This window comes from Mchenga conophoros, linkage group LG13 (assembly GCF_057382185.1).
Source record: "Mchenga conophoros isolate Kocher_MC1m ecotype Shallow Benthic linkage group LG13, M_conophoros_male_GT1.1, whole genome shotgun sequence".
In the NCBI taxonomy this organism is placed as follows: Eukaryota; Metazoa; Chordata; class Actinopteri; order Cichliformes; family Cichlidae; genus Mchenga; species Mchenga conophoros.
In genome coordinates, this window is record NC_140538.1 from 33089479 (window position 1) to 33160979 (window position 71501).

The window sequence follows — 71501 nt, forward strand, 5'->3', positions numbered from 1 at the left end:
GTGAATGTACACTGAGCACAAAATTTGGACATGGTGAGTTGAAAATACTTTAAAATATATAAAGACCAATTGCTTCAGGGACATTTGAACTGAAGTGTATCCTTCTGTCTTAGGAGAGTTCACTGGCTACTTGCTTGGTGATAGGGGGTATCCATGTTTACCCTATTTGCTTACCCCTTACCCTGACCCTGAACCGGGCCCACAGCAGCGATATAATCTGGCTAATTGCAGGACAAGAGCCAGAATTGAAATGACTATCGGAATGCTTAAGGCCCGGTTCCAGTGCCTGCAAAGACTCAGGGTCACCCCAGAAAGGGCATGTGACATTATTGTGGCATGTGTGATTCTTCACAACATTGCCACAATTAGAGGAGAACACTGTCCTTCTGAACCAAACATCAGCAGTGATCCAAACCATGAACATCCTGACCCTCCCACGGACATACAAGATGGAAGCGCAGTCAGAGACACCATATGTCACAATCATTTCCTTTGACCCATCACCTCAACATGTTGAAAGAAGAATAAACAGATTTTTTGTTCAACTGGCTTTATTGGTCGCCTGTGTTTCCTGTACACAAAGTATTAAAAGATGTAAACCTCATAAAGTGTCTCTGTTGCTTCCTCCTCTGTAACAGCTGTCAATGTTTCTTCATTATTTTCCTGTAGTAAAGAAATAAACAACATTGCTGTTCTACTGTAAACTCATATAATCTGTGGAGTATTACTCACAACTGCATGTTGGTCTGGCTCAACAGGAGGCTGCACCAGATGCAGTACACCATCACCATCAACTGATAGAATATGAGGTTTATACAGGTCACTTATAACTTACAAGGGACCAAATGGCAATTAACAAACATACCAAGCACCTTACACTTCATTGTCATTATGCTCTCAAAGACAACCAAGACTGAGGGAAGGCAAAATCAGTAGGAAAATAACTTCACTACAAAATAATTCATTATGGTAAAGAGTTTATTAAATGAATGTGTCGCACTGCAAAGGTGACTGTGAAGAAAGGATGTATGCACATCATGTATTATTTTGAATTTACCCCTTATGTAGGCACTTGTGTCTTGCGGGGTTATTGCCTCAGAGGATGTTCCCGCAGAGATGCCTTCGGCCACAGGGCGCCCACTGTTTTGGCTGAGGGCCAACTGCTCAGCCTCTGTGAGTGGTGGTGGTGGAGGACCCCCACCTGTTTTTCGGGCCTCCGCTTTTTTTCTGTTGGCTATAACGGGCCACATTTGAGCATACAGAGTAAGCAAATATGTACTTGTAATGTGCTCAGATAATTTCAATAAGTGCTTACAGAGGGGAAATTAATGTAGCCTCTAACTGCAATTGATTTACATGGGACAAACAGACCAAGCACTATGGCTCATAATACAATTACACCTTACCTGTTTGGACTATATTTTTATATTTCATTTTTACTTGCTGCCAGGCACGTTTGGGGCCTGTTGGGTTGCACCTGCGCTCACATCACATCACAAAATAAAATGTATAAAATAACAAATAAAATAACATATGATAAAATAACGTGTTAAATGGGTGGAAATCCCTCGATCAATGTTTAAATTAACACTCACGCATTGACTCTGTCGGCTATGTTTTGCCATGCATGCTTTTGCAGCTGTGGCTGTGTTACTTTTTTCCGCGGAATTTGCATGTTATCGGCATATGCTGCCATCAGAATTTCGGCCTCAAGCGCTGTGAAATACATTGACCACGCCTTCTTTCCCTCCGTCTCCATGGTGACTCGCTTAATCTGTGCTCCGCTTATCAGGGCTTTATGTATCCTCGTCCGCGCGCTTCATTTGGGGTTAAAGCAACTCCGCGTTGACTGAACTAATTGTTATCAGCCTTTCTGAAACGGAATATTCCGAGTTGGACAGTTCGGGGTTACTCAACCCTGAGTATCGTTTTTCACTCTGAGTTTTCCAAACCGGCTTCCTGAAACAGGGCCCAGGTGTGAATGTTCGAATGAATGTGAGTGTGAATGGTTGTCTGTCCCTGTGTGTTGGCCCTGCGACAGACTGGCGACCTGTCCAGGGTGTACCCCGCCTCTCGCCCTATGACAGCTGGGATAGGCTCCAGCACCCCCCGCGACCCTGAAAAGGGTAAGCGGAAGCGAATGGATGGATGGATGGAATAATAAACATCACAACAAGAGAATGAGAAACAATCCAAAACACCAAGATAACTGAAACACAAAGTACCAGAGAAACAAAGAATAATCCATGATGCAAAAGTGAACCAAAACATAATAAACTCAAAATACTGGGTCCAACGGACCCAGAACCGTGACAGTATAAAATATAAAATAAAATAAAATATAATAAAATAACGTGTTAAATGGGTGGAAATCCCTAGATCAATGTTTAAATTAACACTCACGCATTGACTCTGTCGGCTATGTTTTGCCATGCATGCTCCCTTTCTTTTGCAGCTGAGGCTGTGTTACCTTTTTTCCGCGGAATTTGCATGTTATCGGCATATGCTGCCATCAGAATTTCGGCCTCAAGCGCTGTAAAATACATTGACCGCGCCTTCTTTCCCTCTGTCTCCATGGTGACTCGCTTAATCTGTGCTCCACTAATCAGGGCTTTATGTATCCTCGTGCGTGCCCTTAATTTGGGGTTAAAGCAACTCCGCGTTGATTGAACTAATTGTTATCAGCCTTTCTGAAACGGAATATTCCGAGTTGGACAGTTCGGGGTTACTCAACCCCGTGTATCATTTTTAACTCTGAGTTTTCTAAACCGGCTTCCTGAAATAGGGCCCAGAACACGTACAAAATCCAAAACACATGCAAACTCCAAAACACAAAGGAACTGCTCCAGGATGCTAGGGGCAGTGTTGAGCTCGATTTGCAAAATAAATGGCAAGTTTATTGCAAACACATGGGCTGTATCCCAATTCAGGGTCTGCAGCCTTAAAGTACGCAGCCTTAACGGTCCACAAGGGCCGCGTACTCAAAGACCGCTAAGGCTGGAACTGCAAGGCTTGTAGGCTTGTGAAATTGGACGATCTAGTCTCCGTCGCGCTGCCCAGGTTGCCTAGCAACCATGATACTAACCGCTGGAAACGTGTCATACAGCTTTGTTTGACAGAAATGAAGAGAACATATTTTGTTCGTTTGTTTGTTTGTTTCTACATGAGCTTTGTGTGATTTGATAGGTATCTGAGGCTGAGACCACAGGACTGTAAAACATGATTGTTGGGCTTCATTTCTGTACTGAACAGTCATTTTAAGATTAGCTAAATCATACAATTGATTGTCCCAAAAATTAGAACAGAATTGGGGAAAAGGGCTTTTAAATATGCTGCCCCTGCTTCCTGGAATAATCTGCAGAAGGAACTGAAATTATCAGAATTGGTTACCTTGGGAGAGTTTAAGTCTGTTTTAAAGGAACGAGAGAACAGCTCTTTTACTCAGTGTGATTGCTTTTAAATGTACTCTTAATTTGATCTGTTATTGTATATTTTACACATGTTTGTATGGGATATTGTATTTGTTTTAAATGTTATATACCTATGTGATATGTGACTTTTGTTGCTATGATGCCAGGTCTCTCTTGGAAATGAGATTTTTAATCTCAATGAGATTTTTTACCTGGATAAATAAAGGATTAATAATAATAAAAGCTAGTAAATAACAATTAGCTAATGCAGGGCTCTAGACTAACTTTTTGCCATGGGCGGACGGCACAAAAGTTAGGCGCACACAAATTTTCTAATAATTTATATAATATAATGTGTTTTTCTGGATACACTGTGCTTTTTCAGCATTCAAAGATTGATGACACCGTGTCAGAGCACTGGCTATTAATTTCAGAAGCATCAGGCCTTAACAGAAAAGTTAGCAATAGTTATTTTCCTATTACAGCTACATCCACTTCTGTCGTGCCTAGGCTGCTCATAGGGCTGGGTATCATCACTGATTTCTACAATCCATTCGATTCCGGTTTTCAAAGTCCCGATTCGATTCAACTTAGCCTCAGACAGTCAGAAATATTATAATTCTGATCATTTATCAGTACTGACTTCATCAGAATTGTGAACATCACAGCAGATGCCTTTGTGTGAAAGTAACTGAGAATAAAACACAGAAAAACATGAAGGAGATTTTCCTGGTCTGGCTTTTTATAGCAGATAACCTTAAAAATATTCTACAATGTTCTGCATATGAAGTTTAAATTTCTTCAGTATTGAACAACAGAAAAAAAAAGGCTTTCTTGTCCGAGGTCATTTAAGTGAAAAAAAGAAAAGAAAAAGACAGCAGCCACAGCGCTGTGAACAACAGTAGACTGGTGGGTAATAAGCGAATGAATAATACAGAAAACAGAGATTGGAGACGGGAAACTGTTCTTGAAGTGGGGGTGCAGGACCACCACCTGTCTTTTTTTGCTCTGCCCTTTTCCTGGGTGCTGTTATGAACAAACAAACAGATTATTTCAGGGTCTCTTTCCAAGAGACTAAAAGCAATATAAGTGATAAATATTACCATTCCGTAGAATATTCTTATATTTCACTTTTACTTGTTCCCATGTTCTAGTGGGTCCTGTTGTGGCTCTAATGTGAAAGAGGATATAATGTAATATAATATAATAGATTTACCCTACCGCCTACTGGTGTGGGCCAGAGGGGCCTGCGTCTGCCCTGGGGCTGTCAGTCTGCCCCAGGGCAGCTGTGGCTACAACTGTAGCTGCCTCCACCAGTGTGTGAATGTGGGAGTGAATGAATAGTGGCATTGTAAAGCGCTTTGGGTGCCTTGAAAAGCGCTATATAAATCCAATCCATTATTATTATTATTATTAATAAAGTACTTACGAGTTTAATTTGTCAGCAACTTTCTGCCAGCCCTCTCTCCTTGCTTTTGCAGCCTTTGCAGTGTTCCCTTGCGTTTTAATTAAACTCTGAAACTCCTGAAATCCCTCAATCAAGAGTTCTTGCTCTGCTGCCGAAAAATACTGAGCGCGCTCCTTTGACATTTTCGCCGACCAATCAAAGGGTTGCCGATCAATGTTTCTACTATCGATGCGTAGCCCCTGTTAAGCCACCCAGTGATCTCACATTACTTCATCCAGCTATACTAATCGTCAACAACAGGTGTGTTCGGAGAACCGGAATAGCGAGCTCAAAGTTGGTGCGATGATTTGATCTTGGATGTAGTAAGCGAGGTACGAAGAACGGACCCCTGCTCTCATTTGCTGTTTGGTTGTTGTTGAAATGGTCTTGTGAGCTTTAAAACACTTAGAGTCCCAGAGAGCAGCCATTCGGCTTTTCTACCTTTAAAACCCGCCTTCCAACCAAATGGCTGGTAGGTGTTTAGCTAGGCTTTAGCTTCAGCCAAGTGGAAGCTAAATTGTCTAGTCATTCATATGTAAATTAGGTTGTTATCTGGGAATTCTGGAGGGGAGTGGGGGTGTGTGAATGAGGGGGGGGGGGGGGAGGGGGGCTGCTAAAAGCTGTGAACTTCCTTTTGTGTTCGTCTTGATGCATTCTCAATCATCCAGGAAAATAAATCTCCAAAAGTCACCAACTTGGAGTGGTTAGTTTCCTGAGCCACAAGGAAACTTGTGTTTCAGTTTGCCATCTTAGGGAGAAATCAACACACATGGGTGTATGTCCTTTGTTGCTGAGATTTATTGATAAAAACAGTACAAAAAACCAACCATTTGTACACATATTTACAAATAATAATAAAAAGTGAGTGAGTACATTTCAACATTTTCAGCAATCACTCACAATCCTGGCACTGCCATGGTATCTGTAGTCTGCATTTACCACATGTGTATCTGTTGCAGTGAACACATCGCACAGTGGCATGATTGTTCTTGCATTTGTGTTTGACCTGACACATGGCTCTTTTTCCAGGGCTATGTGTGGAGGGTTGTGTCCAAAACAACTGTTCTTTTCTTGCCTTCTTCGCAGCTACATGAGAGTGAGCCAACTCTCTTGCAAGCTCCACCAGGAAGTCCACCCGTCTTTCCTTCGTCCCGGTGCATACTTGATACAGCACATGTGCATTCAGTGCTGCCATGTCAATCATGTTATAAAACACGGCAACTGGCCAGCACCGTGTTCCTCTGCGGACAGTGTACTCCCGAACCATCTGGTCCATCACATCCACGCCACACTTTGTTTTGTTGTAAAGGGTGACAGAAAATGTTGAAATGTACTCACTTTTTATTATTATTTGTAAATATGTGTACAAATGGTTGATTTTTTGTACTGTTTTTATCAATAAATCTCAGCAACAAAGGACATACACCCATGTGTGTTGATTTCTCCCTAAGATGGCAAACTGAAACACAAGTTTCCTTGTGGCTCAGGAAACTAACCACTCCAAGTTGGTGACTTTTGGAGATTTATTTCCCTGGATGATTGAGAATGCATCAAGACGAACACAAAAGGAAGTTCACAGCTTTTAGCAACTCCCCCACCCCCTCATTCACACACCCCCACTCCCCTCCAGAATTCCCAGATAACAACCTAATTTACATATGAATGACTAGACAATTTAGCTTCCACTTGGCTGAAGCTAAAGCCTAGCTAAAAGCCTACCAGCCATTTGGCTGGAAGGTGGGTTTTAAAGGTAGAAAGGTAGAAGGCTGGGCAGTGCTGGTGTTAATCTGAGAATCTGGCGTTTCTGGCAAAACACAGTTATATTTAAAAGTCGATTCAGGATTTAATGAATTGATATCGCTTTATTCAAGCTACTCACCTCCCACTTCCACCTGCACTTTCAACTGGACCACGGCCAATCAGAGAGGTCCCGCCCCTTACTATCTCTGATTGGTTTAGTCCACGATAGGGGCATAATGTGTGTCTGTTGTTGACCACAGGGAAGGTTGCAGATTTTTTGTTTTTTTGCTACCCGAACATTTGGTCGCAAAGGTGCAACCAAATTTTTCTTTTTAGTCGCACCACTGAAAAATTTGGTCACATTTGCGACCAAATTGGTCGCACTCTAGAGCCCTGTAATGTTGTTCGTGAGACTAAAGTCATATCACTTTGGTAATGTAAATATAATATGGCCAATATTATAGTTATTATATTAATCATTATTAGTTATTACAGAAGTGAACATGAACTCTGTGTCAAATACTGAGCTTCAGTAAAGATTCAAGTTGCAGTTATTTATATTTCTTATCACCTTAAATCTTCACTCAAAGACGAGTATCTGTGACAGTGTATATATAGATGTATTATATATAAGAGACAAATGTTGTTCTTTTAATATGTTGGCATTACTAAATTTGGCTCAATGCTTACATACATGTGTAAAAAGAAAATGTACAAGCTGTGATAACTGTTTCTGATAGAATGAAGAGTAGACTGATATATGAAATATTCCTTAATTTGGTGAGAAAATCAGACCATGTCATAACTGCTTTAAGTCATACAGAATAGATATCAGAGCCTTAAACAGGCTGACTTCTGCTAAATGGGTCAAACTGGGCAGAAAGTCTACAAACACATAACATCCTTATACACAGCAAAATCTCCAGTGTTAAATTAACACTAGAGAGTGTCTATATGGGTCCACTCCTCTGAGTGTTAAATACAACACTGTTGAGTGTTAAATTAACACTTTTGACAGTGTTTAAATGTTTAAAAGTAAGCTAGTCAGTTTTGAAGATTAACAAAGACTAACACTGAGCAGTGCTGATTTTCTAACACTGGAATATTTCTAACATTTTGAGTTATTTTCCAGTGTTAGAAAATCAGCACTGCTCAGTGTTAGTCTTTGTTAATCTTCAAAACTGACTAGCTTACTTTTAAACATATACAGTGGACACATGTTTGACTCCTGTGATTAAAGCATCTTTCTTTCAGCTTAACGAGTGAACCGTCAGCTCGTTCAAACACACGTTAAAGTCCGTTTGGCTCGACACCACCGAACAGAGGCAGCAATATAACATAGCTAACATTAACAGTGCAGTGAATCCTGCTTGTGCCGTGATATTCAGGACTGCAAACCGAGCAGCATCACTGACTTTCAGCTTGTTGTGTTTGTGGATATATGACTGACTTTAATTATCCATAAAATCATCAGATTCTCTGTAAGATTAAGGTCGACTATTGAACGGCGCATATTTTAAAGTAAAGGCTTTAAAACCAAGTTAGTACAAACATCGCTAATGTCACATAACTTTGCCAACATGTGGCCAACAGTATGTTTTAATGTTCTTCATTATTAAACATTTGCGCATAAATAAGTGACATAATATTCAGTACTTACTTTTGAAATTTTACTCTTCGGCCACCCCGCTTCAACTGTTTTCTTTGGCAAAATTATCCACACCCACCACCGCACTATGAAGTCTGGGATATGTTGGGCCATGAAGGCTACACCGACCCATCCTTAGAATTCAGGGAAATAAAGGATGCGTTTGAGGGCCGCATTTCAAGCAGCCTTTGGTACCTAGTAACTACACAAGCCAGGAAGTACCTGGCTTGTGTAGTTACGTCCTGGAGCACTTCCGTTGTGTTTTGGAGTTTGTACGTGCTTTGTCTCTAGGGGCCACCGTAGCACCTGATGATGAAACGTTTCTCATCTGAAAACGTCCAGATGAACAGAATCAACTTTCTTTACCTGGACGATTCAGCATACACGTGAAGATATTTTAACTCAGAAATGTTTACTCAAATTAACAAAGGAGACAGTAAAACCTGAAAGTCCAAGGGTGAAAATAAACATTTTTCCCACTGTTGGATCCACATGTTTATTCAAACAGTCAGTCAGTCAGACTAAAAACTTCATTTGACTTTTATTGTGAAAGGGCTTCAACAAAAAGGAAGAACATGTTAAAGCCATCAGTCTTTTCTGTGACCGCAAGCAGTGATGTGACCCGTTTAACTGAACCAGTGGTTTCCCATACACTCTCTGTTCCAGGGGACTCCACAGAGCCAGCACCACTCGGCCTTGCACAGCGGGCAGTGCATGTGCATGCAGCCGCCTGCAGGGGGAGACAGCGTGTCAGCCATTGTCACACGATCCTCGACATGTATGACACCACAGCCGTCCCTTACCATTTCTCTCCACGGGAACCGAACACGTTGGGCAGGGCCGGGTCGACTCGGCGATGACGAGCAGAGACGCTGACTCCCATCTCCCCATGAGCGACGCCTCCTCCCCGACCACGAAGCCCTGAGGAAGAAGAGGAGTCAGCTGATTGTTTTATTTTCATCATCGTCCTACAACCTCTGTAACTGGCCAGCTCACCTGTGCTGCTTCCCCTGTGGGCGGGGCTGTCACTGCCTGACACGCCCCCTCATGGTACTCCCCCCTGCAGAGTCTGCAGAAGACAAAGCCGCAGCCAAGCCGGCGGTCACACTCCAACTTCCTTCTGCCATCAGGTGGGAGAAGCCCCGCCCCACAGCCAGGTGATGGACACATCATTCCTCCAGTGGTGAGCAGACACTCCTCAGCGCCATACTGCAGGTAGCGCCCATACTGAGAGGACACAGCAAAGGTGACTGAGGGTGCAGGTGGTTCAGCTGACTCACCTGGAGCATGCTCACTGGATGAATTTTGGTTTTCTTGCGTTATCGTTGCCATGGTAACCCCTTTCTGCTCACAGTAATTGGCTAGGATTGAGGCAGAGGCCTCTCATTGGCTCTTACTGGTTCCCATTTGCTTACAAAAATCTTCTTCAGGGATTTCATATTTGAGAGTCTGTCTGACATCTGTCTGCCACGTTCACTCTTTTATTTATTTATTTGTTTTTATTTTTTGATCATTTTTTGTTGGCCGAGTGTTGACAGACTTCACAATGTTTCACTCACAGTAAGTGTGAGAGTATTTGTATAATTATCTTTGTGATGCAGTACTGCGTGTACCTGCTCATCTCCCAGGATCCTGAAATGATGAACTTCTTTAATCAGAGAGTCGTCGCAGCCGACTGAAACATTAACACATGAAACATGTTTACACGCGTGTGCACACTCACACATGTCTGATAATGTCGCATGCTCCTGTCTGCAGTTAATGAACAATGATCATTGAAAATGAATTCAGATTCTTGGGCAGTCTTGTTCTGACATATTTCTACAGAGAGTGAAGGTTGCATTGACCACACCCCTTGTCCCCACCTGCACACGGCAGCGAGTAGCCAATCACAGGATGGTACACAAACTGCCGGTCATTCAGGCGCGTCTGGCAATAACGCTGGAAACAGTCGAGACAGATCACATGACGCTCCGAGCACTGGAAGACCAGGACCACGCCCCTGAGAGGCAGAAGGGGTGGGATTACACCTGGCTGATGGGTGATGGGTGGTGTGTGTGTGTGTGTGTGTCCGTGTGTGTGTGTGTGCGCTGTACATGACATCGGTGCAGGCGATACAGGGCACGCCTCTGGTGTTGGTCATGATGAGGTCGAGGGCCACGGAAAGGTCATCATCTGACGTCGGGTGAGACGCACACTTCATGTAAAACTCCTGAAGACAGACACACACACTCCACCTGGCTTAATCAATGACATTATCTGTGATGGCTCATGTGACAATCAAAAGTTCCCGGAAAAACTGAAGTGAGGCGGGGCGCTGTTAGACACCATGGTGTGAAGCAGATGGCCCCGCCCCTCCTTGAGCCTGGTTCTGCCGGAGGTTTCCTCCTGTTAAAAAGGAGTTTGTCCTTCCCACTGTCGTCAAAGTGCTTGCTCATAGGGGGTCATATGATTGTTGGGTTTTTCTCTGTATCTATGAAGCGCCTTGAGGCGACTTTTGTTGTGATTTGGCGCTATATAAATAAATTGAATTGAATTTAATTGAATCTAACCCTAGTGAGTTTATTTCCCATCTCCTGCAAGATCTTCTGAAACGGAATGAAGCACCTCTGTTGGATCGGGTTCACAGATCCCTTGGACCAAAGCCCAGAGATGGAGCACCTCCTTGCCCACTGCTCATTAGAGTCCACTACTTCCATGTCAAGGAACAGCTGCTACGTCTTGCAGGAGCAAACTCTCCTCTACTTTACCAGGGCAGAAGGATCTCCATTTTTCCAGACTTCACACCTGCAGTGGCTAAAAAACGTTCGCAGTTTACTAGTTTGAAGCACCTTCTGCACTCTAGTCCTGGGATCAAGTTCGGCCTGTTCTATTCAGCGGAACTGAGGATATCACTTCCAGATGGAGTTGTACGTAAGTTTACTGATCCTTCGTCTGCCACGGACTTTGCCAATAAGATCCTGGGGGGCCCTGCCTCTCAGGACACATAAGTGTCTTAGCCCGTTAGGCTGATATGTTCATCTTGGTTAACTTCTGTGAAATTTTTTATTTTTTTTATTTTTTTAGTAACATTTATTTGAGGTGAACTTGATTTATAGGATGTGTCTTGTTCTAATATATTTTTATACAATCCTTGATTTGTCTCTGCCTTGTATTGTAAGGAGCTTGAACTCAACTGAGACTTTGGATGGTTGGGAAGAAGTGCTCAGGGGTGTATTTGGTGGGGGGTGCGCGCATCTTGTTTGGGAAGATGCTTCAGCATTTAGGGGGAAGTTTGGGCGTTCTCTTTGTTTTTATGTTGTACTGTTCTGTACACTGACTTTGTTCTTTCTGTGCTTCTCACCGGTCAGCTTTTGTTTTTTTGTCTTTGTTCTAACATGGTATCGCAACTAAATATTAATAACCAACAAGCAGGTCACTCGTTTACGTTCTGTAGCTGGAATTGTAAAGGTCTGAATCAGCCTATTAAAAGGAGCAAGGTCCTCCATCATTTGCAATTTTTGGTGCCCAGATTGTGTTTTTACAAGAAACACACCTAAAAATTTCAGATCATTTTAGACTTCGTAAGTGCTCCAAAAACGTTAGAGCACTTGTGCAAATATGTGATGTCTTGATGAATCGAGCAGATATTAGAAGTTTACACAGCACCATTCTGGCATGAAAATATCTTTAAAGTTTATTTTGTGACCCAGAAACAGTAATATTTCAAACTCTGCCACTCTGTGTTCCTCTGCCACTGCCTCGTTTGAGGCAAAATAAATTTCTAGCAAACACCGTCGTAGTTACATGCGGCTGTCTTCTTGTTTGATAGCAGATGCTCCCTTCACCCTGGCCAAAAAGGCTAAAATGACCAAACAAAAAGTGGAAAACAGCTGAACATGAGAGGTTTTTGGACAAAGTTTGTTTTTTCCATTGTTTAAGCACTGCTTCCAGCCAAGAGTGATACCATATATGCCCCATAGATGCAGAAAAGGCTAACATTGTTATCTTTTTACAAAAAAACAGCTGAACATGAGAGGTTTTTGGACAAAGTTTGTGTTCTCCATTCTTTAAGCACCGGTTCGAGCACCGTTTAAGCACCGGCACCGTTTCAAAAGTACCGGTTTGGTACTGGTATTGGATAAAACCTAAACGATACCCATTCCTATAACGACAGGCTGTCCTTGCAGACTGAGTTTAATCACCTGTCCTCTGCTCGGGCTGAAGAGATGCTGTTGAAGTGTCAGCACTCCCAGTATGAGTATGGGGATACGGTCAGTAAACTGCTTTCCCATCAGCTTCGTAGTGCAGCAGCTGCACATTCCATTCCTCGGATTCAGACATCAAGCAGTGTTTCTATGGATCCTAAAATAATTAATAACCAATTTCGAGACTTTTATTCTCTTTATGCGTCTGAATCTGTATTTAGCACTGAATCTTTGGACTCCTTTTTCAATCATCTTAAACTCCCATCAATTGATCAAACACACAGTCTTCGGCTGGAGGGACCAATAACTGTAGAAGAGATCCTGAAAGCTATCAGCAAATTGCAGTGTTCTAAGTGTCCTGGACAGGACGGGTCTCCCGTTGAGTTCTATCGTAAATTTATGCCTAGACTGGCCCCACTCATGGTAAATATGTATAAGCATTCACTTGAAGTTGGATCCCTCCCACCTTCTCTACTACAGGCATCTATACCCTTGATCTTAAAAAAGGATAATGATCCATTACAATGTGGCTCATACCGTCCCATTTCTTTGTTAAATGTGGACTATAAAATCCTTGCTAAACTTTTAGCGATGCGTGTGGATAATCATCTCCTGGTTGGAACTTCTTTATACTTCCCTGTTTGCCGCTGTCAAAACAAATGGCACATATTCTGACTTTTTTCCTCTGTTCAGAGGGACTAGGCAGGGCTGTCCCATGTCGCCATTGCTCTTTGCAATTGCAATGGAGCCCTTGGCCATATCGCTGAGATCTAACCCAGGTATCACCGGGGTTACTAGAAATGGTATGGAACAAAAGGTCTCCTTATATACAAATGATTTGCTTCTTTATGTCTCAAAACCAGCATCCTCATTTCCTTTGGTGCTCTCAATACTTGAACAGTTTAGCCTTATTTCTGGCTATAAGCTGAATCTCGGCAAGAGTGAACTGTTCCCTCTGAATGCTGCTGCACAGAAATATCAGTGTACAGCACTGCCTTTTCGACTTGTATTGGACAACTGTACATATTTAGGGGTTAAAATTACAAGTCAATTTCATAATCTTTTCAAGCTTAATTTCAACCCACTTGTGGAGAAAGTTAGGCAGGATTTGGACAGATGGTCTCTTCTCCATCTGTCTGTGGCAGGGCGTATAAATGCGATTAAAATGAACATCCTTCCAAAATGTTCTTTTCTTTTTCAGTGTGTCCCTGTATTTATCCCAATTTCTTTTTTTGTTAAATTAGACAAGATTCTCTCGGTTCATTTGGAACAAAAACAAAACAAAACCCTAGAATACGCAAGACATATCTTCAAAGACCGAAAAAGATGGGGGGGTTGGCTTTACCAAACTTTATGTTCTATTATTGGGCATGTAATATTCGTATTCTCAGGTACTGGCTACAGGGGGAAGGTATGAATAATGCCCCGGCGTGGCTGAGCTTGGAGATTTCTTCCTGTGCCTCATCCTCTTTACCAGCCCTGATTTATGCCCAAAAGCAGCCTCCGAGTACAGGTTTTTATAATAACACTATTGTCAAAGTTACCTTGAAAATATGGCATCAATTTCGTCGTTATTTTAAGCTGAACTTTTTTCCCTTCAGTCACCCATTTTGAAAAATCCCTCTTTTCAGCCTTCGTTAGTTGATGGTGCTTTTTGTTTGTGGGCCTCCTTGGTTATCAGGTCTTTTTCTGATCTGTATATTCAGAATACATTTGCCTCTTTTAAACAGCTCTCATTTAAATTTGGCCTTCCAAAAAGTCACTTTTTTCGCTACTTACAAATCCGGAGTTTTGTTAAGGAGAAATCCTCTCAGTTCCCATCTAGACCTCCTTGTCATGACTTTGATAACCTTCTATTGCCTCCCCCTTCATCACAGGGCCTGATCTCTTGTCTGTATGGGAGAATATGTTCATTTGGCAACTCCTCAACCTCGGCTATTAAAATGGCATGGGAGCAGGATTTGGGATGTGTGATTCAGGATGTCTTTTGAGATAAAATTCTTTACCGGGTCCATGGCTCCTCATTATGTGCCAAACACAGGTTAATTCAATGTAAGATTTTACACCGCGTACACTGGACTAAAGCCAGACTAGCTCCAATATACCCCAACCTTAGCCCTGATTGCGACTGCTGTCATCAAACACCTGCCTCTTTAATGCATATGTTTTGGTCATGTCCATCCATCAAACAATACTGGATTAATATTTTTCTGACTCTATCAAAGATCATCCAGCTAACCCTCCAACCTGTGCCCTCAACCCCTTTGTTTGGGGTTCTTCCTGATACAGTTGTCTTGCCGACGCCCCAGGCGGATTTGGTAGCATTTCTCACCTTATTGGCAAGACGCAGAATATTGTTATGTTGGAAGTCCCCTTCTCCCCCATCCTGGGAAATCTGGATCAGAGATGCTTTGCATTTTAGCAAACTCGAAAAGATTAAATTCACCCTGCGTGGGTCTATGGTCAAATTTTTTAAGATCTGGCAACCCTTTTTTGATCATGTGCAGACTTTCCAGTCCCGTAACACTCCCAGTTAGCCAGCTCAGACTTTATTCTATTTTATCTAATGCTTAACTATACAGACTCTATTGTGCCTGCACTTTATGATGGCATTTATTTATCTACTTTATACATATTTCTTTTTTCTTACGGATTTGACTTATTTCGACGACTAAGCTGACCACTCATTTTGTTTGTTCCGTTTTGTTTTTTGTTTGTGTAGGGGTGTGGGTTCTGAAACTCTGCATATCTCTCTTGTCCACTCAGGAACTGCTATCTTGTACTCCAGGGTTTACTATTTGTATTATTAGCTTGGATCCTTTTTTTTTTCCTTTTTGTACACCTACTGGTACTCTTGTAATTATGAGGTGGAATGTATGTTTCATATTGTTTTACGTTCTTCAAAAAGAAAACGGCATATTGTTCAAGTTGTCTTTTGTAAAATGGATGCAGAAAATTCAATAAAAATATCTGGGGAAAAAAACTGAAGTCATGCTCCACCCCTCTGACAGCTGATCAATAGTTTGCAGATAAGTCTCTGAGCCGCTGCTTATTTTCTGATTCATCACTGATTCAGCTTTTTGGTGAAGCCTCGCCCCTTACCGCTTCGTTGCCTTGACAACCCTCTGACTGACAGATGCCATGGATGCGACCGGAAAGGAGCACGTCGTCCCAGCAGGACGGACCCTGCAACACACACAGTCAGTGCAGTACTGCAGTATAAGTACTGTAATACAAGTACTGTAGTACAAGCACTGCAGTATAAGTACTGTAATACAAGTACTGTAGTACAAGCACTGCAGTATAAGCACTGTAATACAAGTACTGCAGTATAAGTACTGTAGTACAAGCACTGCAGTATAACTACTGTAATACAAGTACTGTAGTACAAACACTGTACAGGGTGGTCCATTTATATGGATACACCGTAATAAAATGGGAATGGTTGGTGATATTAAAGTCCTGTTTGTGGCACATTAGTATATGTGAGGGGGCAAACTCCTCAAGATGGGTGGTGACCATGGTGGCCATTTAGAAGTCGGCCATCTTGGATACAACTTTTGTTTTTTCAATAGGAAGAGGACCATGTGACACATCAAACTTATTGGTAATGTCACAAGAAAAACAACGGTGTGCTTGGTTTCAACGTAACTTTATTCTTTCATGAGTTATTTACAAGTTTCTCTTTGTTCACAGCCATTGACATGTCGAAGAGGTTAACACGTGAAGAGCGAAATCATGTTGATATCTGGTGAACGCAGTAACCGGGTCATTGCAGCAGATTTCAATGCAAGACACCCTACGAGACCACCCATCTCCCATGCTACAGTTAGCAAACTGCTTGCTAAGTTTCGTGAAACTGGTTCAGTGTTGGATTTGCCAAAATGTGGACGTAAGAAAACCGTCACTAATGAAGAAACATCAGTGGCTGTCCTAGCTTCATTCAGCAAGAGCCCACAGTGTAGCACTCGCCGCATGTCACTGGAGAGCGGCATTAGTCGAACATCCCTTTGGCGGATATTAGCTACTCACAAATGGCACCCTTACAAACTCCAGCTACTGCAGCATCTCAGCGAGGATGACCCAGATCGGCGCACAGAATTTGCAGAATGGGCAAAACAAAAACTGGAACAGGACCCTCAGTTCACGCAGAAGATTTTGTTCAGTGATGAGGCAAACTTTTATGTGAATGGTGAAGTAAACAAACAAAACCACCGCTATTGGTCTGACACTGACCCACATTGGATGGATCCCTCCAAGACTGTTGGAACAACAAAAGTGATGGTTTGGTGTGGTATATGGGGTACAACAACAGTGGGTCAATTCTTCATCAATGGAAACCCTCAAGGCCACTGGATGTTTGAAATTGCTACATGATGATGTGTTTCCCTCTTTATGCACTGAAGCTGGCATGTTCCCTGAGTTTTTCCAGCAAGATGGTGCACCACCACATTATGGGTGCCAGGTCCAAGCATTCCTAGATGAACAGTTTCCTGGAAAGTGGATTGGTCGTCATGGGCCAGTTGAATGGCCCCCAAGGTCTCCCGATCTGACCCCCTTAGACTTTTATCTTTGGGGTCATCTGAAGGCAATTGTCTATGGTGTGAAGATACGAGATGTGCAGCACCTGAAACTACAGATACTGGATGCCTGTGCTGGCATTTCTCCTGCGGTGTTGCTATCAGTGTGTAAAGAGTGGGAGAAGAGGGTTGCATTGACAATCCAACACAATGGGCAGCACATTGAACACATTTTATAAGTGGTCAGAAACTTGTAAATAACTCATGAAAGAATAAAGTTACGTTGAAACCAAGCACACCATTGTTTTTCTTGTGACATTACCAATAAGTTTGATATGTCACATGGCCCTCTTCCTATTGAAAAAACAAAAGTTGTATCCAAGATGGCCGACTTCTAAATGGCCACCATGGTCACCACCCATCTTGAGGAGTTTGCCCCCTCACATATACTAATGTGCCACAAACAGGACTTTAGTATCACCAACCATTCCCATTTTATTACGATGTATCCATATAAATGGACCACCCTGTAGTACAAGCACTGTAGTACAAGTACTGCAGTATAAGCACTGTAGTACAAGCACTGCAGTACAAGTACTGCAGTATAAGCACTGTAGTACAAGTACTGCAGTATAAGCACTGTAATAAAAGTACTGTACACAGCAAAATCTCCAGTGTTAAATTAACACTAGAGAGTGTCTATATGGGTCCACACCTCTGAGTGTTAAATACAACACTGTTGAGTGTTAAATTAACACTTTTGACAGTGTTTAAATGTTTAAAAGTAACCTAGTCAGTTTTGAAGATTAACAAAGACTAACACTGAGCTGTGCTGATTTTCTAACACTGGAATATTTCTAATATTTTGAGTTATTTTCCAGTGTTAGAAAATCAGCACTGCTCAGTGTTAGCCATTGTTAATCTTCAAAACTGACTAGCTTACTTTTAAACATATAACACTGTCAAAAGTGTTAATTTAACACTCAACAGTGTTGTATTTAACACTCAGAGGTGTGGACCCATATAGACACTCTCTAGTGTTAATTTAACACTGGAGATTTTGCTGTGTAGTTTAAGCAGAAACGTCTCTCACCCTGCTGAGCGTCAGCGCCGTCTGTTTGCAGCGTCGGCAGCGCGCTCGCAGTTTTCCTGGCTCGATGGAGCGGCAGCTCTTACAGAACACGAAGAAGGTACTGCAGGTACGCACACCTTTACACACAGTACACAGTCAGAGTAGTAAGGTGCTGCCAAGCATGATTAGGGTTATAAATACAATTTCAGGGTATTTGGTGGTACTCGTCTTTTCCAGGCAGCAGAAAGAATGTAATGTGCTACTGCAACCAGAAGGTGGCGCTCAAGTGCTCAGGGACATTTCTATACAAACGTTTTACTTTATCATCGTACATAAGAAACAAGAAGCACTGGAACTCACAGCTCCAGCGAGGTACTGAGTAATACTACTCTGAAGGGAGTATTACAGCACTTCATGTGTTTCATGTATAAAAACGTGTTTCAGCTCATTTTTAATTCTTTCATCAGAAATATATCAGACTCCTCCCTCACACCTCCATCTCAGGTGTGTGATGGATCACTGATCAGAGACAGGTGATGCATTCAGGTGCCCTCGTAAACTCGGGACTCAAACAGGATGTACTGTCAGCTGAGGCAACAGTTAAAATAAAATTTAAATTGAATAAAAATCGGTTATAAAATAAATAAATAAGTCTTTCTGAGAGTCCAGTGTGCTATTTGTTTCATTAGAAAAAACATTACATTTCAGGAATTTCAGCAGCAGCAAGGGACGGGGCATCGAGGCACCTGTAACCATGACATACTCACTGCTGTGAGCTCCAGCCTGCACCTCCTTCAGACTCTCCCCCTCTGCTCTGCCCTCTCCTCCCTCACTGTTGGCAGGGAGTCGAGAAGAGCTGAGGTCCAGCCTGGTCAAAGAGCCCTGCTCCTGCTCCTCCTCTCCGTCCTCAGCTCGGTGCTCCTGCATGAGCCGCTGAAAGGAGGCGCCTGAAGGAGGGAGGACGACGTGGACGGTGCTCTGCTCTGGGAGGTCGCAGCCCTGAGTGACAGGAGGAGGAAGAGGAGGTTTTTTTTTTAAATTAATAATTAAAACAATGCAAATACAAACTGTCGTAGAGGATAAAACTGTAGAACAATATTCAAAGACAACAAAAACAACAAAAGACTGGAGGCAAAAATCAAAACAGTAACAGATGAGAAACGTCATCATAGATTTTAACAGATCTGCTGGATTTCAGTTTCTTCAGTTGTACGGAAGGCCCAACAGCGCCTCTACTACCTGAGGAGACTGCGGAGCGCACACATTCCCAGATCTCTGATGTTGAACTTCTACAACTGTGCCATCAGCAGCGTTCTGACGTATGGATTTCTAGTGTGGTTCCCCAGCTGCACCAAGGCCGATCAGCAAGCACTCCAGCGGGTGGTGAAAGAAGCTGGCAGAATTATTGGAACAAGTCTGCCAGAGATCAGTAATATCTTCCCCACTCGCTGTCTGAGGAGGGTGCACAGTATCCTGCGGGACCAACATCACCCTGCGCGCCACCTTTTCCATCTGCTGCCCTCAGGGAGAAGGTACAGGTCTATACAGGCCAGAACATCCAGACTGGCCAACAGCCTGTATCCACAGGCTGTGAGGCTCCTGAACTCTCTGCCCCCCTCTCACGGACAATAACCATATCCAACTTCTTAATAGCAATGAACTGGTCTGCATTGGTGCATCATATCTTTATTCTAATAATAATAATAATAATACATTTTATTTATAGGCGCCTTTCAGACGCTCAAGGTCACCTTACAAAAACACGTGAGCAATAGCAGCAAAAAATATATTAAACATGGTAAAATCTAATTTAGTCAGTCATTCAGTCATAAAAGTATAAAAGCAAATATAAAAACTGAGCAAGGTAAAAATGGACTAAGACAGATCAGCTGTATGCAATGCTGAATAGATGAGTTTTGAGACATGATTTAAAAGTGGTGAGAGCGTTTGGCTCATTAGTGACAGGCTCTGAGTCCAATGGTAGTCAGGCGAGCAGGTGGAACAGACAGAAGGGAAGAAGAGCGGAGTGTACGATGGAGTGAGTACGTATGAAGATCAGATAAATATGGAGGAGCGAGGTTATGAAGCGCTTTGAAAGTGAGAAGAAGGATCTTGAAATTGACATGGTGGTGAACTGGAAGCCAATGGAGCTGTTTAAGAACAGCTGTTATATGTTCAGTGGATCTAATTCTGGAAATAATACGAGCAGCTGTATTTTGAACTAACTGCAATTTATGGAGAGATTTATGAGGTAGACCACAAAGAAAGGGATTCACAGTAAGCTAAACGAGATGTGACAAGAGCATCGACAAGTATGGCGGTACTGTTTGAAGTGAGTGAAGGACGAAGGCGGTTAATATTACAGAGATGAAAATATAATTTATATGTGCTGCGAAGGACAGAGCGCTGTCGATGATGACACCAAGACTCTTAACCTGAGGGGAGGGTGTGACAACAGTCATCGATGGATAACGAAAGACTGGTTGGGACTTTGGTCAGTTTTGATTTGGTGCCTATTAAAATGAATTCTGTTTTATTAAATTTAAGAAAGTTGTGAGTAAACCAGACCTTGATTTCACTTAAACAGTCAGAAATGGATGTGGGTGGGAGAGTAGCTGTGGGTTTGGAGCTGGGTGTCATCTGCGCAGCAGTGAAACTGGAAGTTAGGCTTCCTGATAATATTACCTAGGGGTAGGAGATAGATGATAAAAAGTAAAGGACCCAGGACAGAGCCTTGGGGTACACCAGAATTAACTGGAGTAGATACTGATCTGTGAGAGAGTAATTGAACAAACTGTGAGCAGCCAGAGTAAACCAGGCGAGTGCTGTACCACTGATGCCAATAGATGCTAATCTGTGAAGAAGGATGTGGTGGGAGATTGTGGCAAAAGCTGCTGTAAGCTCAAGAAGAATGAGGATGGAGATGAGTCCAGAGTCAGCTGCAAGCAGAAGATCATTGGTGATTTTTACTAGACATGTTTCTGTACTGTGACATGAACGGAAGCCGGACTGAAACTGTTCGTACAGGTTATTTCCAGTGAGATGACGATGAACCTGTGCAGCCACTATCTTTTCCAGAACGTTGGCTAAGACAGGCAGATTTGAAATTGGCCTGAAATTATTTAGATTGGAGGGATCGTAACCATTCTTTTCAGTACTGGAGTTATTATTGCATAGAAGGTAATCTATATTCTGCTCTTGCTCTTGACGAAGGCGGTCGCACTTTTCTCCTCTCCTCCTCCTCTCCCTTAGCTTCCCTGCTTAGCCTCTTGTGTCCTTGTCTAGTCTCGTGTTTTTTGTATTACTTTCCCTGAAACATTCTCTCACAGTCTGTTCTCTAAAACCTAAAAGAGGAATAAAGGCCACCTGGGTTGGCAGGAAGACTGTTTACTTAGCCTGGCAGGGCGAAGGACACTGTCCCAGCTGAACTCTGGACACACACATACATATACACTGATATGCACACACTCATCTCCCTTCCCTTTCCAAACGCCTTCGACACTTATTCCCCCCCGTTGCTTGTCATGTGTTTCTTTGGTGTATTAAGTGTTTTTTCATGTGCAGAGGTGTTTTTTTCTGTTCTCAAACTGATCTCCCTGTTGGAGCTCAGTCTGGGAGGAGTTATTTTCACTGATTTGAGTGACAACCAGCTGATACAGGACATGAGAAAAACAGATGGTGTAATGTTTCACAGGCTGAATCACTAAAAGAACACGGGTCCAAATGTAAACCTCCTTTTTAGAAATTCAGATACGGGGTATTTATTATTAATGACCTTAAAATGGGTTTCTTTAACTTTTGGAGGAACAGGCTACACAGCAAATTCAAAAGTGTTAAATGTTTTGGTGTTAATAGTCTCCTTGCAAAAGTAGAGTTAATTTTACTCTAAGCAGAGTCACATTCTTTTAATGTAACTCTGAGGTGTAAAATGATAGTAGTTAAAATCGAGTGTTAAAAATGAGTGTTTCTCTGTCAAATCTGGAGGTGTTACAATGGAAACATTAACTCTTGACCTCTTAACTCTGAACTCCTACAGGGGCTATGACACCACTAGAGTAAATTCACAGACTCCGCCCCCAGCACGGCTCCAATCGAAGCTGAAGTGAAGCCGTTTCAGAACATTTTGCTCTACATATTTGAGTTGTTTGCCAGGCTTGGTAAGTCATTTTTTCAAAGATTGTTTCAATTATTATTCTGAGCTTTTACTTCTGTGGCTCTTTGGAGTTGAGACAAAGCTGTGTGAAAGGCATTATCCATGTTGCTCGCTGATAGCACAATATTCTGTTTTAGCTAGCTGAAAGGTATTGTTTGCGGGCAAATACCACAGCCTTGAAAAAAGCTTGCATGTGAATTTTCAGTCAAACTTTTGGTCAAATACACCTAAAACAATGTCTAGAATGTGAAATGTTGGTATAATGGTGCTGCTTGAAGCCTGAAAACGATCGCCCATAAAAAAAAAATAAAAAAACGAGCAAACAGCAGTAGCAGACGTCCTGACTGGATTCTACGGTAGCATTTAGATCCCTCCAGAGTTTTGTGCACACGGTTTAGGTAAAAATGAAAAAAGTTGAGGTTTTACATTTAGTTCAGTATTACCTGTTGCCTGTGTCTTTGTCTTTTGGGAAAATACTTTACACAAGTAATGGCTCAAAGAGGATTCCTTTTTTTTTTACTGTGCTGCAATTGTTTACTGGATTATTTGTGCCATTAATTAGTGTCAACTAATTTTTATTCAATCTCCACACAGGATATGCTTGTGAAGATGGAATATGGGGGAGAGCAGAAGTGCGTTGAAGTTCCACAAAGGGATGAATGAAGGACATGCATATTGTATTGAAGAAATAAGTGATGAGATGCTGTTATTTGCATTTACCATGTCAGACCTTTTGATAAACAAAATTCTAATGAAAGTGAGAACATGTACACTGTTACATCTTTCAGAAAATGTTTTGAAATTGTGGTGCACAGTTCAGAATAAATGTTTTTCAAAAACCATTGCATCTTTTTAGTAAATGTTTATTTCCAAAAGAAATTTCTAGAAGGTCAGAACAGTAAAATTCCCGCTTTTTAGAATGAATTAGAAGATAACTCTTACGTAGTTAAACTAAAATACTCTTTGAGAGTTAATATATAAACTCTTAACACCAAGTGTTAAATTATCAACTCCAGACAGATTTGGTGTTTAACACTAAATCAGAGTTAACGTACCAACTCTCCAAAAAGAGTTAAATTAACACTCTCTGGTGTGGACCCATATAGACACTTTAATAGTGTTGAAATCAAATCCGACAGTGTTAATTTGGACATGCTGGATTTGCTGTGTACTTAACAAATTCAGAAAACACCTTTTCCACTAGTGACTGATCCGCGTGAAAGGCCTGCACACGTCTACCCGAGTCAAACTCATGGAAAAGAATCGATTTGAAGTTCACTCTAATAAACTTATTGTACTATCATTTAAATTAAAGTTTCCAATTTTGAAGCTTGGCAGCGCTGGTTTGATGTTAGAATGTAACAATGTGTTGCATAATAGCTGAGCTAATGGGATAGCATGACAAACCTTTCTGGTATCTTTTAGTGGGCAGTCTAAATTGTGTCTCTTCAGAAAAGATACATAATCCAGTAAAGCACCATTAGAGTCTAACAAGTCAGTTACAAACAAGATGCCGCTCTCAAACCAGTTTCTGGTAAATAATGGCTTTCTAGCGGTTATCAGTCTATTGTTCCAAAGTGTCCACATGTGAGACGAGGAGAAGGAGAGGACCTGTTTGAGAAAACTAGATAGTTTAACCGGAATTTTACTGAAAGTCGAGGAAGAGGAGGAGATCACTGGCATGTAGACCCCTCTGAGTGATCACTTCCTCCTGCAGATGCCTCGACCCCGCAGTGACCCCTGACCTCTAGCGTACCTGCAGTGTGGCGGTGCTCTGCAGCTCCCGGCCTGCAAACAGCACCTTGAGGCGCTCCGGCCGCACCCCCTGCTGACTCCCCACCACCTCCTTCAGCTGAGCCACGCTCGCCTCCTCCTGCAACTCCACCGGGACGCCAGGGCCCAGGTTAAAGCGCACAAACACTGAGGACAGACACACACACACACACTTCAGCTTCACGTAGGTTATTTGCCACGTGTTCTTTTGAAAGTAAAATGACGTCACTGCGTGTAGCACCTGAACTCTAATCAGGTCATTGGCTGTGTCCCAATTCAGGGTCTGCACGCTTGAGGCACGCGCACTACACGCACTACGCGTACTACGTACGGTGCGTACTATAAGTACGAGAAGTGCGGAAGTGAGAGGCTTGTGAAATGGGACGGGACGGTCTAACCTGCGTCGCGCTGTTCAGGTTGCCTAGCAACCATGATACTAACCACGAGAAACGTTACATACAGCTTTGTTTGAAATTAATGAAGGAGAAAAAATGTTTTGTTGGTCATTCATTTTTGTCATGACATCACTTTGATTAGTTGAGTATCTGAGGCTGAGACCACGGGACTGTAAATATATGTGTGTGTGTGTGTGTGTGTGTGTGTGTGTGTGTGTGTGTGTGTGTGTGTGTGTGTGTGTGTGTTATAGCAGTGAGCTTGAACTCTGGGTCAAAGATTCAAGTTGCAGTTATTTATATTTCTTATCACCTTAAATCTTCACTCAAAGACGAGTATCTGTGACAGTGTATATATAGATGTATTATATATAAGAGACAAATATTGTTCTTTTAATATGTTGACATTACTAAATTTGGCTCAATGCTTACATACATGTGTAAAAAGGAAAATGTACGAGTTGTGATAACTGTGTCTGATAGAATGAAGAGTAGACTGATATATGAAATATTCCTTTATTGGGTGAGAAAATCAGACCATGTCATAACTGCTGTAAGTCACACAGAATAGATATCAGAGCCTTAACCCATTTTTTAACTAATGCTGTGTTCTGGTAATTTGACAGCATACATGCCACTGCAAACAGTTGGTTGATATTATAAACATGTGACATGGTAATGATGCTATCAAAAAGTTTGTTCTGTTTGATCCTCCTAATGACTCGCTCCACATGTACCCTGAGTCTGGCTATGGCCTGCGTCTCCTTAACCTGGTATGCTGGCATCTGCTTCTGCTTAGATAGAAAAGGTGGGCAGTACACTTTGCATTTACAACAATCAGTGATTAGGAAGCCCTTATCTACCATCACTGCCATGTCTTCAGTCAACTTCTCAGCAATGCCTGATTGTTTGAATAGTTCCTTGTCACTAACCGAACCAGCATACAGATTAGAGATGAATGTCACTGGACCATGTGGAGCTATGCCAACCAGGGCTTTCATCGTACAGTGGGATTTGTACGAAGAGTACATTTCACTTTGGAGAAGTGGTGAGGATGGTGTCTGACACCTCAGCTCTGTACAGTCAAGGATCATCTGGGTGTCTGAGAAATCTTTGAATTCCTCAGGGAGGTAAGCTTGCACTTCTTCACGTGTAAGCCAGATGCATTGAGACCCCAGTGCAGTGGCAAGAAAATTTGTCCATGTTGCAATAATGCGGCTCACTGTGGACTGGTGTATGTTAAATCGGTGTGCCAGGTCCCTCTCCTTCAAACCAACTGACAGGAAAACCAGGAAAAGAAAAAACTCGTCAATTGGCTGTAGCAGCTGCCTCTGGAAGGTGAAAACAAAAGGGAAAATGTTACTCCTTAAGCTATGAACTAGTAAAATTATGCTTTTCTTGGCTAAATGTTTTGTAATGGTTATGCATACCATACTGTACCATGGGGTAAACAATGAGGTGCTGTAGTGCACAGGTGTATGTATGTAAAGGATACTGAGTCTAGCATACATACACCTGTGTATGTATGCTACTGTACATAATGTAATGTTATTGTACATAAATACAATAACATTACACCTCTAGTTCTAACTACCAACAAACCCATAACCTACTGTTGATGTGCGTGCAGGTGTCAACACTTCTTCGTTCCGATTGGCAGCTGACTTGGCTCTTGAAACCCGGATCATTTTATAGATGCAAGGCTCAATCAAAACCCAGAATGCCATCAAATGATCATAGCTTGGAAATCTATTCACGAGAGAGCCATACATCGTGTCAATCATTAATTAACATTACACACTGACATAAAAATAATGTGAACTGTGACAAATATGCTAATGGAATGCTGTATAAAATAGTCTGATTAAGAGTATTTGGTGTTGTATTTTACCTGTAGCATTAGGATATCGTTTAAATACTAAAGCATCTACATAAAACATACAATCAGCAGAGAAAAAGTAAATTTCTATTTTGTTTTCATTAAGACTGGAAAAACTTTCTAAATTTAACTGATGGTGACCTTGGTATATTTTAAACAGTTAGCTTGAATAGAACTTAGATGTACCTGGTATAGAATCGGATGTCAGTGTCGGAGCCAGCAAAACGCTGTAACCCAAATTCTCGCTGGACACGTAACTCCTGTATTTCCTTCCTCAGAGTCTCCACGTCTTTGAACAGGTCTTCTGCAGCTGATGCAGATATGTCCAATGCAGACGGCTCGGGGACTGAGCAGTAGTCATGATCTCTTGTAAGACTTTGCTCTTCTTGATCGTCAGGAGGAACTAGTTCAAGGCGTCGCTCCGTTCTCTCCCAAACACTACGCCGCGGTGGTTCAACTTTATAGCCATTCTACTCAAAAAGTGTTGGTACAGCACCTTTAATAAGCCTCCTTCGACCATCGAGGGTTGTTGGCTCTATGAGTTGATCACTGGCAAAGTGTCTGCAGCAGACCCTGGTGTGAGAGGTAATCGTGAAATGATCCCGGCGTATGCTTACCAGCCATTGTCTTCTCAAGTCGGAATGGGTCGGAAAGGCATGAAAACTTAGTATGCCGTTAAATTTGGCTGAAGCTGAACAAAGTGGGACACAGCGATGCTCGGAGTATTTCTTCTCCTGCTGTTGAAAATGGTCTGTTTTAAACACTTTCCTTTTTATACTCATTCTGAAGCGACATTAGCATAGCTACCGATAGATAAGCAAACGTACCGGAAACGCACAAGCGGTACTATTTGGAAACGGAAATACGTCACATGCCCTAGTGCAAGTAGTCTATTCAGGGTCTGCAGCCTTAAAGTACGCATTTCAAGGCCGATTACGTCACAGCGGCGCGCCGAAGGCTGTCCCAATTCAAAGGCTGCTCAAAATGCGGCCCTCAAATGCGTCCTTCATTTCCCTGAATTTTAAGGATGTGGCGGTGTAGACTTCGTGGCCCAACATATCCCAGAATGCATAGCGCAGCAGTGGGTGTGGATAAATTTGCAGAAAAAAACGGCGGATGAGGGGCGCCCGAAGAGTACACTTTAAGTACTGAATATTATGTCACTTATTTATGTGCAAATGTTTAATAACGAAGACCATTAAACATTCCTGTTGGCCACATGTCGGCAAAGTCATGTGACATTAGTGACGTTTGTACTAACTTGGTTTTAAAGTCTTTACTTTAAAATATACGCCGTTCATTAGCTGAGCTTCATCTCACAGAGAATGATCAAAGCTCATGTAGAAACAAACAAATGAACAAAAGATTTTCTCCTTCATTTCTGTCAAACAAAGCTATGACACGTTTCCAGCTGTTATTATCATGGTTGCTAGGCAACCTGGGCAGCGCAACGGAGGCTTTTTTTTTTTTAACTTTATTGACAAACAACAGTATCAGCGCAACGGAGGCTAGACCGTCCCATTTCACAAGCCTCGCACTTCCGGCCTTAGCGGTCTTTGAGTACGCGGCCCTTGAGGATCGTTGAGGCTGCGTACTTTAAGGCTGCAGACCCTGAATTGGGAGACAGCCACTGTGTGATATATGGGACCACGAAGCGTGCACCGGACCACGCTTGATATTTGGGGAAATCGACGGCGCATTTGAAGTACACTTCGAATTGGGACAGCCGTCGTCGCGTGGCGGTGACGTAATCGCCCTTAAAATGCGTATTTCAAGCGTGCAGACCCTGAATTGGGACACAGCCACCGATCCGCACACAGGACAGCCCACACAGAACCCTCACTGACCCGCATCAACCAAAAAAAGCAGATCAGCTGACTGACCGGATCAATCAGCTGATCGGTCCGGTAGACTCACCGATCATGCTTCTCTCTGCTCTCTCCGTCCTTCATGTGTGTTTACAGTCTGCGGGCCGCAGTGCCCCCTGGGGGCTGTAGTTCTTTTTTCTTCGTCTTCAGTTGACTCCAACAATCAGGCGCATTACCCCCACCTACTGGTTGGAGGTGTAGCTTTAGGGCTGTGTGTCAGGTGTGTGTGTGTGTACCTGTGTATGGGTATTAATGTCTTCGTGGGGACCAAAATCCCGGTCCCCATTAGTTTGAAGACACTTTTGAGACTCAAAATATGGTTTTAATGTCAGGGTTACATTTAGGTGAGGTTAAGGGGCTAGGGCAGGGGTCAGCAACCTTTAACCCCCAAGGAGCCACTTGGACCCGGTTTCCACGCAAACAAAAACACTGGGAGCCACAAATACTTTCTGACATCTAAAATGAAGATAACACTGTATACATTGTTTTTTTACCTTTATGCTTTGTGTGAGCAACTAAGGTGTGTTGCTTATGAAATCCATGAAGTGCTACAGAGAAAACTACATTTTATTTATGTAATTAACACATTTTGAACTCTTAAAGAAATATAACAAAAAGGAAAGACACTCAGTTGAAGGTCTCTTTCATGAATTTAAAAGCTGAACTAAAATGATCCATGTAGCAAAGAAAAACTGTTGAGAGCCGCCACCCTTGTATCGCCTTTGGGTTTTTGGAGCTTTGACCTGAATGTTAAAAAATAATTGGAAAAAAACACTATGCTGCTAAAAAAAATATTGCAAAATTCTGCATAAATATGTATTTTACCATGTTAATGTGTGTGGCGGGGCGTGGTCTGCAGCGCCGCTGCAGGGAGTCGGATGCACCTGAGCGGCACCCAAAATCACAAGTCTGTGCTCTCTATGCTGTTGTGTTGGTGTGTGTCGGGCTGTGAGCTGCAAAGCTACAGCCTGCTGTGTGCGTACAGCAACCGTGTGCTGAAAAACGTGTTCATGCAAACATCGTCGGGCCTGCCGTGACTTCTGCTCCTGAACCTCTGCGCACAGCGTCTGCAGATCAAGGCTGTACGAAGTCACTTTCATCTTTACAGGACTGTAAGCTGTCGTCTGTGAGGCGTGAGCGTGTTTGTTTTTAACACAGTTCACGGTGGAGAACAGCTGGTGACATAATGTGGATCCGAAGATCCATAACTGGCCTACCTGGGGTCGAAAGTCTCGATAAATGCACAGCGTTTCGGCGGCTACACCGGCTTCCGCCAGTGTGACGCTTATTTTGAGCAACGAAAAATAATGAAATATAATTTTATTTTTATATTTCAATATCACAATAATCTTCCAATGTAGAACTACAAGTTAAAAAAGAACTAAACACAAATAAAATACACTTCAGCTAAACACTTCTCATTTATTTTACCCAAACCACGCAGGGCCGCAGTATAAGGACCAAAGAGTTGCATGCGGCTCCCGAGCTGCAGGTTACCGACCCCTGGGCTAGGGAAGGGTTAAGTCAATGAGATGTCCCCATGAGGATATGAATACACACACGTGTGTGTGTGTCTGTGTGTGCGTGTATCTGTGTTTGTGTGTGTGTATCTGTGTCTATGTGTTTGTCCGGGTTCCTCACAGTTGCCGGTTGAATTCTTGTTCTGACATCCCGACCTCTGTCTGATGCCCAGTTATTGATTATGATTTTCAAGGAAATGACGTCTGCAGCAGGAAGTGGCTCAGTTTCCCTTTCTGACAGTTCACCTGCTCCCCTGCAGAGGGCCTGGCTGATTTATTTGAACTCTGGGTTTAAAGGCCTCGAGAGCTTGAGAGAGGAGGTGAGGAGAAGTGCAGAGCGGTGCGCTGAGAAGTGGAACGACCTCACACTCGTCTCTGCTTAACAATGGGATGCTGCGTGTCCACCGTGCTGAAACTACAATATCCAGAAGATGGACTACAAAACGCAAATCTTCTGGAGGTCATATAAATGAGAGCAGCCTGTGAATGTATCGTGCACTACAGAGGCTGGAAGGAAGAGGAGCATTTGGGGTCAGAGTCACTGATGTCTGCAGAGAACAAACACAGGGTTCCTGCAGAGGCTCAGAGTCTGTTTGTCCCGACAGCTGTGAACAGCAACATTTTGGGCCTTATGCACATGTGTTTGTTTCACTCCCAGGAGGAGAGTATTTAAACGAGTTATGTAAATGTGACACAATTTACTGCATGAAGTCTAACGTGGACGTTAGAAGGGGTCAGCACAGAGACTACAAGCCCATTATCATCAATGGAGCTCCAGTGGAGAGGGTGCAGTCCTTCAAGTATCTTGGTGTCCACATCTCCTCAGACCTGACATGGGCTGCCCACATTCAGGTCCAGACCAAAAAGGCTAGGCAGCGCCTGTATCACCTACGACAACTGAGGAAGTTCAGGGTCTCTCCAAAGATCCTCAGGATTTTCTATACAGGCGCTGTGGAGAGCATCCTCACACAGAACATGACATCGTGGTTTGGGAACAGCTGTGTGAAGGACCAAAAAGCTCTCCAGAGAGTGATCCGTACAGCAGAACGCTGCTGCAGGATTGCTCTCCCCCCGCTTCAGGACACCTACACCAGGAGATGCCGGACTAGAGCAGATACTGAAGGACCCGTCCCATCCTGGCAACAAACTGTTCCAACTTCTGCAATCTGGTAGAAGGTTCTGCATCTTCCGGGCAAGGACAGAGAGACTCAAGAGGAGCTTCTATCCCCAAGCCATCCGTGCCCTAAACACACACACCCGCCCTCTCACATCATCTATAATTGACTGAGACAGGACTCTTCCAGACACTAAACCAAGGCACAATGTACATTTCAATTCCTTTAATTTTAAATATGTTTATATTGTCCTGTAAAATAGTCAGATGTCTATTCATATTAATGTACAGAATTCACCTGCTTGCTGCTACTACTGCACATTCACCCAGTGTATATACTATATATATATAATGTTCTTCCTCTACCCCCCCATTTTTGCGCATGTCGAGGAGCGTGTCAGGCTACATTTCACTGTGTGTTATACTTGTATAACTATGCATGTGACAAATAAAGAACCTTCAACCTTCAACCTTGAACGTGTTCTCCCTGCTGCTGGGACAGGAGGGAGGCTTTATCAGGACGGGCGTCCTAAAAAGCTTCTTTCTGTTCCTCAGTAACACTGTTTGTGCAGGGTCAAAGGTCATCAAGAAACCAACCAATAGGTTTCAGTCAATTTTGGTGGCTCCACCCACCTGATAAAACCCCAGATCATCCAATCAGAGCTGGCTGAGGCAGCTGGACCACTGAGGAGGTGCTGTACAGATGGTTCTGTTCTGTAGAACGTCATGTGACTAACATGTCACATGACGTTCTTCCCACTGAGTTCTCTCTTTCTTTCGAATGACATCATTGTGTGTGTCCATTCAGAACTCCATTTGAATATGAATCAGTGGTCGCTGGGCGGAAAACAGCCGACACAAAGACTCCTTCACTGTGCCCCCCCTTACTTCCTGAAACCAGCCGGCCTTCTTCATGAAGACCGTTTTCTTTTCTTCCCTGTTGAAAGACGCTCTGAGAGTCTAACGCTGCTGACAACGGGAGGAGGAGGAGGGGGAGCGGGGGTGCGCTCCGGCCTCCTTTCAAACAGCTCGGAGGTCTGGACTGAACCCAAACAGCCAGAGCTGATCCAGGACTCCTAAAAGGCCCGACTGTGGGAGAAAATGTGAAAGGAGCAGGACGAAGAGGAAGACGTGGTGGCGTCTCCCTGACTCCTCTTCGGCCTCCTCATCTTAGAGGAGCTGCTCCTTTAATGAAAGTGTCTGTGGTGATTTGTGGGGTTGGTAATCAGTCTGAACCAAAAACCACGACCTTTTCCCAGGACCTCCTTCGTCCATCAGAGGAGGAGGAGGAGTCCCAGAGAGGGTAGGCACGCAGGGGAGCAGGAATGCTCACTGCACGTCCTCACAAAGTGAACCTGGACAGTCAACACATAAAGAGCTACCAGTACTACTACTATATACTGTATCATACACTGTATGACACCCAGCACTACACTACAGTACTGCAGTACTCTGTGCAGTACTACAGCTGCTGACTGAGCTTTAACTCAGTTTGACTCTGTCAATGATTCCTGCAGAGCCGCACCTGTGCAGCTGTGTGCAGGTATGATAATGACTAAATCGCCTATCTAGGGGCGATCGTGGCGATTGTGTGTTCGTCTTGTAATCGGAAGGTTGCTGGTTCGAGCCCCGGCTCGGACAGTCTCGGTCGTTGTGTCCTTGGGCAAGATACCTACCGCCTACTGGTGTTGGCCAGAGGGGACGATGGAGCGATATGGCAGCCTCGCCTCTGTCAGTCTGCCCCAGGGCAGCTGTAACTACAACTGTAGCTGCCTCCACCAGTGTGTGAATGTGAGAGTGAATGAATAGTGGCATTGTAAAGCGCTTTGGGTGCCTTGAAAAGCGCTATATAAATCCAATCCATTATTATTATTATTATTATCTCCCTCCTGTAACCACGCCCACCCCTCGCTGAGCCTGGTATTGCCGGAGGTTTCTTCTTGTTAAAAGGAAGATTTTACTTCCCACTGTCACCAAATGCTTGCTTTACCTTAGAATATAAAGCACCATGTGGCCGGGGCCTTTCCACAGTTTAAACACACACAGTTAGTGGGGTTAGTTTAATCGATGATTTGGAATTATCCGTAGGTGTGAATGGCTGTCTGTGTTAGCCCTGCGTCAGACTGGCGACCTATCCAAGGTGTACCCTGCTTCTCAGCCTTTGGTAAGCCCCCCCATGCCCCACGACCCTGATAAGTGGAAAAGAATGGATGGATGAACCTGCACAGAAACAGCTGTGGAATCTCCTGGAAGCCCTCCCACAGGCAACGGTGCTTCATAGGGAAAAGTAAGAAAGTCAAATGGCAGATCATTCTGTTGGTGTCATTCTCATGTCTGAAGTCCTGCCATTAGTTAATGATTCAATCTTAAATATGTTGGGAGGGGGCTCCCAGGTACCTGCCAGGTACCGGGCGGTTTATAGGTGCCTGGATCCCTGGAACCCTGATTCCGGCTCGCACTGGGGTGGCCGTCCTCTGGCGAGTTCGGCTGCTCTCGCCACTGGTTGTCTGGGACTGCCACCACATCTGGAGCCTCCCTCCTTCTCCTGCTGGGATAGGCAGGTGGATATCGCAGAGATGTGTGGCTTCGGGTCTTCGGTACTCTTGGTGGCTGCGGATGGTCCGATTTTCCTGGGTCCATTTCTGTCTGCTTCTGGTCCTTGGGGGGATTATTGCAACTTCCCACCCTCATTATCAAGTACATTTTGTGACACACATACACACACAAACACACACACCACAAGAAGACTGCTGATGTCTGTCTTTGAGCTTTTAAACCTTCCTCTAAAGATGAGACTGAAGGCTGTGGATATGAAAGGGCTTCACTGAGTCAGCGTTCAGAGAGCCTGATGACAGAGAGCATCTGTGCACAGGTGAGTCACAGGTGCGTGCGCTTGTCCACAGTGTGGATCGAACCGAAGGAGAAGCAGAAGAAGCTCAAGCCAGCTCAGAACAGACCCCATGCAGACAGAGGAGGCTGTGATTCTATCACCGTGACCTTTGACCTTATGATCTGAGGTCAGTGTGACCTACGCAGTCTGAAGGTCTCCTAAAGGTCACATGACAGCGATGTTGTTTGTTCCCACCAATCAGAGTGGGCAGAGAGGTCCGCAGATTTCTGTCGTTCCAGAAATTCATCCGAAAACAAAATGCCAGTACAAGTACTGCATAAATCTCTGTTACACTGTGGTTCCCTGTAGTACCTCTCAGTACACTGAAGTAGTCTGTAGTACTCGTCAGTGCTCAGCTGACAATGTGGTGCTCTGATCATGTGATCAAAGTAAAGGGGAGAAACTGGAGTGACCTCCTGATGAAACCAGTGGACACACACACCTCGCCTGCGCTCACACACTCTCACTCTGTTGTTTGTCCGTCAGAGAAAACTTTCATTGTTCCACTCGTAACAGGTCGTCCAGGCTCTGGTCACGTGACCCTGTCAGCTGACCCCAGATGGGCTTGTTTGTCCACCCGACTGACCTCCACCAGCTGAAAGACGTCCTAAAACCAAAACGGTGACTTTTTGTCTGTTCAGACTCAGAGCCTTCAGCTCAGGCTGAGCAGCCTCCGTTTTATTATCCAGTTTTATGATATTTACACATATGCTTGGAGCAAAATCTGCGGAAATGTTTGGCTTCTATAAAATTTTGAGATTTTATCTGTGCTGTGTGTAATTTTGAGGAACTTTCTGGTATCATTGTAACGTCGTAGAGCATCATATTAAAATAATGAAAATCTGTGCGGTAGCTCTCTCCTCTCATGTGATATATCACTCGATAAGATTTCTTAAACTTGTTCCCTGAGATGGTGGACAGAGCTGCAGATCCATGACAGCCTTACACAGTTAGCTAGCAGCTAATGACCAGGACACGTGTGCAGGTAATAAAGGACAGGTAATGTACAGGCACACACACCATGTTTCCACAGAACAGCTGACCCACGTGTCCATAATAAGCTAACACTCCTGTGTTTTGTAGACTACAGTGTAGGCTATTCACCTACTTACTGGTTTCTGTTGCCTCAGTCTGCGTCTCCCAGTTACTTTCTGTTTCTCACAACTCCTCACAGCTCAAGTGTCAAAACATGTAGGGGCTCTTTGCGAGCTGGTTCCCGACTCGTATCTGCAGTCAAGAGCGATCACTGGTTAATGGTCATCATGTGACAGATGCAAGAAAGATCCTTTAATTTAGCAGAACTGTGATTAAAAGTTAAATATTATTGTTGAGGAGCACAGGCAGGACGCCACACATACACAAAAAACCCTCAACAAAAGGGCACTTTGGGTCCACACCAGGAAAGGGCTGGGCAGGCAAGGAAAAAACTACTTTCAGTAATTGTTAACTCAGAGCTAGTAGAGCACAGGTGTCCAACTCCAGGCCTCGAGGGCCGGGATCCTGCAGGTTTTAGATGTGTTTATGATCCAACCCCTGAGGTAAGTGTACAGGTGAGCACGACGGTGAGGATGCCTTCATTACAGGAAGTAAACACCTCCTCACGGAGGTGACGGATCAACCCTTAAACTCTTCATGAGCTGCTCTGAGGAGCAGCTGCACCTGCTCCTCTTCATCACGCTTCTCCTCTTCATTTCCCTCCTGCTCTTCATCACCCAAAGCGATTTTCAGCCAAACTCACAAAGAAGAAAAGTTTTTGTTTTCCCCTCCTTTGTTCTTCTGTGAGTCCCAGGCTCTGGAGAGGAGGTGGGTGATGAAGAGGGAGAGGAAGAGGAGGAGGCGGACGAGACTCATTTCCATGTGAAAAAAACCATTAAAACCAATAAAACTATTTAGAGGGACACGTTCAAACGGAGCAGCTTTATTGATGGTGACGCCTGGGAACAAAATACCACACACACGTTAGTTAGTTAGTTAGTTATTTGGTTAGTTAGTTAGTTAGTTAGTTAGAGTTTTATTTTGAAGCCCCCCCGTGTGCGCGGAGCGGAGGCTCAGAGCCGCTGCTGGCCGACACACAGCGCTGTTCTGCGCGGAGCGGAGGGCGGAGAGCCGGGCAAAGCCGAAGCAGCTGGAGCGTTAAACCCGGACTCGGAGCCGAGCGTGCGGGACTCAAGGCGCCTCCGTGTCTGGAGCGGGTCTGGATTCATGCTGATGCCGTGCAGTCCGCTGCGGTCCGGATCCGTGTAGTTCGGCGGGTCGTGGTGGGGAGGATGGAGGGGAGGGAGAAGCCCAGACCCGGTCCGGATTACCTGATGCAACTCATGAACGACAAGAAGCTGATGAGCGGTCTGCCGAACTTCTGCGGAATCTTCCAGCACCTGGAGAGGCTCCTGGACGAAGGTGAGACCCGCACGCGCGCGAGAGGGTTTAAATCAAAGGAAAAGTTTACTGAAACCATCCTGATACTTTTTCTTTTAAAACTTCTACAAGTTAAAGTGCTGGCAGTACTACATGTACTGCAGTAAGTACTGTCAGAAAGTGTGCTATGTGTTTTCAGAGTAAAAGTACTGTCTGAAGCATACTCGAGTAACGTATCATACTTTAGTGATCATGGATTTTAATAACTGATCATCATTTATTGATTTCATTGATCAGAAAGATTAAAAAACAAATGGGTGAGCTGGCACGTTTAACCCCACCCACAATTTTCACTAATCAGTAGGAATCCAACTCAGTCACTTTACAGCCTCATTGCATTATTAGGGGCATGGCCTCTGTGACTGACAGGTGGATGGGACACAGGCGGCTCTTGTTGCTGTCTGCTAGCTTCTCCTGAACTGGACCTCGGCTGTGTTTGTGCTGTTGGAGCCTTCTGGGCTGCTGTGAGGTTATTGTGGTCATGTGACTGCTGACATTATGTGGCAGTGCTCCAGCGGACATCGAGGTGGAGGAATGAGAACATCTGGTTCAGTTTGTGTGCGCACAGATGTTTTCTGCAGGTGTGAATGTTTGAATAAAGTTTCACAGTTTGAGAAGGACTGAAATACAAGAAGCTCATGGTCAGTGAGGGTCGATTGATCTGCAGACTGATGCAGCAGACGTCCACCTGTCTCACATTAGCTCACCTGTGTCTCTGTCAGGTGATCTGCTTTTCCATGAAGTTCATACTTCGAGCACGCTGAGGCTGGCCGGCTATCTGTAAGTTAGCCACACATGCCCAGATGAGCTTTGCTATCACTACACTGACACTCAGGTGTGCAGGATATAGACACGTCTGTACAGCACACGCCCTCCAAGAAGCTCTTTTTATACCCAGTCATGAGACTGACCTGCTGCCCGCTCACCTGATTGGCTGCTAAACACCAGGCTTTTTGGAGACAATTCAAATATATCTGATATTTATATTAAAACGGTGAAATGATTTCCTCAGTTTAAACACTTGATTTCTATAGATAATGAAATATGACTCAATATTCTGCTTACATTTACATTTTCTCAGCAAGTGAGCTTTTTTAGAGCCGGGTTGTAGATGCTAGGGTTAGACTGCATTTCACTAGATGGCCACAGGGGGTATTTACCTAATAAACACTTAATAACAGTTAGGTTCGTTTACAGTAGAGTCCTGTGAACTCGGACCAACATGGCCAACGTGTCAGGTGTGTTGTTTACCTGTGAGTTACTGATGTAGAAAGTGCGCTGTGATTGGACGGCTAGACCTGACGCTAGGGAGAATTGTGGCATGTGTCTGAACACTGCTTTTCCAACAGCACCTGAACACACCACAGTATGAAACCTTACTCCTCTTTATTTCTGTCCTCTGTGTGCGTCTCAATTACACTAAGTGCAGCTATTCATCATTTAATTGGTCTAATCAATTAATTCAAAAGCTCAGATGAAGTGTGTGTGTGTGTGTGTGTGTGTGTGTGTGTGTGTGTGTGTGTGTGTGTGTGTGTGTGTCAGTCAGAGAGAGAGAAGAAAATCAATTTACCCAGAATCCCCTCTGGCTGGCGTCCCTGCTGTAATAGCCTCAGACAGTAAAACCACTAGTACCAGTGTGTGTGTGTCTGTCTGACTTTGTGAGGACCAACATCCCATTTTAACCATTGTAGAGAGGACGTTCCTGCCTGTTAGGTCTCTGTGTTGACTCCTCAGTGTAAGATGATCCTTTGAAGACCTCTGTGATGGTTCACGTTGGAATCAGGGCGACAATGAGGGTGACGAAGAGACCATGTGAGGACATGGTGCTTATACGATAACCTTTCATGACTGGTGATCTCCTCCTCTGCGCCATGACTCGGGGCATTGACATTGAAGTGAATGTTGTAGGCGGACTGAAAGCACGTTGGTTTATTTTGGAGGTGTGTCCTGAGCAGAGATGGGCAGTAACGCGTTACTGTAATCTGATTACTTTTCTCAAGTAACGAGTAAAGTAAGGGATTACTATTGCAAAAACGATAATTAGATTACTGTCACTTTCCCGTAGGAACGCTGCGTTACTGCGTTACTAAAACCGTGATTTTTGTCTGTCTCATGACAGTGACGTAAGCGAGTGCGACGTCCGTGACAACAGCTGTGTGCAGATCAACAATGGATCACATATGGAGTGTGGAGAGAGTATGAGCGTGCAGCGTTTAAAGCGTGGAAGTACTGACCTTACTTTGAGTTTGATTCCATAAAAAGGGACAAAAACATTAGTGTCCGCTGTGCGTGGGAAGAAAACTTCTTTTTACAGCGAAAAAACCCCTAAACTTCCAACAAGCACCGAGTAGCTACGACGTAATGGGAAACTCACAGAGAAACTCGCGGATTCTTCCACTGACCGCGGCACACCTGCACCACGGTAAACCTCCGCCTACCCCACTCCTGCTTTACAGGTGAAAATAGAGCAACAGGACCGCTGAGTCTTTGACTTTATTTATTTTCTGCTGTGTTTTACTTGCATCTATTTGAAAGATTGAGTGTAAACACAAAAAATATTTTATTTTATGTGCTGGAATGTGCAGAAAATAGGTTTAAATGTTAAACTAATTTCTTCCAGTCAGAGAATGTTGCATATAATTAAATCTTTGCTTGATGCATAAAGTTAAAAGATTAAAACTGATAAAACAAGTTTTAAAAAGATACTTTTCCATTTGATTACATTTTGTATGATGGATTATGCAGAAAAAGTAGAATTGGGCTGAAAGATCTATCACTTTATCACCTCTTCAGGTTGTAAATCATGTTTTTAAAAAGTAACTAAGTAACTAAGTAATTAATTACTTTTGAAAATAAGTAATCAGTAAAGTAAGAGGGTTACTTTTTGGGGGAAGTAATCAGTAATTAGTTACTGATTACTTTTTTCAAGTAACTTGACCAACACTGGTCCTGAGGGCGGGTTGCCTGCTCCCATGTTGCTGGTTATTGTGGCCGTGATGCTGCAGGAGCTGCAGACTGTGAGGAGCTCACTTGATGTGATGGAAAGTCTCTGATGCTAACCAGCAGGTTAGTGTGTTTCTAACCTGCTGAGGAGATGCTCAGGTGTTTCCTACCTGTGCAGCTGCTTGTTTCCTGTTTCCTGCTCACAGACGTCTGCTGCAAACAGCCGTCTGACATGAGGATGAACTCAGAACTCAGAGTTGCATGTTCGTGTGTGTGTGTGCGTGTGTGTGCGCACTCCTAGCTCCTGATTGGCTGATGGTGAGGGCTGTTTTGTTGCTCTGAATCACCACACAGACAGCTTCATAAAGTCTCCCAGCATGCATTGCGAGGGAGAAATAAATCTTACCGGGGTGGTGGTCAGTATAAGATGTGCGATCATCATGGAAACAGTTACCTGGGATACTGCAACTTCCTGTGAAAGCTGCACTGGTTTCACGTCCCTACTTGCTGCTGTTTCAAGACAGAAACAAAGAGCTGAGCTGCAGCTTAAACACACGTTCAATGCCACATGTTAAACCAACATGCTAAAAACATGCACATGAAAGAATACAGAAGCAACACAGGAGTCCTGAGGAACCCCACAGCTAGCTGCTATAACACAGAGTTTTTAGCTGGTTTCTAACTACAGACCTCTCCAAAGGTCTGCTGGCCTAAGTCTTCGTCTGCAGGGTGATGTCAAATGATTGTTGTCACATGTTGTTTTGCTTTTTTGCTTTATTTTGTAACCAGACATGTCCCAGTGTTAAACATTTGCAGGACCAAATCTGTCAAAGTTATCACAGTGATAAAGCTGCGGCTCTGTAAAGGAGAAAGGACCGAGAACACCAACCGTTATAACTGCAGTAAAGGTGGATGGTGGTCTCCACAGAGGGGGGACCCATCAGCAATCAGCCGCCTGTAACACAGTCTTCAGACCTCCTCTCAGGTGGTTCGACACCAACTCACAGCTTGACCCATAACTCACATGATTACAGGGTGGGTCAGCAACTGTGAGGATGACCCCCGAGAGGACAAGCCTACCAGAGGACAAAGACCCGAGACACCACATCGTTCTGTCCAGTGAAACATTTGCAAGAACCTCCAAATGCCTTAAACTTAAGAACTTAAGGAGTTGCAGGACCTAGAAGACTAAGAAACCACACAGGTTAAAGTGTTCTCTTCAGTTGAGCTTGATCTGTGAAACATGAACATTATTACACTCAGCTGTTCACTGATCAGGCTCAACATGAAGGGAAAGCTGACCGATGTTTGCAGGTCAGGTTATCGTCTGGCTGCTTCAAGGTTCAAACTCCACGAGGAGAGCAGCAGTCACACAGATCATCAGTTCCACCTTCATCATCCATCACATCCATCTCACCTGCAGATACAAGAAGCTAAAGAGGACACGGGAATGACAGATCATGGAATCAGGTGAGAACATCATCGTCACCTCAGGTTTCAGGGGTTCGCACGGTGATGTTTGGAAAAATATGAACACGACCTTTAAATCAGTTACAAATATAAAACCTGAATGTCTGATCAGATTTACTCCAAACACAAAGAAAAGGTGAGCAGCAAAACAAAACGCAGAGAAACAGTGCCTCCAGCGCTGAAAACCTGAACATAAAGGACAAGTCTGAAGACGGCGCGCTGAAACATCGGTTTTCAGTTAAGTTTGATTCCAGCTTTTTGTTTCCCTCCGAGCTCCATCAGCTCCTCTTTACCTGCTGCAGGTGTTTTAGTGCTGATGGCCTGTGCGTCCCACTCACCTCTGCCACGAACTCCAAACAGAATCAGCTTCTGATTGGCCAGACCGCAGAACAGTTTTCCACTTCCTGCGTGTGTGTGTGTTTCAGAGATCAGCCGCGTGAGGAAGGACATGTACACGGACACGCTGAACGGATCGGAGAAGAGCAGCGAGCTGCCGGATGCTGTCGGCCCAACGGTGCAGCTGCAGGAGAAACTCTACGTCCCCGTGAAGGAGCATCCCGACGTATGTCTGTGTGTGTGGATCATCGTGATGCACCAATAATAATTCATTTCCTGTGTTTCCATCAGTGTTGCTCTGTTTCAAAGTTTTACGACTCAGTAGATTCATTCTAACTATTTATGGCTATTTCTGAAAGAGGATTGGCTGATTAGTGCTTAGGTTGTCATGGTAACAGGCTGACCTGTGTGTGTATGTCAGTTTAACTTTGTGGGGAGGATTCTGGGCCCTCGCGGTCTGACAGCGAAGCAGCTGGAGGCTGAAACTGGATGTAAGATCATGGTGAGAGGAAGAGGCTCTATGAGAGACAAGAAGAAGGTAACGTGCACATGCACACACAGCATGTCAGGTATTCATATCTTGTGGGGACATGTAATTAACACAATGCGTTCCTTAGCCCCTAACCATGAAAAATGAATGCCTAACCTTGAGCCTAAGCCCTAGCTATCACCCTGACACTAAAAACACATTTAGTCTCAAACATGCCTTCAGACTTGTGGGGACCAGGATTTTGGTCCCCATAAGTGTAGTAAACTTCCAATTATTGCTACCCACAAAGATATGAATACACGCTCATACGCACGCACACAGAAGGCATAAGATGAAATTTTTCTTCTTATATTTCAAATATTTGATTTTCTTGGTTTAATCAAAGCAGTGACGTAAAAAGTGAAAATGCCTGACACTGAAACATAGTCAGAGGTCAGTCAGCAGATTTTCATTTAAAGAACAACACATATGAAAATACACATCTGGTGTAGATATGCAGGGCTGATCCAGAGACAGAACACGTGAGCCTGAGCATCACTCAGATGTGTTTCAACATTTAAAACGAACGAAGAGCCTTCTCTTTGTTTGAGAAGCTAGAAGAGTGAGAACGTGCACGGCTGCTGAGGTATGACACATTTCCTTATCACAGAGAGTGTGTTCTTATGAATTTTATTCCAGATGTTAGGGTTAACTCTGCATTCTGCTTGTGTTTTATTGTGCATTTTCTGAAGGACTTTGTAACATTCGGTTTGATGTGTGCACAGAGGAGATCAGTCAGAATAGAACGTGTCAGTAGAATTAGGTCGCTCAGTGAAGTGACCGCTTATTGTTGTGAATCTGCAGGTTCTGAGTGCATCAACGAACGCTGAGCTGCGTCTTTCCTTTTACTTGAACTTCTATCCTATCACAGCGAACGTCCACTCAACCCGAAACAGATACCTGCAGAAGAACATGCAGGATCCAGCCTGAGCTCAGTGGACCAAACCAGTTTGAGCAGGGTCTTTCTTCATGCAGGTGCAGACTAATGTGGGATGGGCCTGATTGGAGAAATAGTTCATGTCCGAAACAGGAAGTATCTGTGGCTCCAACGAAGCCCGAAAATCTGTCGCTGTCTCAGATGGATGGTCTGTCCCTAAAACTGAGACTTTCACTGATTAGAGTTCAGTTTGAAAACTATAAAAATAAAGTCACACATCCTTCCAAAAAAGCTCTTAAACTCTTCTGTTGCTTGAACTTCAAACTGAAGCCAAAATCCCAGCTTGCATTCTGAACTTTATAAAGTTTCATTCTGCTTTGGCAGAAAGGACAGGACATTTTGGGTTAGGGTTAGGTCCTGTCAGACTGAAGAAAGACTTGTGACATGAATTTGTCTTTAGCTTGAGATTTTAAATACAACTCCGAACAGGATGTTGCTTCATGCACCCGTGTGTCAGAAAGTTTGTCTGCCAACTTTCAGGAAGAGCTGAGACTCTAAAATAAGAGCTGACGAGCTGCTTCCTGTGAAAGCTCTGAGTCTGCAGAAGCAGCCGAGTCACACGGTCTCCTCAGGATTAAGACTCTCTGAATGATTCACAGTGAAGAAACTATTTCAAACATTTCAGGTCAAACTGCTGAAAAAACATGCGTGTTTGTGTTTCTGCGTGTGTGACGCTGACAAGGTTAGCCACCTGCTACGCTAACAGAGGTACATGAGACAGGCGTAGCAACAGTTCAACACAAGCCAGATGGAGCTAGAGGAGAGGGAGGACAATGAATGAGGGGGGTGTTGGTTTTGCACTGATGTCGTGCTGAAACTCATACAGTTTTTGTTAAGACCACTCATCTGTGCAAGAAAACGATCGTCCAATCATCTGCCGATCCTCTGCTAACTCAGCAGACTTCCTGCTAACACGCTAACAGGCTGAACGCCAGCAGAAGATCGCAATATATAGCATGCTGTAGGTATTACAGGTACTGTGCTGCAGTGGTTTGTGTCATATCTATCTAACAGACTCAATTTGTTCGTATAAATGGAGAATCTACTTCACACACTGAGGTTAATTATGGAGTTCCACAGGGTTCAGTGCTAGGACCAATTCTGTTTACATTATACATGCTTCCCTTAGGCAGCATCATTAGAAGACAGAGCATACATTTACACTGCTATGCAGATGACACCCAGCTCTATCTGTCCATGAAGCCATATAACACACACCAATTAGTTAAAAAGTGTAACCAATTAGTTAAACTTTGACCAGGACATGTCCTTCAATGCAAATATTAAACAAATATGTGAGACTGCTTTCTTCCATTTGTGCAACATCTCTAAAGTTAGAAATATCCTGTCTCAGAGTGATGCTGAAAAACTAGTTCATGCATTTATTACTTCCAGGCTGGACGACTGTCATTCATTATTATCAGGAAGTCCTAAAAACTCCCTGTAAAGCCTTCAGTTAATCTCAGTTTTTTTTAACCTTATAATATAAATTACCTTGAGGTGACTGTTGTTGTGATCTGGTGGCTTACTTATAGTTCCTAGAGTATTTAAAAGTAGAATGGGACACAGAGCCTTTAGCTTTGAGGCCCCTCTTCTGAGGACTACAGACAGTGAATGTAAAAACAAACTGTAACTCCCTGGATGCATTTCACCAAAGTCAGTCAATTGTGAACACCAGACAGCATGTGAATATTTACTACTTGTCTCTGTCTTCACTCATGTCTCCACCTGCAGGAAGACCAGAACAGAGGGAAGCCAAACTGGGAGCACCTGAACGAGGACCTTCATGTCCTCATCATGGTGGAAGACGCCCAGAACCGAGCCGACATCAAACTCAAACGAGCTGTAGATGAAGTCACCAAGCTGCTCGTGCCTGCTGTGAGTCCCCTGACCTCTGACCTGTGTGTGTTTTTGTGAGGACAAAGGAAGTTCTACATATCCAGGCTTTCTTCAAGTTCGCTGGCTTGATGAACTCTAAAACTTGCTATTTATCAACTTTTTCTGTTAAGCCGGGATCTCTATTAGCGCCAGGTGCTCTGACCAGAGACATTAAAGGTCTATGATGATGATGAAACCTGTAAAGAGGTGAACCCCTCAGAGGTGGAGCAGCAGAAACTGGTTAATCTGCTGATTTGTGACAGAGAAGAATAAAGGTTTGAATGGCAGGAAGGATGTTGCTCTGAGCGCGCTCAGCGCTGCTGTTTGTTTCCTAGGTGACAGCTTCACATCACAGCTGTGAAACATGACAGCTTCCTGTCCCACAGCCTGATGAAGGGCACGTGAGATCAGATCAGAGGGAACGAATGTGATTGGTTGAAAAGGCGTTCATGTTTCATGATCACATGAACACTTGATCACATGAAAGGTAAATGGCCTGTATTTGTATAGCGCTTTACTAGTCCCTAAGGACCCCATAGCGCTTTACACATCCAGTCATCCACCCATTCACACACACATTCACACACTGGTGATGGCAGCTACATTGCAGCCACAGCCACCCTGGGGCGCACTGACAGAGGTGAGGCTGCTGGACACTGGCGCCACCGGGCCCTCTGGCCACCACCAGTAGGCAACGGGTGAAGCGTCTTGCCCAAGGACACAACAACTGCGACTGTCCAAGCCGGGGCTCGAACCAGCAACCTTCTGATTACAAGGCGAACTCCCAACTCTTGAGCCACGATCGCCCCATGAACACGTGCACTTTCAGTCTGATCTGCTGGAGCTTCTTCATTCATTGCTTTCAGGAACATGCTGCACACAGAGAATCTCTCACTCTGAAAACATGCTGCATTAAAGAATCAGAGGAAACTCTGAGCCTCACCTGGTGATGCTCAGCATCAGTCACCATGGTGATTCGGCAGGTAAACGGACTCGGGTCGCTGACATCAACCTCACTTTGGGGTTTCAGCCCTTGGGCTTTAACCTTCATGTTCATGTTAGAATCACTTCTAGATTTAGGAGTGTGTGTGTGTGTGTGTGTGTTTGCGTGTGTGTGTGTGTGAGAGAGAGAGACAGGAAGTGCAGTTATTCTGCTGATCTTCACTTCCTCCACTCTCACTTCCTTGATTTGTGCAGAGGCAGGAAGAAAAAAAACTAGGAAGTGAGTCTGGGCACCTGATGATTCTCTTTGTGTGTGTGTGTGTGTGTGTGTGTGTGTGTGCGTGTTTTCTAACAGGAAGTTGGAGGGAGGCATTGAAGTTACTTTCATGTTGCAGAGACACAAAGTGGTTTAGAAGTCAGTTTGTAGTTGGACTGAAGAAAATGAAAGATGTTAACTGACGAGCTGATTGTCTAACGAGCTCGTGGCAGGTGTGTCGTGTGTGTTTGATGTTGTGTTGTGTTTCCTCTCAGGAATTGGTAGAAATAATCGCCGTTGTGTGGTGGACAGCAGCGCCCCATGTGGTCTGCACAGCCCTAAGCAGGCTGGTTACTGAGCGTGCTCATAGGATACTGTAACCATCATGAGTTCAAGTCATCTTAATTTGACAAAAGTTTATTTCTGGGACTTGAATGGTCTCTAGCATATCGAGACTATCTCTCCACACCGTTATATATTCCATATATACGGGGTATGAACCCCCTTGGTCGTGGAGCGTTGATAATTCTTTAAGACACTCCAGCTTGCCCGGCCACGCCCCACAGCTCACGTATAAAACAGCTGTGCAGACATGACATGACTGTTTGACGTGATTGTTTGATCTCCACTTGTGTCGTGTGTGTGAGTGACTTTTCTTCGAGAGTGCTGTGTGTGTGTGCATCCGTCAGGAGCCTCTTTCGGCAGCCTCCCTGGGTGCTAGCCTCTCCCCTGCCCTTTCCCTTAGCTTGGTCTCCCTTAGCTGGTTTCCCTCAGCCGTGGTTCCCCTTAGCTTGGTTCCCCTTTATCTTTCCCTCGGCCCCGGTTTCCCCTAGTTGGTCTCCTGTGGCCCGGTTCCTTTGCCGATCGAGCTGCCGTCTGTGTGTGTGGCATCTTGCCCGTGTTCCCTCGGCATCTTGCCCGCCTTGCAGGCTTCACGGCACTGGGACTTCGCTGTGCTACAGCTGGCGAGTGAGCATTCTCCGGTCTGTTAGCCTGTCTGCCGTTGCCCATAGCTTGGGTGCAGCCAGCAAGACTCGGCTCGTTGCTCGGCTACAGTGGGAAGGATGTCAGATTTCCAAGCATACGCTTTCACCTGTCACCTGTCACCCACCTGTCCCTGGGCTGCCCCCTGCTGGTCCCCAGGCACAGTGTCGGGCAAAATGGGTCCCTTCAGCTCTTAATTAGAGCATGACGGGTGTGGGAACTAGCCTTTCCTGAGGTCCCATCTAGTAGAGCAAACCTCAAGGTTGATGATGTCATACAGCCACAGCGCCTCCTATCTCATGTGCCGCTGCTGCCTGATTGGTCTGGTTGCAGGCAGTGAGTGTGCTGCATCCCAGCATTTGTGGTCCCCTGCCCGCAGATGGTTGCTGCTATGCATGGTGGGAGTAGTTTGCCTTTGGCCCCTCCCCCAATAGCCCTGTCCCTGGTCTCTTTGGACGCCCCTTCGGGCCCTCCCTGGGCAGGGCAGCATGCCCTAACAGGGGCGTGAGGGTAACTGATGCCCTGCTGGCGGCCATTTCGTCGCTCCCTCTACAGGGATGGAGCTTGACACGTCAGCTGCAGGCAGGCTGGGGACATGGAGAGCCCTCCCCAATCTTGTGCCTCTTGGGCTAAAATGGAGATGATGGCTGCAGCGTTGCCTCCCATTGCCCCGCCTCTGTGAGGCCTGTGCCGGTGGAGGTTGATTCTCAGGAGGATGATGTTTATGACGCTTGACTCTGGTCAGACGACCAGGGTTACAGTGGGGCAAAAAAGTATTTAGTCAGCCACCGATTGTGCAAGTTCCCCCACTTAAAATGATGACAGAGGTCAGTAATTTGCACCAGAGGTACACTTCAACTGTGAGAGACAGAATGTGAAAAAAAATCCATGAATCCACATGGTAGGATTTGTAAAGAATTTATTCGTAAATCAGGGTGGAAAATAAGTATTTGGTCAATAACAAAAATACAACTCAATACTTTGTAACATAACCTTTGTTGGCAATAACAGAGGTCAAACGTTTACTATAGGTCTTTACCAGGTTTGCACACACAGTAGCTGGTATTTTGGCCCATTCCTCCATGCAGATCTTCTCGAGAGCAGTGATGTTTTGGGGCTGTCGCCGAGCAACACGGACTTTCAACTCCCGCCACAGATTTTCTATGGGGTTGAGGTCTGGAGACTGGCTAGGCCACTCCAGGACTTTCAAATGCTTCTTACGGAGCCACTCCTTTGTTGCCCGGGCGGTGTGTTTTGGATCATTGTCATGTTGGAAGACCCAGCCTCGTTTCATCTTCAAAGTTCTCATTGATGGAAGGAGGTTTTGGCTCAAAATCTCACGATACATGGCCCCATTCATTCTGTCCTTAACACGGATCAGTCGTCCTGTCCCCTTGGCAGAAAAACAGCCCCATAGCATGATGTTTCCACCCCCATGCTTCACAGTAGGTATGGTGTTCTTGGGATGCAACTCAGTATTCTTCTTCCTCCAAACACGACGAGTTGAGTTTATACCAAAAAGTTCTACTTTGGTTTCATCTGACCACATGACATTCTCCCAATCCTCTGCTGTATCATCCATGTGCTCTCTGGCAAACTTCAGACGGGCCTGGACATGCACTGGCTTCAGCAGCGGAACACGTCTGGCACTGCGGGATTTGATTCCCTGCCGTTGTAGTGTGTTACTGATGGTGACCTTTGTTACTTTGGTCCCAGCTCTCTGCAGGTCATTCACCAGGTCCCCCCGTGTGGTTCTGGGATCTTTGCTCACCGTTCTCATGATCATTTTGACCCCACGGGATGAGATCTTGCGTGGAGCCCCAGATCGAGGGAGATTATCAGTGGTCTTGTATGTCTTCCATTTTCTGATGATTGCTCCCACAGTTGATTTTTTCACACCAAGCTGCTTGCCTATTGTAGATTCACTCTTCCCAGTCTGGTGCAGGTCTACAATACTTTTCCTGGTGTCCTTCGAAAGCTCTTTGGTCTTGGCCATGGCGGAGTTTGGAGTCTGACTGTTTGAGGCTGTGGACAGGTGTCTTTTATACAGATGATGAGTTCAAACAGGTGCCATTCATACAGGTAACGAGTGGGGGACAGAAAAGCTTCTTACAGAAGACGTTACAGGTCTGTGAGAGCCAGAGATTTTCCTTGTTTGAGGTGACCAAATACTTATTTTCCACCCTGATTTACGAATAAATTCTTTACAAATCCTACCATGTGAATTCATGGATTTTTTTTTCACATTCTGTCTCTCACAGTTGAAGTGTACCTCTGGTGCAAATTACTGACCTCTGTCATCATTTTAAGTGGGGGAACTTGCACAATCGGTGGCTGACTAAATACTTTTTTGCCCCACTGTACCTGATGGGACTGCCTGTCTACCCTGTGGCCACCTCGCTGTGCTGAGGGGCCTATGCAGGGATGTGGAGATGGCCGTGTTCAGGTGAGGCGGGGAGGACTCGGAGCCTAGGTTCAGCTGTCCTCCAACCACCCTCCTTCTTCCTGACATCCTTTGAGTTGGGCATAGTGGCCAGCTCCGCTGCAGGCATGGGCCGGCAGTTGACAATTCTCCAGCCTGCGGCGCTGGCTCGGTCTAGTGCGTTGCCCCTGTGTCACAGGTCACACGGCCATCAGGTGCCCGCTCAGTGAGCTGACACTTCCCTACTGTCCGCAGGTGTCTTGTCGGGCCCACTCTTGCTTCCCATCTGGAGCGTCGTCTGCATATCGCGGGTTTCTGTCATGGCGATAGCCAGCTGCCGTGCTCAAGTGGCTTGGTAGGCTGTGCTCTCCTGGAGTATTGCCCGTATTCGCTGGCTTACACGCCAGTTGGACCTCGCTGCGGTGAGTGAGAATTCTCCAGCCTAGTGTAGCCAGTTTTCTGTCTGGTGTGTTACCCGCAGTGCGCCGTTCACACAACCAGCGGGGCTCCTGTCATTGTCGAGCGGAGTGGCTTCTCAGCTCTGACTGCAGTGAGTCAGAGCCAGTCAGTAAGTGAGTAAGTGTTCTCCAGCCTGTAGGGCCGACTGTGCACAAGTAGCGAGTTCGCCCCTGCTGCAACAGCACTTAGCAGACGCCCGGCCCTGGGGTGGACCTTCGGGTTGTGTTCCCCACTTGGGCTTCGGCTGGCTGGACCGCCAGCCCCCTCACCAGTCTGCTGACGGCGCAGGGTGGTGTTGCGGCTTGGGGACAGACCCTTTGGGTCACGTCCCTACTTCAGCCCTCTGCTTTCAGCGGCCGTGCTGACGCTGCGGGCTGTGTTCCCCTGGCACATTGCCCACGGTTCACCGGCTTACGCTCCAGCAGCACTGGCTCCCTGTCTGGCATTGCCCACTTCTTGCTGGGTTGTGTGTCCAGTAGGGTCCCCACTCAGTTGCTCGGTGAGCGACGCTTCCTCTCCTCACTGTGCTCCTAGGATTCCGGGTTCAGGCCCTGTGCACCCCAGGCTCCAGCTGGAGATCATGTGGAGAGCGTGCACACAGGCTCATTGTAGCTGACTGCCTGTGCTTTCTGGCCTGCTAACCATGTGCCGCGGGTTTACATGCTTGTCAGACCTCACTGTGTCTGACACGGCCTGTGAGTGAAAGCTCTCCAGCCTGCTGACTCCCTATCTGGTGCATTGCCTTTGTGTCATGGGCTTACACGGCCAGCACGGACCCGCTCAGTGAGCTGGGACTTTATGACTGACCTCGAGTGTCTTGTTCGAGTTTACTCTTGAGGTTCATCTGTCTGCGGACAGCACGTGGTGACGGTGCTGGGGGTGGACCTTCGGGTCATCGCCTTGCTCAGCCCTCCACTTCAGCAGGCTAGGCTACCAGGCTATGGCTGGGGTGACTGGAATCCTTGATGATCCTCCCCGCTTTCCTCAGGCACCGCTTCCTATAGATGTCTTGGAGGGAGGGAAGCTCACCTCCAATTATCCGTTCAGAGCACCGCACTACTCGCTGGAGAGCTTTGCAGTTGTAGGCGGTGCTGTTGCCATACCAGGTGGTGATGCATCCAGTGAGGATGCTCTCAATGGCACAGTGATAGAAGGGCCTGAGGATGCGGGGGCTCATGCCGAATCTTTTCAGTCTCCTGAGAAAGAAGAGGCGCTGCTGCGCCTTCTTCACTGTTTTGTTTGTGTGTACTGACCACGTAAGATCCTCGGCCAGATGTACTCCAAGGAACCGGAAGCTGCTCACTCTCTCCACAGCAGCGCCGTTGATGGTGATGGGGGTGTGTACTTCTCTGCACCTCCAGAAGTCCACTATCAACTCCTTTGTCTTTGCGACGTTGAGGGTGAGATGGTTGTCTTGACACCAGTGGGTCAGGGCGCTGACCTCCTCCCTGTAAGCCGTCTCATCACCATTGGTGATACGACCCACCACTGTAGTGTCGTCCACAAACTTCACAATGATGTTGGAGTTGTTAGTGGCCGTGCAGTCGTAGGTGTAGAGTGAGTATAGGAGAGAACTCAGGTTACACAGTAACCGTACGATCTTTTGTGATCATTTACTGATGTTTGGATATTTTACAGATTGTTTTATACAACATGAATCTTTCTGTAGTGGCTGATTTCAGATTCTTTTTAAATGTATTTTACAGTTTTTCATACTTTTTAATACATCTGATACTTTCAGGCTGAATGAAATTCTGTGTGAACTTAAGCTGCTGTGTGTGTCGGTTCTGCATGTTCTCACAGCACACGCATGTCTGAAAGTCGTGTCTGTGTTTCAGGCAGAGGGCGAGGACAGTCTGAAGAAGATGCAGCTGATGGAGTTGGCCATCCTGAACGGGACGTACAGAGACGCCAGCATCAAAACCTGTAAGAGACAGACTGGCCAATCATACACAGTCATTTTAAACATGAATCATTTGTGCCAAATGTATTGGTTAAAATGAAAAACATGAAGCATGCAGTGTTTTAGATGCCATTCACACCGTTTGATTCAGATTTTCATTTTGTCTTTTTACAGCAAGCATACTAAAACTCCTCCCCTTTTTATAAACCCTCCCCTTTCCTGTTACCCATACCCAGCATCCCTCGCCTTTTCTTTCGCAGCATCTAGCGTCTCGCAACAGGCTTCTCGTGTCCTCTCAGGCCCCGCCCCCGTACTGGCACCGCCCACTGCCCTGCGTACACCCGCCCCCACAGGCCCCACTCTCATGCCTCTGATTCGGCAGATCCAGACAGTGTTGCCCAATGGAACACCGGCACTGATGGCAGGGGTGGGGCCTGAGTCTGGCCTGATCTACACGACGCCATACGATTACCCGTACACTCTGGCGGCACCAGCGTCCATCTTGGAGTACCCGCTGGACTCTGGGGGGATGTTGGGTAAGCCCGCCCCCCCCTGTTCCTGTGAATGCTCTCCCACCCCTCACCACCACACTCATGGCCAGTGGAGCCCTGCCCCTACACTGGTCCTCCGACATGCTTCCTGAGAGACAAAACAAACAAACGATCAAACAAACACACACACGGCCTTGTGCCTCCTGCTGGACGGATGAGGTCGTCATTGCTCCATCATTATCTGCCGTTTGATTGGCTGAAAATGTTTGAACTGACTTCTAGCACTGATGTCATGTGACCACAGCTTCCTGCATTGAAAACACGCCTGTGAACTGAAAACACGCCTCCACTTGCAGACGCTTTCAGGTCGATGCAAACACGCCGATTTTTGGAGAGGAAGTAAAAGTTGATTCAAGTGATTTGAAAATTTGTAATCTTCAGGAAATAAAATTTCAGAGAAAAGTATTAGAAAGGTTTAAATATCAGAATAATGAGGACTTTGGTATTGTGAGAGGAAGAGCTAAATTTACACATCCAAGCATGAAATATTACTTTGGCCTTTATGAGCCACAGTGACCAATCAAAGTGAGGCACTCAAAGGGGTGTCACCTTTGTGATGATGTCTCAGTTCAGTCTCGTCCTGAAAGCCTCTCAGATCTCATCTGGAGTGAAATTGTCTCCCAGTGTGTGCCTTAATGCAAGTTTCTTATTGTTTTCATCACTGACCAACGATGATGTCATGACGTACCTGTTCTGTCACGATGGACAGGTCTGTCCCTGTCCTCCAAGGGCTGATGGGGCTAAACTTCTGCCTAGCCCCGCCCTTCTGGCTGCACGCCTACCTTTCCCACGCCACAGATTCACTTTGATCTGAAGCTATGTTTGTTACAGCCATAATGCAAACACACCTGAAAGGAAGGGTCAGAGCTTTAAAAATGAAATGATTGATAAAACCGTGCTTTAACCAAACACAGACACAGCTGTGGCCGATCAAAGTTTAGATTTTTTAAATTAAAATTTCAGGAATAACTCATCACACAGCCAGAACAAGCGTGGAGTCGTGTTTTATTTGGACTCAGTCTATAATTAAACAAAACTGCTTACAGCGCCCCCTGCTTCAGGCTGTGGACGCTTTATGTCAATGAACACAGAGTTAAACGTGATCCGAGAAAACCAGCCCAGCAAGAAACCAGTAAGAAAACAGGTGGCTTCTGGGAAACGCAGTCCTGATGTGTGACAGTGGCACAGCTGTTCACCTTTAGGCAGAACAGACAGCTCCGTGCTTTTGAAGACTTTACGGATCCTCTGAGGTTAATGAAAAATAATGGACTGTCTTTGAGTGAATTTTTTAACAAACCAACTTTGATCTGGGTTTCAGTTCAGGTCAGACTTTAAGTTAAGCTAGGGTAAGGCCTGTAAAGCTACAGATGTCTGTGGGTTTATTTTACGTTTTCTTCCATTTCATATGTTACTTTAAACATGTTACAGCGTGGATAGATGACAGAGCTAACAGTCCTATAGCTAAGTTAGGTGTGACTCTAGAGGAGACAGTAAACAGGAAGCTTTCAATTAAAGTTCTTGCTATGACGTTTGCTAACAAAACTTACCTCTGTGCAGATCTACGTCTGAAACATCAATGACTTTGCTCATGACGGATTTAATGCTGAACTTTGACCTCAGAGATGATTGGTGATGTGACCAAAGCCCTGGTGGTTACTGACAGGTTTATCAAGTATTCTGGGATCACTATGTGATTAAAACACGCCAACCAGGTGTTTTTGCTGACGGTCAGTGTAGAGCTAAAGTCTACGCTGTTGTTTCTCAAGACATAAATGTGAACATTTCTGATTTTCTCTCTCCAAAAAAGGGCAAAAGATCAAAAATAAATAATGATTTTTTTAAGTTGTATTATATTTCTTGAAATAACAAAAGTCTACATGGTAAAACATTGCTAAAATATTAGCAGCTGTTGACCAATCAGGCCACTAAATTAAATCAGCTAATCAGAGTCCCAGCTTCACTGTGAGGTCACTTCCTGTCAGAAATCAGAAACATGATTTTACTCTGTGAACTTGTAAAGATCAGAAACCTGTTGTCTGCCGGGGGTTTGGTACTAAAACAATCAAACTGTAATCTGTAGTTGGAAAGTAATCAATAGGTAACGCTGACACAACTAATGAAACAAATCCGATGAAATTGCACAGAAACCTGGCGTAAACCCGACCGCCACATTAACCGAGTTCATGGTCCGAACACTCAGATGTGAACTTTTATTCGCACTCGAGGATCTCTCACAGGATGTCACGTTTTCCTTTAAAACTCGGACTTTGGTTAAAGAGATGATCTGCAGGGTGAAAGGAGACGTACAGAAAGACTTTTACCTGAAAGAACCGAACTTAAAGGATCGTCCACATGCAGTACCACGAGGTGATCACGAGACCTTTCTCATCACGGTGTCTCCCTGGTGAAAACGGTTCGCGGTAAAACTCAACGCCGAGAGATGTTGTAGACTTCACACATCAGGCTGTGATGGCCTCTCGCCTTGCTTCTCTTCATCGCAAACACCGACAGGAACAGCTCGGCAAGCGTCTTCAGAGTGAGGGACGGGAGTCCACCCTTCTCTGGATCAAGAAAATGTGGTTTCATTTTGTTCTCATTTATACAAAGATCAGATCAGAACACAAACTTCCTCTTCCTAGAAGATTTAACACGGAGGACTGTGGAGGTCCAGGAGACCTTCAGGAAGTGCTTGAGCCGACAGTGATTTTACACCTCTGACATTAATGCGTGTTTCATGTCGGAATTATTTTTCAGACTGGATGTAAACGCGGTCGGTTCAGATATTCGCCAGCTCCAGCTGGCCAACACCAGATCATCTAAAGAGTCCTTTATTGCTCAACCACTCAGTCTTGGTTGTTCGTTGAGATGTTGAAGGAGGAAATTGGCCCTAAAGTGGTTCAGGTAGTATGTACAGGTTGCAGCGTGGTGTTAAATGAACATATACCTTTCCTTTCATTCAGAAAAAATTGACCTTTCTGATCTGTTTAAGTTAAACATGAGGACGTTTGTGAGCGATTCCAAACTTTGAGAGTTAGCATTGGTCTGCAGCGGGTTGCATTCAGGTGTAACCAGTAAACCAGAGTGTTTGCTGGTGTCTGGCAGTGATGGTGGTGGTCAGGTGAGGGACAGATGTTCCTAATGAGATTTTAATCTGTATCTGTCTGATCTCTGGAACAGACCTCCTCCTCCTCCTCCTGTGTCAGTACAGCAGATGTTCAAACCTCAGAGAAGATTTGAAGAGAAAAATGTTCGACTTGATGAATGCATCTGACCATTTCAGACACTTTCGTGTCTTACTGTCTTTTTATTTCTATTATTTTAGTTTTATCGCAAAGAGAGAGTAGCTTTTATGTGTAAAAGTATACAAATATATATGTGAGATGTAAAGAGCAGAAGTGTTTATGAAATGTGAAACTTTGCAAAGAGATGCAATAGAAGTAAAAATCTGTAGCAGCTTTTTGAATTTATGATGAAGACAGGGCCTCCTGTTTAGGTGCATGTTTCTATGGATGCTCACGTGTTTCAGCACCACTAGCAAACCTGCTGTTAGGAAAATGTAGCATTGCTTCATGACTTTCATGTTTGTTCTAAACAGAAATGATTCATTTTAAAAAAGAAATAAAAGTTTTACAGAGTAAAAAATGACTCAGAATTTCTTTCATTTCTGCAGGAAGTGAACATCGTGAGTCTTCTCATATTAACCTGTAGCCTACTAAACCTGCTTTGGCTCTGCTTTAGCTCCTGCCTCATCTGGAAACCGGTCTTATTTCACTCAGACTGCTACAGCTCAGTTGGTCCACATCAGCAGAAATGCTCTCAGGCTTTGTATCAGAGCAGATTTGAGTCACTTTTCAAAATAATGCTTCTTTAGGTGATCTTGAACCTCAGTGAAGCTACTCACTTCATGCCTACCTTTTTCTGAATGGACAGTTTCAGGAAGCCTGCAGAGGGGCAGCGCCCACGGCTTTTGATGAGTCCACCTGTCATGTTTCTGGCTGTCTGAGAGTTTAGAGTGTCTGAAGCTGAGCTTTTACCTCTCAGAAACCTTTACCCCACCCTTATAATGGATTGAAGAAATAACCCTGACCCTATGAGTTAATTCAGCTAAAATTTAGTCAGGGTTAAATAATTTGAACAAACTCCATGTAGGGTTAGTTTCCCCAGTAATCATGCAGAAAGTTAAAGTTGTGCTTCTTTAAATGAGACCTCAGGTGGTGAGACTAGGGGCCAGAATATCATCCAATCCGGTCCCACACAGGGACAGGGCTGTGTGCTCAGTTCGCCTCTTTTCACTCTTACCAACAGCACAGCTATCCACTCCTCAAACACGGTTCTCAAGTTTGCAAGCGACACCACAGTAGTGTCTCATGACAAACCATGTACAGAGAGGAGATCCCAGTGCTGTTTATTGAACAATCTGATTTGATTTGATTGATTAGCATTCAAATATCTCAGTGAATACAGAATAAAGATGTACCACAAAGCAAGAAAGCATGAGACAAGGCTAATCAAAAGGTCTTGGCTGAATCATTTTCTTATTACGCCAACCCTTTTAACGAAAGATCTTTTTGCATGCAGCTCCTGTACACAGGGCTCGAAGCAAAGAATAAAACAAAGCAAAGCAAAAACAAAAAAACAAACAAAAAAACTTTCCACCTTAGATAAGTAACTACATCAAAGCAGAACAGTCAAGAGTTTCAGTATTATTATTTTTGCTCTTTTCATTCGTGATTTATATATTTTTCTAATACTCTATTTTTAAACATATTTTTAAACAAGGAAAATGAACTACACCTTGTTAAATCACTGTCATAACTATTCCACAGGTTACCTCCTCTAACAGAAACACATCTCTGCTTTATATTTGTCCTCATCTTGTTTTTCTTAAAGAAATCTGTTCCCCTTAAGTCATATTGACTCTCTCTGACTTTAAACAGCTTCTGAGTACTGCAGCAAAGCAAGTTATTTTGTGCTTTATACATTATCTGTGCCATTTTATATTCAACTAAATCATAAAATTTCAGGGTATTCAGATTAATAAACAAAATGTTAGTTGGTTCTATATAGTTTGATTGGTTTATAATTCTTAAAGCTCTTTTTTGTAACTTGAAAATAGGAAGAGTGTTCGTTTTATATGCATTACCCCATATCTCCAGACAGTAAGTCATATATGGAAGCAACAGAGTGCAATAAAGTGTGTGTAATGATTTTTTGTTCAGGACATGCTTTGTTTTATAGAGAATATCGATGGTTTTTGACATTTTTGTTTTCACATGGTTTATATGAGACTTCCAACTCAGCTTATCATCAATTATCACTCCAAGAAATTTATTCTCGTACACTCTTTCAATTTCAATTCCATTAACCCTTATTTTAGATACATTTTTCATTTGTCTAGTGCCAAAAAATAATCAATTTTGTTTTCTTTATATTTAATGATAACTTATTTACATCAAACCAGTTTTTTAATATATTTAACTCCTTTTCCGCTGTAGTCAGAAGCTGTTCTAAGTTTTTACCTGAGCAGTACAGAGTGGTATCATCAGCAAACAATACACATTTTAACAGTTTGGAAACACTACATATGTCATTTATATATAATTTGAATAATTTAGGGCCCAGCACAGAGCCCTGAGGAACACCACAAGTTACCTTCAACTGCTTAGATTTTACATATTGATATCTTTCATCCAGGTAACTTTTCATCCACTTGTATGCTAACCCTCTTATGCCATATCTCTCTAGTTTATTCATTAATATAGAATGATCAATTGTATCAAACACCTTTTTTAAGTCTATAAAAACACCAACAGTATATTCCTTATTATCTATAGCATTAGATATCCCTTCAACAAGTTCCATCACTGCCATCGAAGTGGACCTTTTCACTCTAAAGCAAGCCTATTCAAATGGCGGCCCGCGGGCCAAATGCAGCCCAGAAGCAACCTGCGAGTGGCCCTGCCTGTGGTCCTGGCAGAAACACAGAGAAAACGCAAAAAATTAATTCATTAATTAATTTTAAAAAAATTAAAAATTCCTACAGCGTAGTGTAGACTGTGAATGCAACACTCCTAGTAGCCTAGCAATATTTAACCCACAATGCACCGTGATGTAAACATATTAAACAATCATCGTAATATAAGATGCGACAACAGCATGTCTTTCTCACTCCAATGGCGCAAAATTGACAATGAAAACTGTCGGTTTAACCCTGCCTGGACTGACAAATACTTATTCATTTTACCGAGTTTAATAATCTTACAACCGGAGTTGTGCTACCATGGTGAGGGTCCTGTACAGCCCAAGAGAGAGCTGCAGCATCTTCCCTTCGTGTTTGCTTCTTGGCGAAGAAGAAAAGGCCTTTCACAGATTCTGAAACGGTGAAATACTGCATGCTGGCCGTGGTGGATGCAGTGAAAAGTGATGAATAAATTAAAGTAAGTGTGACATCTGCTATTAAAAACGTAACCCTGTAGGACAGTTCAAATATTCGTAGAATTGAAGGCGTCAGACGAGTTTGAAATGCTGTTAGATGACCTGAAGAAAACTGATGTAATGTCTATAGCAGGAGATCACAGACAGAACTGATAATGCACAGTTGTGCGTATATGTCCGTTTTTTGGATGGGAAATTGCTCGGCTTGCTACCGTTAGAGGGACACACAGCTGGCGAAATGATGTTTGAGAAGATTTAAGCTCTTTTTGAGGAAAATGGTCTGGATATGAAGCGTGTCTGTATACTTGTGACCGATGGGGCTCCATCCATGGCAGGAAAAGTGAGTGGTCAGCGAAATATATATTTTAATTTGAAAGGGAATTATCAAAATGTTTTTTGTTATTATTATTATTATTTCAAATGTGCAAAAAATAGTTTAGTTATAGCTCCCTTTTTTTTTAAATGGACCTTTTGGTGTGCATTTGTGAGAGGTCACCACCAGATTTATAGGGGAAAAGGAATAAAAAAAAATACTTGTTTTTCAGTACAGTTGTGTGGGTTTGAAACTGATCATGATCTGCTGCTTACTGGCTTCAAAAAAAAAAAAAAAAATCTGGCCCAGATAAATTCCTCAGTTTGAAAATCTGGCCCAACTAACTTCGTAGTTGAATAGGCATGCTCTAAAGCAGGGGTGCCCAATCCCGGTCCTCGAGAGCTACCGTCCTGCAGCTTTTAGGTGCATCCTTGTTCCCACACACCCGAATCAAATGAATGGCTTGTTATCAGGCCTTTGCCAAACATGATGGCATGCTGAAGAGATCAAACCATTTGATTCAGCTGTGTTGGAGTAGGGATGCATCTAAAAGCTGCAGGATAGTAGCTCTCGAGGACTGGGATTGGGCAGCCCTGCTCTAAAGCCATGTTGTTTATCACTTAGGAGGTTATGCTTCTCAATATATTGAGAAGTCTATTAACAAATAACTTCTCTAAAATTTTTGAGAACTGTGGGAGTAGTGATATTGGCCTGTAATTGGTAAACTGACATCTCTCCGTTTTTATGGATTGGAATAACTTTTGCTATTTTCATTTGTGAGGGAAACACACCAGTTTGAAAGGACAGATTACAAATGTATGCGAAAGGTTGCACTATATATTCTATAATACTTTTAACTAATATCATGTCAATACCAAAACAGTCAGTGGACTTTTTATTTTTAAATGTCTTCACAATGTTAATTATTTCTCTATGAGTTACAGCACCAATAAACATGGAGGACACATTCTGAGTAATATGTTTATTTAGGTCGTTATTATTTCTTGACTCTGGAATTTCTTTTGCTAAATTAAAGCCAACATTTACAAAGAAATCGTTAAATTCATTTGCTATGTCTTCAGTTTTATCAAGCACAATATCTTTATCTTTTTTAAAATAATCTGGATAATTCTTATTTTTTGAGCCCTTTTTGATTATACTGTTTAATATCCTCCATGTTTCTTGTGTGTTACTTCTACTTTGCTCCAATAATTTGTGGTAATATTCTTTCTTACTTGTTCTTATAATATTTACTAATCTATTTTTATATAACTTGTACTTTATTTCAGCGTCTTTTGTCCTCTGTTTTATGAATCTCTTATATAGATTATTTTTCTTTTTACATGCATCTTCTATCCCCTTTGTGATCCATGGCTTATTTGATCTGTGGTGCTTTCTAGTGATCTTCATTAAAGGACAATGTTTTTCATATAGTGAAATTACAGTTGATAGGAATGCATCATATGCACTATTTGAATCTTCATTTGCAAAAACCTCATTCCAATTGTATTCCTTTCAGTCCACCTGGAGGACAGCAATGGCTCTTGTTGTTCTATGTCGTATCATATCAAATGTTTGATTCTTTTGTTCAGTTTTAATCCCAAAATAATTTTGGAAAATTGCAAAAACAGGAAGATAATCGCTTATATCAGTTATAAGAAATCCACCTACTATTTCATGGTCAATTTTATTTGTGAATATATTATCTATCAGTGTAGCTGTATCAGTTGTTATTCTACTTGGTTTTATAATTGTCAGGCTCAGGAGGGACTCAGAGGCAGACCGTCACTAAGGTTCACAATTTATTTACACGTAGACACCAGGTGCGGGTATATACAAGTGAGGGGGCACAGGAAGAGGGTCTCCGGGGAACACAGGCACGGGAAGGGAACGGCTATATACACAATCCACTGAAGCTCAGGTAGCTCGGGCTCCGGTCTTTAGGTCACCGAACGGCGGTCCTCAGGCTGGCGAGAAATCTGGCAGGTAAGTAGTGGCACGACAGAAACTCGGAAAAAGGCTCAGATAGGTGATGACACTGACGAGTGTTACACAATAATCCAGCGAGGAAGCACTCTCAGCAGCTGCCTTAAGAAGTGAGTGAGATGATTGTTTGCAGGTGTCCGAGCCAGGGGCTGGAGCCGTCATGACTCCGCCCCGGTAGAGCGCAGTGCGCGGAAGGGGAGAGAGGGAGATGCAGCACAACAAAAACACTTGTAGCCATACAGAGTCAGCCGAGAAGGCACAGGCTCATGACAATAATTACAGGGAAAAGGGAGTTACTATACATTGTATTGATGAAATCTGTTGTTTTCTGATGTCCATTTGGGTTTAGCAAATCTATATTAAAATCACCACAAATTATTTGCACTTTTTTATCATTTAGGTTGCTAAACATAGCAGCAAGTTTTTCATTGAATATCTCAAGGCATGAACCTGGTGTCCTATAGATGTCACGGTCCGGGGCAGCGGCCGTGTGGAGAGCGGAAGGAGGACTCAAAACGCAGCACTTATTCAGGTGTGAGGGTGATTTATTGATAATATCCAATATAAAGTGGGGATGGTAAAACAGAACTAAGGATGAACTAACTGGGAGAAACTACACAAAGAAATAGCAAACCTGAGCATGAAGGGAGAACAGCAGGGAGAGCACGCAGGGGATTACACCAGGTATGAACACAGACGACGCGACGAGGAGCAGAGGAAAACACACACTAAAGTACACAAAGAGACACTGGGAAATCACACACAGGTGGGGGAAACAGCTGGACCTGATTAACCTGACGAGACAGGGGAACACTAACACCAGGGACCAACAGAGGGAGCACAAACCCAGAACCCAGTGTCTAAAATCCCAAACACAAACCATCCCAAAACAGCCATGAATAATAATGAAAGTAATAACAATAAAGAACATAAACATAAAGTCACTGAGTCATGGCCGCAGGACCATGACAATAGATGCAACTTATAATTATATTGCTAGCTTTTTCAACATGGATTTCAATAGTAACACATTCCAATACGTCATCTATGGTGCTTTACATACATTCAATCAGACTACATTTCAAAACTTTATCAACATATAAAGCAACACCGCCTCCTTTTTTATTCATCCTGTTCATTGTAAATAATTCGTATCCTTCCAGTCCCATTTCACTAACTTTCTCATTATCGAGCAATGTTTCTGATATTGCAATTATATTAAACTTTTTTAACTTACTTAAACATTCTGTAATTTTAGAAAAATTTTATACAGGCTTCTACTATTGAAATGTATGACCGACAATGCATTTGCCATTTTAATATTCATATTGAATCGGTCATCTGTATAGTACGCACAAGTATTATTGGTGTTATTGTAGAAGTGGGTATCTGGGTCAATGTTACTTTCAGGGTCTTGCATGTTGTGCTCTGCATAGTTAAACGTTTTGAAGTTCGTTTTCTCAGAGTGTGGCAAAATAACCACCTTGACAGTCCTTTTCATAATCAAATTCTTCCTCTTCAATATCTCTGAATGGAAACCTATAATCTGTGTCCAAACTTGTCATTTATGTGTTTTTGTTTTTGTTGTTTCCATTGTTTTTTGAGCCGTAAGGCCAGAAACACTTTCCATACCCATTGTTCATTATCCAATCGTCACTTTTCCAATAGATTCCATAGCAGATTCCTGATTATTTGTATTGCTCTAAGTCTTTGAGTTCTCTTATCATCACAACTTTCGCTTCTTCGGGATTGCCATTTAGTCTTATCATTACTTTGCAGTTCCTCATCCATGTCGCTTGTATCTTATTTTTTTTTCTCAGGCTGCGTGCCTGTCTTGCAATTTCAGCAGTCTTTTTTGTTAAATGTTCATTTAAATACAAACCGGTCCCTTTTAGCTTCCTACCCTGTTTCAGTTTTTGTTTTACTGTCTTTTCTGGGGAGCGTGTGACATGCTGCAATATGATGGCTCTGAATACTTACATTCTTCGTTTCAAGGAATTTTATCACTTGCTGTTCAAGCGTTTGCAGCTCCTCTACCGGGGCATCTTCACCGTCTTTACCTCCGCCAGCTGTTACTCTGGCATAGGTTTGGTGTTGCGTCTCCAATCCACTTATGACTAAGTCATCCATTCTTGTCTATTGTTCAAGGTCCTCGATTCGCCGTTCCAAGTCGACAATCTGGTGCTTAACACCAGCAAGACCAAGTCTTGCATAGTCTTGTAGTCATAGTAGACTACAGGAGGTCCAGGAGGACAGAGCACTCACTTCTCCTCATCCAACGGGAGGTGGTGGAGTTTGTGGACAACATCAAATTCCTGGGCCTCCACATTACCTCGGGTCTGACCTGGTCACTGAACACCTCGTTTCTGAACAAAGACTCTTCTTACTTACTAACTGAATTTCATAGTATAATCTTCACGGGCTTCATCCGAAGCACACTCTTTTGATTTGCTCACAAATTTATTTTCACAATATTCACTCACTGTGTCTTTATTAACTAGCTTAGCTCGTAGCCGACTCGTTAGCAGCATGGCCTCTTCACATGTCCCTCCTGCACTTTCCTGCTCATTGTGTCAGATGTTTAGTTACTCCTCGGCCTCCTTTAGCAGTAATGATATCTGTAACAAATGTAGCATATTTGCAGCTATGGAGGCCAGGATTACTGAATTGGAGACTCGGCTTCGCACCCTTCATTCACCCATAGTTAGCCAGGCCCCTGTAGCTGGTGCAGCCAAAGATAGTGTAGGCCCCGCTAGCTGTTCCCCGGCAGACCCCAAGCAGCTGGGGAAAGAGGGCGGCTGGGTGACGGTGAGGAGGAAGCATAGTCCTAAACAGAAGCCCCGGGTACACCACCAACCCGTTCATGTCTCTAACCGTTTTTCCCACTCGGCGACACACCCGCCGGGGGTCAAACTCTGGTAATTGGTGATGCTGTTCTCAGACATGTGAAGCTAGAGACACCGGCAACCATAGTCAATTGTCTTCCAGGGGCCAGAGCAGGCGACATTGAAGGAAATTTAAAACTGCTGGCTAAGGGTAAACGTAAATTCAGTAAAATCATAATTCACGTCGGCAGTAATGACAACCCGGTTACACCAATCGGAGGTCACTAAAATCAATATTGAATCGGTGTGCAACTTTGCCAAAACAATGTGGGACTAGCCGCATGTTCTCCTTAAAATGTTGGCTGTCTGTGTCATGGTCCTGGGTCGTGTGACCCAGTATTGAGTTTTATGTATCTTTTGTATTCATTTATGCTTTAGCTTAGTTCGTCTAGTTAATTTCTAGGGTGCTGTTTAGCCCTTTGTTTCTTAGCTGTTTCTGTCATCTCCCTGTACTCAGTCTCCCTGGTTCGTGCGTCTACCTGTCATGCATCATGTCTGCGTGGTTATGTTTAGTTCATGTCATGTCTAATCTCCATGTTTCCTGTTTTACTTTGAAAGTCTGTATTCAATGTCAGTGTATTTAGTTTCACTTCTCCTGTCCTGTCTTTAGGTTCATGTGTGTCAGCTGTGCTCCCATGTGTGGCCACTTCCCCTGATCATCCCTCATGTGTATTTAGTCTCTGTGTTTCATGCAGTCTGTGTCACGTCGTCTGTGTTCCCACCCTCCATGTCCTCACGGCCAGTCTTTACAGTCATCATCATGGTCCTCTGAGTCTTCTTAGTTTATCATATCTGTTTCCCAGTTTAGTTAAGTTCAGTTTAGTCACGGTGTTTCTGCTTTGTGTGAGACCTGTCATCAGCCATAATAAAGGCTCGCTTTCAGTTTAAGTTTACTCCGGTCTACTCTCTTGTGTTCGCACCTGGGTCCATCACACACACCACCGCATGGTCTGTCTCCTCAGATCGTGACAGTCTGAGTGGTGTCCCAGAAACAATGTGGGCTTCATAGATAATTGGCAAACCTTCTGGAGGAAACCTGGTCTTGTTAGGAGAGACGGCATCCATCCCACTTTGGATGGAGCAGCTCTCATTTCTAGAAATATGGACAAATTTATTAAACCCCCCAAAATATGACTATCCAGAGTTGGGACCAGGAAGCAGAGTTGCAGTCTTACACGCCTCTCTGCAGCTTCTCTCCTCCTGCTACCCCCCCAAAAACCCATCTCCATAGAGACTGTGTCAGCTCCCAAACAGACAAAAAACAAACTAAAAATCAGCAACAAACAACTTAAACAAAAACAATCACAAAGAATGCAATACAGTATCCACATCTGAACCAAAGAGTAAAACAGTGAAATGTGGATTATTAAATATTAGGTCTCTCTCCTCCAAGTCTCTGTTAGTACATGACTTAATAATTGATCAACAAATTGATTTACTCTGCCTTACAGAAACCTGGTTGCAGCAGGATGATTATGTTAGTTTAAATGAATCAACACCCCCGAGTCATTCTAACTACCAGAAACCTCGAAGCACAGGCCGAGGGGGCGGTGTGGCAGCAATTTTTCACACCAGCCTATTAATTAATGAAAGACCCAGACAGACTTTTAATTCATTTGAAAGCCTGATGCTTAACCTCGTCCACCCCAGCTGTAAAACTCAGAAACCAGTCTTACTTGTTATCATCTATCGTCCACCTGGGCCTTACACAGAGTTTCTGTCTGATTTCTCAGACTTTATATCTAATTTAGTTCTGAGCTCAGATAAAATAATTATTGTGGGTGATTTTAACATCCATGTAGATGCTAAAAATGACAGCCTCAACATGGCATTTAATCTGTTATTAGACTCAATTGGCTTCTCTCAAAATGTAAAAGAACCCACCCACCACTTTAATCACACTCTAGATCTTGTTTTAACATATGGCATAGAAACTGAACATTTAACAGTGTTTCCTGAAAACCCTCTCCTGTCTGATCATTTCCTGATAACATTTACATTTACAATAATTGATTACACAGCGGTGGAGAGTAGACTTTATCAAAGTAGATGTCTTTCTGAAAGCGCTGTAACTAAGTTTAAGAATATAATCCACCCACTGTTATCATCTTCAATGCCCTGTACCAACACAGAGCAGAGCAGCTATCTGAACGCTAACCCAACAGAGGTCGATTATCTTGTTAATAATTTCACCTCCTCACTACGTACGACTCTGGATACTGTAGCTCCAGTGAAAACTAAGGTCTCTAATCAGAAGTATTTGACTCCGTGGTATAATTCTCAAACACGTACCCTAAAGCAGATGACTCGTAATCTGGAGAGGAAATGGCGTGTCACAAATCTAGAGGATCATCATTTAGCCTGGAGAAATAGTTTGCTGCTTTATAAGAAAGCCCTCCGCAAAGCCAGAACATCTTACTATTCATCACTGATTGAAGAAAATAAGAACAACCCCAGGTTTCTCTTCAGCTCTGTAGCCAGGCTGACAAAAAGTCAGAGCTCTTTTGAGCCAACCATCCCTTTAACGTTAACTAGTAATGACTTCATGAACTTCTTCACAAATAAAAATTTTTTCATTAGAGAAAAAATTACCAATAATCATCCCACAGATGTAATATTATCTACAGCTACTCTTAGTACCATTGATGTTAAGTTAGACTCTTTTTCTCCAATTGATCTTTCTGAGTTAACTTCAATAATTACTTCCTCCAAACCATCAACGTGTCTTTTAGACCCCATTCCTACAAAACTGCTCAAAGAAGTCCTGCCATTAATTAATGCTTCGATCTTAAATATGATCAACCTATCTCTAATAGGTTGATCATATTGAATCTCTTGAATCGCTACCTTATCGTGGTGGAGGGGTTTGTGTGTCCCAGGGATCCCAGGGGCTATGTTGTCTGGGGGCTTTTGCCCCCTGGTAGGGTCTCCCATGGCAAATTGGCCCTGGGTGAGGGACCAGACAAAGAGCGATTCATAAGACCCTTATGAAAAGGACACCGAGGGAACAGTTTACCCTGCCCGGGATAGGGTTACCGGGGCCCCGCCCTGGAGCCAGGCCCGGGGAGGGTGCCCGAGGGCGAGCGTCTGGTGGCCGGGCCTTAGTCCATGGGGTCCGGCCGGGCATAGCCCGAAGAGGAGACATGGGCCCATCCTCCCGCAGGCCCACCACCCGCAGGAGGCGCCATAGGGGTCGGGTGCATTGTGTGCCGGGTGGCGGCCAGGAGCGGAGGCCCTGGCGGACTGACCCCCGGCTGCCAAGACTGGCAATAGGGACATGGAATGTCACCTCTCTGGTGGGGAAGGAGCCTGAGTTAGTGCGTGAGGTTGAGAGGTACTGGCTAGATATAGTCGGGCTCACCTCTACACATGGCTTGGGCTCTGGAACCAGTCTCCTGGAGAGGGGCTGGACTCTGTCTCAGTCTGGAGTTGCCCCTGGTGAGAGGCGGCGGGCTGGGTATCCTAATATCCCCTCGGCTTGCTGCCGGTACGTTGGGGTTTTTCCCGGTGGACGAGAGGGTTTGTTCCCTGCGCCTTAGGGTCGGGGAACGGGTCCTGACTGTCATCTGCACTTATGCGCCGAGTGGCAGTTCAGAGTACCCAGCCTTCTTAGAGTCCCTGGGGGGGGGGGGGGGGGGGGTGCTGGAGGGTGCTCCACCTGGAGACTCTGTTGTCCTGCTGGGAGACTTCAATGCTCACGTGGGTAACGTCAGCGAGACCTGGAGGGGCGTGATTGGGAGGAACGGCCTCCCTGATCTGAACCCGAGCGGTGCTCTGTTATTGGACTTCTGTGCTAACCACAGTTTGGCCATAACGAACACCCTGTTCGAACATAAGAGTGTCCATAAGTGCACGTGGCACCAGGACGCTCTAGGCCGTAGGTCGATGATCGATTTTGTAATCGTATCAGCAGACCTGCGACCATATGTTCTGGACACTCGGGTAAAGAGAGGGGCTGAGCTGTCAACTGATCACCACCTGGTGGTGAGTTGGATCAGGTGGCGGGGGAGGATGCTGGACAGACCTGGTGCACCTAAACGCGTAGTGAGGGTGTGCTGGGAACGTCTAGCAGAGGCCCCAGTCCGCGAGATCTTCAACGCACACCTCCGGCAGAGCTTCGACAGCATTCCGAGGGAGACTGGGGACATTGAGTCCGAATGGACCATGTTCAGAGTCTCCATTGCCGAAGCTGCTGCATTGAGCTGCGGCCGCAAGGTGGTGGGTGCCTGCCGTGGTGGTAATCCCCGAACCAAATGGTGGACACCAGAGGTGAAGGGAGCCACCAGGCTGAAGAAGGAGTCCTATCGGGCTTGGTTAGCCTGTGGGACTCCGGAGGCAGCCGACAGGTATCGACAGGCCAAGCGGAATGCGGCTCGGGCAGTGGCTGAAGCAAAAACTCGGGTGTGGGAGGAGTTCGGAGAGGCCATGGAAAAAGACTTTCGGACTGCCTCGAAGAGATTCTGGCAAATCGTCAGACGTCTCAGGAGGGGAAAGCGGTGCTCTACCTGCACTGTGTATAGTGCTGGCGGAGCGCTGCTGACGTCGACTGAGAAAATTGTCAGGCGGTGGAAGGAATACTTCGAGGACCTCCTTAATCCCACTGACACGTCTTCCGAGGAGGAAGCAGAGTTTGGGGATGAGGGGAATGGCCCGCCAATTTCCGGGGGCGAGGTCACTGAGGCAGTTAAACAACTCCTTGGTGGCAGAGCCCCTGGTGTTGATGAGGTCCGCCCCGAGTTCCTGAAGGCTCTGGACGTTGTAGGGCTGTCCTGGTTGACACGCCTCTGCAATGTTGCGTGGAGATCAGGGGCAGTACCTGTGGACTGGCAGACCGGGGTGGTGGTCCCCATCTTTAAGAAAGGGGACCGGAGGGTGTGTTCCAACTACAGGGGGATCACACTCCTCAGCCTCCCTGGGAAAGTCTATGCCAGGGTGCTGGAAAGGAGAGTTCGTCCGTTAGTCGAACCTCGGATACAGGAGGAACAATGCGGTTTTCGTCCTGGTCGCGGAACACTGGACCAGCTCTTTATCCTCTCCAGGATACTTGAGGGTGCATGGGAGTTTGCCCAACCAGTCTACATGTGTTTTGTGGACTTGGAGAAGGCATTCGACCGTGTCCCTCGGGGTGTCCTGTGGGAGGTGTTGCGGGAATATGGGGTGTCTGGCCCATTGCTACGGGCCATTCGATCCCTATACAACCGTTGCAAGAGCTTGGTTCGCATTGCCGGCAATAAGTCAGACTCGTTCCCGGTGGGTGATGGGCTTCGCCAGGGCTGCCCTTTGTCTCCGGTTCTGTTCATAATTTTTATGGACAGGATTTCTAGGCGCAGCCAAGTGGCGGAGGGCTTTCGCTTTGGTGGCCTCAGAATCTCATCTCTGATTTTTGCAGATGATGTGGTTCTGTTGGCTTCATCGGGTGAAGGCCTCCAGCTCGCACTGGAGCGGTTCGCAGCCGAGTGTGAAGCAGCGGGAATGAGGATCAGCACCTCCAAATCTGAGGCCATGGTTCTCAGCCGGAAAAGGGTGGAGTGCCCACTCAGGGTCGGGGATGAGTTCCTGCCACAAGTGGAGGAGTTCAAGTATCTCGGGGTCTTGTTCGCAAGTGATGGGAGAAGGGAGCCGGAGATCGACAGACGGATTGGGGCTGCAGCTGCAGTAATGCGGACGCTGCACCGGTCCGTCGTGGTGAAGAGGGAGCTGAGTGTAAAAGCGAAGCTCTCAATTTACCGGTCGATCTACGTCCCTACCCTCACCTATGGCCACGAGCTGTGGGTAGTGACCGAAAGAACGAGATCGCGGATACAAGCGGCGGAAATGAGCTTCCTCCGAAGGGTGGCTGGCCTCTCCCTTAGAGATAGGGTGAGAAGTTCGGCCATCCGGGAGGGGCTCAGAGTAGAGCAGCTGCTGCTCCACATCGAAAGGAGCCAGCTGAGGTGGTTCGGGCATCTGACAAGGATGCCCCCCGGGCGCCTCCTGGGTGAGGTGTTCCAGGCATGTCCCACCGGGAGGAGGCCCCGGGGCAGACCCAGGACACGCTGGAGAGATTATATCTCTCGGCTGGCCCGGGAACGCCTTGGTATTCCCCCGGACAAGCTGGAGGAGGTGGCTGGGGAGAGGGAGGTCTGGGCCTCTTTGCTTAGGCTGCTGCCCCCGCGACCCGGCCCCGGACAAAGCGGATGAGGATGGATGGATGGATGGATATCTCTAATAACCGGCTATGTGTCACAGGCCTTCAAGCTGGCCTCTTCTGTGGAACCAGCTTCCAGTTTGGATTCAGGAGACAGGCACTATCTCTACTTTCAAGATTAGGCTTAAAACTTTCCTTTTTGCTAAAGCATATAGTTAGGGCTGGACCAGGTGATCCTGAATCCTCCCTTAGTTATGCTGCAATAGACGTAGGCTGCCGGGGGATTCCCATGATGCATTGAGTTTTTCCTTTCCAGTCACCTTTCTCACTCACTATGTATTAATAGACCTCTCTGCATTGAATCATATCTGTTATTAACCTCTGTCTCTCGTCCACAGCATGTCTTTTATCCTGTCTTCCTTCTCTCACCCCAACCGGTCGCAGCAGATGGCTCCCTGAGCCTGGTTCTGCCGGAGGCTTCTTCCTGTTAAAAGGGAGTTTTTCCTTCCCACTGTCGCCAAAGTGCTTGCTCATAGGGGGTCATATGATTGTTGGGTTTTTCTCTGTATCTATGAAGCGCCTTGAGGCGACTTTTGTTGTGATTTGGCGCTATATAAATAAAATTGAATTGAATTGAATTGAATTGAACACCCCCGAGTCATTCTAACTACCAGAAATCTCGAAGCACAGGCCGAGGGCGTGGTGTGGCAGCAATTTTTCACACCAGCCTATTAATCAACCAAAGACCCAGACAGACTTTTAATTCATTTGAAAGCCTGATGCTTAACATTGTCCACCCCAGCTGTGAAACTCAGAAACCAGTCTTACTTGTTATCATCTATCGTCCACCTGGGCCTTACACAGAGTTTCTGTCTGATTTCTCAGACTTTTTGTCTGATTTAGTTCTGAGCTCAGATAAAATAATTATTGTGGGTGATTTTAACATCCATGTAGATGCTAAAAATGACAGCCTCAACATGGCATTTAATCTGTTATTAGACTCAATTGGTTTCTCTCAAAATGTAAAAGAACCCACCCACCACTTTAATCACACTCTAGATCTTGTTTTAACATATGCATAGAAACTGAACATTTAACAGTGTTTCCTGAAAACCCTCTCCTGTCTGATCATTTCCTGATAACATTTACATTTACAATAATTGATTACACAGCGGTGGAGAGTAGACTTTATCAAAGTAGATGTCTTTCTGAAAGCGCTGTATCTAAGTTTAAGAATATAATCCACCCACTGTTATCATCGTCAATGACCTGTACCAACACAGAGCAGAGCAGCTATCTGAACGCTAACCCAACAGAGGTCGATTATCTTGTTAATAATTTCACCTCCTCACTACGTACGACTCTGGATACTGTAGCTCCTGTGAAAACTAAGGTCTCTAATCAGAAGTACCTGACTCCGTGGTATAATTCTCAAACACGTACCCTAAAGCAGATGACTCGTAATCTGGAGAGGAAATGGCGTGTCACAAATTTAGAGGATCATCATTTAGCCTGGAGAAATAGTTTGCTGCTTTATAAGAAAGCCCTCCGCAAAGCCAGAACATCTTACTATTCATCACTGATTGAAGAAAATAAGAACAACCCCAGGTTTCTCTTCAGCTCTGTAGCCAGGCTGACAAACAGTCAGAGCTCTGTTGAGCCAACAATCCCTTTAACGTTAACTAGTAATGACTTCATGAACTTCTTCACAAATAAAATTTTTATCATTAGAGAAAAAATTACCAATAATCATCCCACAGATGTAATATTATCTACAGCTACTCTTAGTACCATTGATGTTAAGTTAGACTCTTTTTCTCCAATTGATCTTTCTGAGTTAACTTCAATAATTACTTCCTCCAAACCATCAACGTGTCTTTTAGACCCCATTCCTACAAAACTGCTCAAAGAAGTCCTGCCATTAATTAATTCTTCGATCTTAAATATGATCAACCTATCTCTAATGATCGGCTATGTACCACAGGCCTTCAAGCTGTCTGTAGTTAAACCTTTACTCAAAAAGCCATCTCTAGACCCAGCAGTCTTAGCTAATTATAGGCCAATCTCCAACCTTCCTTTATATCAAACATCCTTGAAAGAGTAGTTGTCAAACAGCT

General features: G+C 44.4%; 3 protein-coding genes across 5 annotated transcripts; 1 reads left to right on the plus strand and 2 right to left on the minus strand.

Annotated features, from left to right (window-relative positions):
* Positions 1 to 8727: 8727 nt before the first annotated feature.
* On the minus strand, positions 8728 to 28250 carry prkn (parkin RBR E3 ubiquitin protein ligase). The gene is made up of 11 exons (XM_085243058.1): positions 28139 to 28250; positions 23934 to 24097; positions 18792 to 19023; positions 18046 to 18161; positions 15535 to 15618; positions 10342 to 10457; positions 10111 to 10247; positions 9859 to 9920; positions 9242 to 9472; positions 9049 to 9166; positions 8728 to 8975 (listed from the first exon to the last, which is right to left on the minus strand). Exons 1-11 carry the CDS (start codon positions 28143 to 28145, stop codon positions 8872 to 8874), a joined length of 1371 nt encoding a protein of 456 aa, XP_085099184.1. The 5' UTR covers positions 28146 to 28250; the 3' UTR covers positions 8728 to 8871.
* On the minus strand, positions 24885 to 27366 carry LOC146561767 (uncharacterized). Of its 2 annotated transcripts, XM_085295859.1 has the most exons (3): positions 26408 to 27366; positions 25956 to 26091; positions 24885 to 25673 (listed from the first exon to the last, which is right to left on the minus strand). In XM_085295859.1, the coding sequence occupies exons 2-3, from the start codon at positions 26067 to 26069 to the stop codon at positions 24885 to 24887; spliced, it is 903 nt and encodes a 300-aa protein (XP_085151985.1). In that variant the 5' UTR covers positions 26070 to 26091; positions 26408 to 27366. The 2 variants fall into 2 exon arrangements, with proteins under 2 accessions (XP_085151985.1, XP_085151984.1); XM_085295858.1 differs by having other exon boundaries at positions 25956 to 27366.
* Positions 28251 to 35744: 7494 nt separating the features above from the next.
* Positions 35745 to 55280, plus strand: qkib (QKI, KH domain containing, RNA binding b). 2 transcript variants are annotated; one of them, XM_085243059.1, is made up of 6 exons: positions 35745 to 36010; positions 40867 to 41003; positions 41199 to 41315; positions 43978 to 44121; positions 51023 to 51110; positions 51324 to 55280. In XM_085243059.1, the coding sequence occupies exons 1-6, from the start codon at positions 35881 to 35883 to the stop codon at positions 51728 to 51730; spliced, it is 1023 nt and encodes a 340-aa protein (XP_085099185.1). In that variant the 5' UTR covers positions 35745 to 35880; the 3' UTR covers positions 51731 to 55280. The 2 variants fall into 2 exon arrangements, with proteins under 2 accessions (XP_085099185.1, XP_085099186.1); XM_085243060.1 differs by lacking the exon at positions 35745 to 36010 and adding an exon at positions 38842 to 40441.
* Positions 55281 to 71501: the final 16221 nt, after the last annotated feature.

Bases quoted from the DNA above. Each gene is read 5' to 3' on its own strand.
- LOC146561767 (XM_085295858.1), bottom strand. From the start codon at position 26,126: ATGATTGACACGATGTATGGCTCTCTCGTGAATAGATTTCCAAGCTAT. The intron at 25,674-25,955 runs GTAGGTTATGGG...TTCACCTTCCAG, and splicing joins CACCTGCACGCACATCAACA to AGGCAGCTGCTACAGCCAAT.
- qkib (XM_085243059.1), top strand. From the start codon at position 35,881: ATGGAGGGGAGGGAGAAGCCCAGACCCGGTCCGGATTACCTGATGCAA. The intron at 36,011-40,866 runs GTGAGACCCGCA...TGTGTGTTTCAG, and splicing joins GGAGAGGCTCCTGGACGAAG to AGATCAGCCGCGTGAGGAAG. The intron at 51,111-51,323 runs GTAAGAGACAGA...ACCCATACCCAG, and splicing joins AGACGCCAGCATCAAAACCT to CATCCCTCGCCTTTTCTTTC.
- prkn (XM_085243058.1), bottom strand. The intron at 15,619-18,045 runs GTGAGAGACGTT...TGTGTGTTGCAG, and splicing joins CGGCGCTGACGCTCAGCAGG to GGTCCGTCCTGCTGGGACGA. The intron at 10,458-15,534 runs GTAAGGGGCGAG...GTCTGTCTTCAG, and splicing joins GTTGTCAAGGCAACGAAGCG to GAGTTTTACATGAAGTGTGC.